General features: G+C 39.3%; 3 protein-coding genes across 4 annotated transcripts; all 3 read left to right on the top strand.

Moving 5' to 3' along the window:
* Positions 1 to 2021: 2021 nt before the first annotated feature.
* Positions 2022 to 15849, top strand: LOC117432753 (stonustoxin subunit alpha-like). Its single transcript, XM_059016635.1, has 5 exons — positions 2022 to 2350; positions 5988 to 6108; positions 7562 to 9298; positions 13952 to 14017; positions 14988 to 15849. The coding sequence occupies exons 2-5, from the start codon at positions 6009 to 6011 to the stop codon at positions 15515 to 15517; spliced, it is 2433 nt and encodes an 810-aa protein (XP_058872618.1). The 5' UTR covers positions 2022 to 2350; positions 5988 to 6008; the 3' UTR covers positions 15518 to 15849.
* A 12187-nt stretch (positions 15850 to 28036) lies between these two features.
* Positions 28037 to 38045, top strand: LOC117965712 (deleted in malignant brain tumors 1 protein-like). Its single transcript, XM_059016716.1, has 4 exons — positions 28037 to 28149; positions 32499 to 32537; positions 36465 to 36779; positions 37615 to 38045. The coding sequence occupies exons 1-4, from the start codon at positions 28119 to 28121 to the stop codon at positions 38001 to 38003; spliced, it is 774 nt and encodes a 257-aa protein (XP_058872699.1). The 5' UTR covers positions 28037 to 28118; the 3' UTR covers positions 38004 to 38045.
* A 1755-nt stretch (positions 38046 to 39800) lies between these two features.
* Positions 39801 to 45133, top strand: LOC131723188 (killer cell immunoglobulin-like receptor 3DL2). 2 transcript variants are annotated; one of them, XM_059016706.1, is made up of 4 exons: positions 39801 to 40266; positions 41549 to 41857; positions 42839 to 42967; positions 43799 to 45133. In XM_059016706.1, the coding sequence occupies exons 1-4, from the start codon at positions 39966 to 39968 to the stop codon at positions 44056 to 44058; spliced, it is 999 nt and encodes a 332-aa protein (XP_058872689.1). In that variant the 5' UTR covers positions 39801 to 39965; the 3' UTR covers positions 44059 to 45133. The 2 variants fall into 2 exon arrangements, with proteins under 2 accessions (XP_058872689.1, XP_058872688.1); XM_059016705.1 differs by lacking the exon at positions 39801 to 40266 and adding an exon at positions 40795 to 41140.
* Positions 45134 to 62468: the final 17335 nt, after the last annotated feature.

The raw sequence follows: 62468 nt of genomic DNA, 5'->3' as shown, positions 1-62468 counted from the left end.
TTTGAGAGAGAGAGAGGAGATTAGAAGTTAAACGACTGCTCAACCTTATTTGTTTATTTGTTTGGCCAACACGCCTTTTTGTTTTGGCGTGTTTTGTTGTTTGTTTATTTAATAAAATAGCTGAGCGCCGTAGCACTCAGTTTCACCACCACCATCCATTGCCTTTGTTTACTGTTACTCCCTCCTGGTCCATGACGTCATCACAGCAACAGCTCGGCCACAAGCAGACTTCACATCTGTGTATGTATTTATTTTAAATCTGGTCTCTGCTGGGGCTGCATTTTGCCCAGAACTACAATTCCACAATAGACTTTAGAGATGATGCATGTCTAAGGAAACAAGCAAAGTGAAAATTGATTAAAAAAATCCGTTCATTGTGCAGGTCAGGTCTGTTGTCAGTCTTCCACTAGCTTCATTACTGTCTCAACCCAGTTTCATATGTACTCTTTGTAACCCCCAGCTTCCTGTTGCAGAACTTAGGCTGTGGTTTTCACTTTTGCCATGCTTACTCCTGACACGACCGCTTGTTCTGCTTTTACGTTCTGCTTTTACCCATCAGATGTATGTGGTTTCTGTTCTACACGCCTGTAGATATGAGTCAGTAATTTACCCTTCCTCTGCAAATGCCTGTTTTTCTGAAAAACATATTTTCATACTCTTCACAATTTCTGATACGTCCCTTTGCTGCATTGTGAGCCACCTTAAGTTAATGTGAAAAGTTCAATAGAGTCCAGTTCAATGCTATGTACAATTGATATGTGATCCTTCAGTCCACACCTCGATACCTTCCTTTAGGAAAGCAGTAGAACTTTGTCTTCATTAGGATTGTGACAGGGAATGAAGGAATCTGAGCTGCAAGTCTACCTCCCGACCAGAAGGGGCGCTCTGTTAGGTTGGTGGTACACTTTCCCAGAGATGGCTCGACTCGATGGCAGGTCGGAACCGGAAGTCGCCCATTGTGGAAAAAGCATGTAGTTGCGAGACTGCTAAACAAATCCATTGTGATCAGCTGTGGGACATGCAATGATTGAATAGAGCCGGGCTTATCACAGGGAGGACCTGTTATGAACAATTACAATACTGTCTGTACATATAACTCTTTCCCACGCCACTCACATCCTGACACATGGGGCAGGATTTTCAAAAGTTTATAAATGATAACTCCAGTGTTAATCAACAAACCGTTCTGTTTCATTGATTTGGGCATTTTCAAGAGGTCGTTATGCCCATCTCATTATTAAATAATCATGCTGACTTGATTCAAGAAATCATGTTAATATCTTACCGAGCAGTGCTTCTTGCGACTATTTCTTTTGTTTGCGTGGGAATTTAAAAGCAAGTCCGGATTGTCATAATTTATCAGGAGTTAATTTGCACTCAAAAGGAGGGTTTTAATTAACGAGTGACTATAAGTCACCTTGAAACAGAAATTTAACAGACCTAGACAATTCAATATTTGTAGTAAATATTTTAGACTTTTATATACTTATATAAAATGAGATTTGTTCACTTGTTTTAACAATTTGTAACCATAAGCCCGGAACACAATGCTCGATGACATCACAGCAAGGGATGCATGGATGCATAAAGTACAGTGGCAATGGAGCGAATCAACAGGGGAAAAGGTAAGGCTATGGCTGTAATGAATATCTACAATTTGGGCTAGAACTTAATGTGATGTGATCGTGAAAAGCACACTGTAGGGAGAAAATTCAAAACAGCAGTCGGAGACACGGGTCCAGTTTACAAAGACCAGAGATCACTTTATTAATAATCAAAATTCAAACAAGTAGTGTTTTTAGGCTCACACACACTCAGAGCGCTCTGGAGAGGCATGCCATTCTGCAACCTTCCTCTAAAACACTTCTGCATTTGTTTATATAGTTGCATGAAATCGTGCTGTATCCCTTAAACTAACCAATAGCATTTAGACATCGCCCTTGTTTCTCATCTCTAGTGGTTGTGTCCACCCCCTTCCTCCTCCCCCTCTTATAGGGAGATGCACACATAACACAGGGAGATGCACCCTTAAACCAAGTCTGCTCATGCGCAGCCACATTACCCGATATACTAAGTTCTGTATAACTGTTAGTCACATACTAACTATACATTTGTCTATAACATTGTGACAGGGTGGCTTTGTGAATGACGTCAGACCAGAAAGGAATACACAGAGACAGACAGTACTGGGGTTGAAACCGAAAACGCAAATGGCAGCGCTCAGTATTTTAATAAACAAATAAATAAACGGTTGAACAAAACAGGACACGGCACTTGAGGCCAAATAAAACAGACAAACAAAACGGACTAACACTTAAACGGTGGACGGACAGACAAACAAACAAACACGGTGAGTACAACAAATTTATATTTACTTTTTCCTTAATTTTACTTTTCTTTACTCCTCTCCACACCCGTTCTCCACTCACCGAACACACAACCCCGAGTGAGTCAAACGTGCATCTATATATACTGTTGTGCCGGGATTCAATTACTATTTAATTATTCACTTGAATCCCATCACGTGAATTAATTATGTGCAACCTCGTGCTCACATATTAAATACTTTAAATGCACGTGAAGTGATGTGCCATCCTCATGCTTAAATACAATTACACATTTTTAAACACAGACCCGTTTATATCCAGTGTACCAATGCCTATATACCAACATTAACACAGCACACGCAACATACAACACAGAAATGCACACAGGGGCAGGGCACATTGCCACAAACATACATCCTGTAGCTTGCAGTTACATCCTTTTACTTGCAGTTTCACAAGCTGTTTTTAACTTAGCATAGCTTTTGTAAAGCCTATATTTTGCTGATGGCATATTTTTATACAATATTATAATGCAGTAACCTAGCATACATCACACAAATTTTATGTCCTTCAATACATACACCCATACATACATGGTATTCCATTGGTTTGTATTGTAACAGAATTGCACCACTCGCGGTTCATTGCCCCTTTAAGAACAGACCCAGGAACTTGATTTTTACTATTTAATAACAAATACACACAAAATAAAACAAAAGCCAAAAATAAACACCTAGCTCTTTTTGAGCGCTAACTAAACATAAATCAGGAACCTACACTAAAACAGGACAGCTAAGCTGTTTACCTGTTTCAAAATAAACAAAAGCAAAAGTACACTCCAACAAAAAGGATTCACACTACCTTTTCTTGTACACACTCGCAAACAAGCTCTTCACACAGCAGCCTCAAGCAGCCTGGCTGCTTCTCTTTTATATCCTGCACCTGGCTCTGATTTACAATAACAGCCAGGTGCAGGTCATAATTAACTAATAAAACCCCCTCCCTGCTGTGTTACAGTATATAATGTTCGTGCCGATATTTTTTGAAAACAAAACCTGACAGCCCCACATTGTACTTTTTAACTATTAGACTAAATATTTACAGAATACTTAAAAACTGCTGCTATGATTCATTTATTATTAATAGCATTGTCATTAAATTATACCACATTTTATATTTACAATGAAGGTAACCTATACTGTGTCACCCAAATGCTTACAAAGTCAGCAAAAACATGTTTTCCCTTTGTTGTAAATAAAAACATGATTTAATATAGTTTAATTATAATGCTAAAGAAATCATGCAGCATGGTCCTAATAGCAGTTGTTAAGTATTCTGAAAACATTTAGTCTAGATACATAGATACATTATATATTGAACCCTTTTATTTCTTGTTGGCTCTAACAATGATAGGAGAAGCACTTTTAGCTACCAGGGGCATTGGGCCACAGCCAAGTAAGCTGTATGTTACAGTTTACAGTTTATAAACGAAGTAATATAATGTATTACAATCGCATTTCAACCCTTTCTAGGCTGTTTTTAGAGATGTAATTTCATCTAAATATAAGCTCTAGGCATTCTTCTCAGTGACTCGTGACCAAATCCCAATATACCAACTCATAATAATAATTTACATTGAGCACTTTTTCACATTTGTTTGTCTTCTACCGTAATCGTTTCAATGTCAGCTAGAAACGAAGTCACTACAAACACAGACACGCGCACACGCCCACACACACACACACACACACACACACACACACACACACACACACACACACAGACACGCGCACACGCCCACACACACACACACACACACACACACACACACACAGACACGCGCACACGCCCACAGTACAAAAGTAAATGTCTGTGACATCCATACAAGCTTGGGGTAGTTCTAGAGCCTAGTGGCTTAAGTTTTGAATAAAGAAGATCCCTGATTCAAATGTCACTGGAGAAGTTTGTTTGTGGCGTAGTCAACTCAACTGATGGACAGTTTGTTTCGTATTTCCAACAGTTTCTAAGATACGTCTTGGAATGGTTTTGAAAAGGAGAGAAAGAGATTAACAGATGGACACTTTTAGGCTGCAAGACCAATGTGACCAAACATTCCCTCGCCCCTGTATGTGGAAAACAACATGTTTCTTTAAGTGCTGGGTGTGTCCTGAAGCCTGACGCTTGTCACAACCTGAGTAATTAAGATAACAGATAACAGAGACACTAACAACCAAGGATAAATGAACTGCCCTAAAACTTAATGCATAGATATTTTGAATGCCACTTAACCATAGACAAGCACTAGGTCAAATGCATTGGTTCAAATGCACAAGGGTAACATTTTAAAATTATGTGGTTAACAGACGCATGATACTGAAGAGAATGTGTCTGTCAGAAAATATAAAATGTAGGGATATCACAGATTCAAATGACAAGTGTCAAACAGGGTAAACATGCTGTTTATCATTCATGAATAAACTTGTTTTTTGCTATGAAACTAATATGAACTATGAATATGCCTAAAGGAATTGCAACAAATTGCCATAAGAAAAAAGCATAGTCTATATTCATTAATACTTCTAAGTAAAGGATTCACAAACACACCTTTATAATGTAGAGTTATTTTCTTGTTCCAAATGGACCAACAGTCTTTTTATTTAAAATGTCTTGCATGGAAAGTGCTTTGTTTCACTGGCTCAGTTGTTACATCAACTTACCAGCAGAAGATGTTTTCTATTTTCATTCTATTTTGTATTTTATTACAGCAAAACCTGGAACAAGTGTGACAACCGGCTAGTATTTATTTTGTCAAAAATGTAAGCAAGTCTATCTTTGACAAATATTTACAAATCCCTACATTTCTAATAAAGAATGAACAGTTAAGGGTTTGGAATGAACTTTTCTTCGTGTTGCACAGGATGTTTGAGTTAATAATCTCAAGAGTGTGATGTAGGGCAGAGGCATCAACAGCCATGTTAACACATGGACGCTACAGTGTTTGACAGCTGACCAGTTTGTATAGGCACAGCGGATGACGTGAACAAACTCTGATATCTCAACAAATGCAGCATATTCTTTACATTTGGGAAACCCCTAGACACGACTGAAACATAAATAAATAAATAAATCATATACTTTGACATTTAATGTCCCAGGAAGTCGCTCAGATTTCCAGGCAAAACCAGAACTGGTAGCAACCCTAATTAAAGTACAAAAAATTGGGTTTAACATTAAAGTTTCTACTTAACCCTAACTATACATGATAATCAGGGCCATAACCAGAGCTCACATTCTACCAGGTCACACTTAGGTTTCAAGCTCTAGCTGCAGTATTTATATGACTGCTTGGTATTTACTATTCAACCTCCAAATCTATGTTACACAGCAAACCAACAGAGAACACGAAGGAGTCTTTTGTACTTTACCAGAATTTCTACATGAACATCAGCATTAAAAACAACCGAGGACAGGACCCTGGTGTCCTCATAGTTAGTTACGGCCATGATGATAATGTATCCATAATAAAATGCACATTGATTTCCATTCTGTATATTTATCATTTTCAAAGCTGCAGACTGGTAATGTAATTTCACTTTCTCAACACTGCACTACACTTGAAGATGGAAGCTACTGATCAGATGTGTCACCCTTGTTTTGTAGGGACTCTTCTTCAGATAAAGCATGGCTAATACAGGGGATGAGACGCTGGAGATGGCAGCTCTCGGACGACCCTTCCAGCTGGGAATGTTGTATGACTGCCGGAAGGATCGCCTCATTCCAGGTGACTGCTGACCCTTGCTTGCACTTATTCAGCCCACACGAGTGAAACAGCGCACCAGTGTGAGGCGCAGGAACAGGAGAGATTCAATAGGGAGCCCCCACAGGGTAATCAGCCACTCTGCATCTGAAGAGTTTGCATGTTACATTAAAAGTTCAGATCTGGAAAATCTTACGTTTTACCTGAAACTGTCAACATTTACCAAGTAAGGAATGTCCAGAATTAAGAAATAGATTGCTGGATTTACCAGTTAATCTTATGATTTACTGAAGCTTTATTGGTTAAGGCACTTGGTTATTCTTGAGATTTATCTGGAAATGTCCACAGTAAAGCGGTATCATATTTATTTTGGACATTTACTGCTTTACTTGGTAAATATCAACATTTGCCAGTAAATCTTGAGATTTGTCAATATTCTGACTTTTACTGTAACAAATACAATATATAGAAAAAAACATGGGCTGTGACGTATAAGCAAATACATTTTAACATTGAAGAGATGGGCTTTGTATCAGAAGACTCGGAAATCGCGTGTGACGGGTAAGTGCATTAGTTTATTACATACTGTAAGAGGAAGTGTGTTACATGTGTGGGTCGTCACTGAATAATCATGAGGCAGGCAAGAGCATTGGTGCTGACACGCCGCACAGGCACGCAGACCCAATAACAACACAGTGCTGACACGAGGGTACCAGCAATGGCAGCCCTAGCATCACATTTACTATAGAAAACAAAACAAAGCCAAAAATACAAGGCAAGCGCCTGCTCCAGGAACCTACTACCCTACGATAGCCCTCTCTATGCTTGGCATCAGCATCCCTTAAACTAATCTATTACTGTTGCTCCCGAAGTCCCGACCTCCCAGCGATTCTGGGTCGCTCTGACGGACCTGGCTGGGCAGAGCCTTCACAGGCACCGTGTTGCAGTTGAAGAGTTTTGTAGCAGTCATCCTGTGGAGCGGACCCTCTCCACCTGCTGGCAAACAAACAAGCCTTCGCTCAGCACACTGTGTAGCAATAGCCTTGCAGTAGCTTTTTGGAGCTCCGCACAGCTTTCCTGGGCATGCCCCCAGACCTCCGGATCAGCTCAGCTGAACTGGTCACTTAGCAACGTGTCTCAGCTGCACACACTTGCTCAAGAACCAGCTGTCACACACACACACACATTATATATATATATATATATATATATATATATATATATATATATATATATATATATATATATATATATATATATTGGAATTTATTTTATTCTTAAAACAAGGATGGTAAAACGCAACTTATGTGTATCTGGGTATTGTATATCCAAGTGCTGACTGTATATATATTTCTTTTTTTTGGAACATTAATGTGGATTTTAAAAAGCTAATTAAAGCCTGATGTAAACTTTGCCTTAAGAGACGATTGTATTACAACAAATAACAATAAATATGTTTATCTTGATTGCATGGCAGGAATTACTTTGTGGAACCCAGAAGAACTACAAGGCAGCATAAATGAAAGATCCCAGCCGATAACTGAGTTCAGAGTCACCGCCTCGGACTCCATTGAAGAGAAGGCTTCTGCTTTGAAAGTGGACACTTCCCTGAAGGCGAGTCTCCTGGGGGGTTTGGTTAAAGTGGGTGGAGCTGCAAAGTACTTCAACGACACACAGAAATCAACAAGACAATCCCGAGTCACTCTGCAGTACTACACAACAACACGATTTGAGAATCTGACCATGAATCACCTGGCCAAAGAGAAAGTGTCTCACCCCAGCGTGTTTGAAGACAAGACAGCGACTCACGTGGTCACCGCTGTGCTGTACGGAGCTCAGGCATATTTCATATTTGACCAGCAGGTATCCTCAGAGGAGAAGCAACAGGAAATCCATGGAAAAATGGAGCTTGCAATAAGTAAAATACCTAAAATTAAAATGGAAGGTCAAGGCTCTATTGACCTGGAGGGAACAGAAAAAGCTGAAGTTAAAAAATTTGAATGTACATTTTATGGAGATTTTCATCTTGAATCTAACCCGTTGACTTACCATGATGCTGTGAAAGCCTACTCAACTCTTCCAGAATTGCTCGGGGACAAAGGAGAGAACGCAGTGCCTGTGAAGGTCTGGCTGTACCCGTTAATCAAGCTGGACTCCAGGGCTGCCAAGCTGGAAAGGAACATAAGTGACTACTTGGTAACATCTATGCAAACTGTTTTAGAGCAATTTAATACAATTGAAATGCAAAGCAACGACATGATAAAAGACATTGTTACCCAAACGTTTCCTGAAGTCAATGAGAAGATTCAACAACTGAAACAAAGCGACACGCAGTACAAGCTGAATTTCATGAGCAAACTGTACGCCATGCTGCCTTCCATCCGCGGAGGTGTGCAAAAGGAAGAGTCACTCAGAAAGATTTTAAACAATCACGAAGAGTCCCCTTTTAACTTTAAAGCACAACATGCTTGGCTGAACAGCAAAGAAAGAGAAATCAATGCAGTGAGACGTTGTCTTACTATTTTAAAAGACATACATGTATCTTCTGTGAATGAGCTAGATGAGGAAGAATTAAACAATGAGACTGAAAATATTGTTTGCTTTACCTTCACCTCACTGCACGAGCCAGAACCATATCTGGAAGATCTAAAAAACTACCTTGAAACCCAAGCGAGTAAGAACACTCAAAGTTCAACTCTTAGTAAATATTTGCATCAAGAGAGCAAGCAATGGGTGAGCAACGAGACTAAACTGAAGATAAGAATGTATTTGAAGGTATTCCAGGAGTTAGTGAACATCAACAGGGAGAATAAGAAAACAAAGTTTTTCATAGTGTCTAAGGAAGACCAGGAGTTTCCTGGAGCCTGCATTCTCCTGTTTGAAAATGGAGCATCGAAATACATACATTTCAAGATCCCATCAAAACCTGACGTCCCTGAGGTCTGTGATGTCACCCATGACAGTGCGACTCTGAAGGTGGTGCCTCCCAGTAGTGATGCTGATCAGAAACTAAAATACCATCTGGAGTGCATTAATCAGAAGGAATGGGCAATTCAATCCAGCACTGATAAAACAGAGACCCTCACTGTATCAGGCTTGCAACAGAACACAGAGTATGAATTTAGATACACAGTGGAAGGGAAGTTGGGGTATTCTGTGAGCAGTGACACAACCAGCAAAGTCAAGACAACAAGCTCACTTACACAAGCCACAGGTCAGTGGTTAGTTCCTTTTTTTTAAATGTCACTAATATCGTCTATCATCACCCTTCTCTGTAGTAATCATTGACAAGTTAGAGTATTATACCTTTTTTTTAGGGCTGTGTCCGAAGGTTCGTTCTGTAGCCAGGGATTCAAAGATTATTTTAAACTAAAGCATAGAGCTGATACCGCTCTGAAGCATAGTGCGGGGCTGGCAGTGGAGAGTGTAGCGTGCACAGGGGAAGGCAGCAGCGGGGCTGGCAGGGGAGAGTGTAGCGTGCACGGGGGAAGGCAGCAGCGGGGCTGGCAGGGGAGAGTGTAGCGTGCACGGGGGAAGGCAGCAGCGTGGCTGGCAGGGGAGAGTGTAGCGCGCACGGGGGAAGGCAGCAGCGGGGCTGGCAGGGGAGAGTGTAGCGTTCACAGGGGAAGGCAGCAGCGGGGCTGGCAGGGGAGAGTGTAGCGTGCACGGGGGAAGGCAGCAGCGGGGCTGGCAGGGGAGAGTGTAGCGTGCACGGGGGAAGGCAGCAGCGTGGCTGGCAGGGGAGAGTGTAGCGTGCACGGGGGAAGGCAGCAGCGGGGCTGGCAGGGGAGAGCGTGGCATGCACGGGGGAAGGCAGCAGCGGGGCTGGCAGGGGAGAGTGTAGCGTGCACGGGGAAGGCAGCAGCGGGGCTGGCAGGGGAGAGCGTAGCGTGCACGGGGGAAGGCAGCAGCGGGGCTGGCAGGGGAGAGTGTAGCGTGCACGGGGGAAGGCAGCAGCGTGGCTGGCAGGGGAGAGTGTAGCGTGCACGGGGGAAGGCAGCAGCGTGGCTGGCAGGGGAGAGTGTAGTGTGCACGGGGAAGGCAGCAGCGGGGCTGGCAGGGGAGAGCGTGGCATGCACGGGGGAAGGCAGCAGCGTGGCTGGCAGGGGAGAGCGTAGCGTGCACGGGGGAAGGCAGCAGCGGGGCTGGCAGGGGAGAGTGTAGCGTGCACCGGGGGAAGGCAGCAGCGGGGCTGGTAGGTGACATAATCACACACGAAGACATAAGCATCTATCGGGCTTATGTCTTTTCAGATTGCGTCGCCTATCAGCCCTGTGCACGCTACAATACATTATTTGACAATTTACAAAATGGAATTCCAAAAAGCGCTTGCTGTGCTTTCTCAGTCAATTCTTATGCCAAAGTAATCAGACGTGCGTGTTAACCAGAGACAGAAACAACAACAAGAAAGCGATCACAAACACAAACTGACTTTGCAGGGGGACAACAAATCTTGTTTCATCTTTCTAACAGTACAGTAATGATATGAATCCCTGGCTTGCTTGTTTTTAACATGGTTACACTGGGTAGTTACGTGACAGTAAAGTGAAACTGAATTCAAACGCACCGCCTTTTTTTACCTGCAGTGGAATCCATTCTGTCTGCTAAGAGCTGAGTTTACTGTTTCAGACATGTAATCAAATATGCATTAATTAGTTCAATCAGTACTGTTCAATTGGTAGCAGCATCCTGTGTAAATGACACGCCAGAGGTCCAGGCTCTGTATTAATAGAGGGGATCTTATCTTACAGGATCAGATATGACAGGCTCTGTATTAATAGAGGGGATTGTATCTTACAGGATCAGATATGACAGGCTCTGTATTAATAGAGGGGATCGTATCTTACAGGATCAGATATGACAGGCTCTGTATTAATAGAGGGGATCGTATCTTACAGGATCAGATATGACAGGCTCTGTATTAATAGAGGGGATCATATCTTACAGGATCAGATATGACAGGCTCTGTATTAATAGAGGGGATAGTATCTTACAGGATCAGATATGACAGGCTCTGTATTAATAGAGGGGATCATATCTTACAGGATCAGATATGTCCGGCTTACTCCCCCCACACTGGGGAATACATGGCAGCATTAACTTCGGATACTTGATGATAATAACCTGGTGAATTAGTACTTCACATCACACAGTACTAAGCAGCTTGGTTATTTTTTTCAAACATGTTAGTAGTTTTATAGTAAGTTTACTGTGTGAAGTAATAATATGTAATAATATGTACAGACACCTTACAGTACGCTGCTAAAGAATAATAATCACACTTAGATGAATAACACCGTGTAACAATTTTTTTTTTTTGGTTCCTGGGTAGTAACTGTTAATTCCTAATTGCTTATGCCTCAAAAGTATAGAAAATGGCTATTATTCCCCACAAACTTTGCTTTTGTGACCAGGACAGTGATATTTTGAAATTTACCTATTTTCCAGAACATTCCAGATAGATTCAGTGCTGAGTAAACTTGGAGTAACTTCTAGAACTTTCTAGAACTTTCCAGTAATATAAATAGTAGTATAAATACAGGGGCCACCAGTTCAGTTTAGTTCCAGCTGCCTAAGTGGATACATATCTGCATTTTTCTGAGATGGCATCAAGAGGCTGCAATGGTGGCATTCCTGATGGGTCTCCAATGTGGTTTTACCAAGTTTCCCTGCTATCTTTGCCTTTGGGACAGCAGGGACACCAAGGCGCACTACCACAGGCGGGACTGGCCACAGCGGACCGAATTCTCTGTGGGGAGGAACAACGTCAAGTGGGAGCCACTGGTGGACCCCCGGAAGGTGCTGATGCCACCACTGCACATCAAATTGGGCCTTATGAAACAATTTGTCAGAGCTCTAGATAAGGAGTCGGCAGCCTTGAAGTACCTTCAAGACTTCTTCCCTAAGCTGTCTGAGGCAAAGGTCAAAGCCGGTGTCTTCGTCGGACCACAGATAAAGAAGATCCTGGAGTGCAATGAATTCCCCAAGAAGCTCACTAGTAAGGAGAAAGCAGCTTGGAACAGCTTTGTCGCAGTGGTTCGGGGCTTCCTGGGCAATCACAAGGCCGAAAACTATGTGGAGCTGGTTGAGACTCTGGTGAAGAACTACGGCACAATGGGCTGTAGGATGTCCCTCAAAGTCCATATCCTTGATGCTCATCTTGATAAATTCAAGGAGAACATGGGAGCGTACTCGGAGGAGCAAGGCGAGCGCTTCCACCAGGATATACTGGACTTTGAACGCCGCTACCAAGGACAGTATAACGAGAACATGATGGGAGACTACATTTGGGGGTTGATTCGTGAAAGTGATTTACAGTATAATCGTAAATCTTGAAAAACTACTCACTTCTTTTGTAGTCATTTTTGTATTACTTTAGTATAAATACATGTTAATTTGGATTCATATGTTGTTTTTTTCTGACTACGTGAACGAAAAGACACAAATTCACCCGTTTTCTCTTTGGAAATAGGTAAATTTCAAAATATCACTGTCTGGTCACAAAAGTTTGTCGGGAATAATAGCCATTTTCTATACTTTTGAGCCATAAGCAATTAGGAAATAACACTTACTACCCAGGAACAAAAATTGTGTTACATAGTGTAATGTATAAAGAGATATTAAAAAAAAAAAAAAAAAAAAACATGGCTATATATGTTCGTTGCTGAGAGGGCAGATTCACATCCCAGGGCTTTGGTATCTCTGGGTTTGAAATGGCGCTCCATAAGTGTAACACCTATTATTATTATTATTATTATTATTATTATTATTATTATTATTATTATTATTATTATTATTATTATTATTTAGTTTTATTGATCAGAAATATAAAAACATATTATTATTTCTTTTATTTGTGTGTGCGTGTACATTATTTTTTAAACTATAATAATATTCCACTGCGGCTCTCAGTGATGAAGTTTCATGATTGCTTCAGCTCACATTCAGCAGTTTCCTCAGGCTGTGTGACTGACATATAATCTGACCAATGAAAATGCAGAAAGGGTGGAAACGGTTGTATTATTGGTTGATCCCCCCAAAACACCAAAAATAACGTCTGATAGCTGGTGGAGCAGGGAGGAGGGAGGATGGAGCAGGCAGGGTGGAGGAGGGAGCAGGGAGTAGGCAGGAGGGTGGAGGGAGCAGGGAGGATGGAGCAGGCAGGGTGGAGGAGGGAGCAAGGAGGATGCAGGTGGGAGCAGGCAGGAGGGAGGATGGAGGAGGGAGCAGGCAGCATGGAGGAGGGAGCAGGGAATAGGGAGCAAGGAGGATGCAGGTGGGAGCAGGGTGGAGGCAGGAGGGTGGAGGGAGCAGGGTGGAGGGAGCAGGGAGGATTGAGGAGGGAGCAGGGAACATGGGGAGGGAGCAGGGAACATGGGGGAGAGAGCTGGTGGAGTAGGGAGGAGGGGGGATGGAGGAGGGTGCAGGGAATAGGGAGCAGGGAGGATACAAGTGGGAAGAGGGTAGAGGCAGGAGGGTGGAGGCAGGAGGGTGGAGGGAGCAGGGAAGTGGGAGCAGGCAGGAGGGTGGAGGGAGCAGGGAGGATGGAGGAGGGAGCAGGGAGTAGGGAGCAGGGAGGATGGAGGAGGGAGCATGGAGGATTCAGATGGGAGGAGGCAGGAGGGTGGAAGGAGCAGGGAGGAGGGAGGAGGTAGCAGGCAGGATGGATGGAGGAGGAAGCAGAGAGTAGGGAGCAGGGAGGATGCAGGTGGGAGCAGGGAGGAGGGAGCAGCGTGGAGGGAGGATGGAACATACAAGAGGGAGAAGGAAGCATAGAGGAGGGAGCAGGGAGGAGGGAGTGATTTGAGGATGCAGCAAACAACTTTGTATGTTTCAATTCTATTTATCTCTCTTTTTTCCTGCCCAGTGAATGAAGTTGCAGTTTACAGTCTGCAGGCTCCAGACCCAAGTAACAGAGCTGAGTTTTTAAAATGTAAGTCTATTTTCACTGAAACATTTGATTGAAAGATGTGTCACTCCATTGTGAGAAGAGCTAACACTACAGAACAGGGAGGGGTGGAGCTTGAGGGCAGCAATTATTATTATTTATTATTAATTGTGAAGTCATTAATCTACACTCCTCTCCAGCAAGTATTGGTTCAGATGAATACATGCAGAATGACTGGGGGAGGGGCATTTGTTGCCTGTTTTTCCACTCAGACCTTTCTCTCCCTAAATATCTTGGTATCTCTGAATAGTTAATCATCCCATCTTTTAATACATGTACAGTGCATGTGAAACCAGTTGTGGGGTAAAATGAACAGCTATCCCTCCCAGTCATCCTGTGCTGGTAGTAAATGTATATTGCAGTATCACTGCACTTGTGGGATGGATTGCTCATTAAAATATTAGACAGATATTTGAAGAGTGGATGATATTCTATTGAAGATATTTAGTAAGCAAGGGGTCTGAGTGGGTAAAATGGCAGCACATACCCTGTAGGAACATTAAGTGAACTGTAATTGTATGCAGAGTTGCATTTGATTGGTTCCAATTGAAGAAGTTTGATAAGATCGAGGAATTATAATGAACAAAACAATCAAACAGCAAGAGGGTTTAAAGATAGCTTCACATGTACCAGCATGGACATCTCAGAACTACATTTCCCATCATCCTCCTGCTCACATATGTAATTGAGATGGAATTACCAGTGAGCAGGAGGATGATGGGAAATGTAGTTCTCAGAGGTCCATGCTGGTCCGCGGGAAGCCATCTTGAGGCAAGGAATGCAATTTAAAAGTTTAAAAAAGTGGTCAAAATGTATTAATAAAAAATAATTAAAACAATACACACACCTTCCATAAACAGGATGTGAAGATGCAGCAGACAATGACTGTTGATTTTCTCAGTAATTTGACTTTTCTAACCGTCTCTCCTCTACCCGTCCTCTTCTCTTCAATCAGATTCCTGTCAGCTCACACTGGACCCCAACACAGCGCATAGAATCCTCTGTCTGTCTGAAGGGAACAGAAAGGTGACATGGAGGAGAGAGACCCAGAGATATCCTGATTACCCAGAGAGATTTGATTACTATCCCCAAGTGCTTTGCAGAGAGGGTTTGTCTAGGACTCGCTGTTACTGGGAGATTGAGTGCAGTGGTAGAGGGGCTGATATAGGAGTCACATATAAAGGAATCAGCAGGAAAGGAGGGGGTCGTTCTGGTCTCCTTGGATACAATGACAAGTCCTGGAGTTTGGAATGCTCTGATTCCAGTTACACTGCCCGGCACAATAACAATTTCACTGCAATAACTGCCCCCCGCTCCCCCAGAATAGGAGTGTATCTGGACTTTAATGCTGGCACGCTGTCCTTTTATGGCGTCTTTGACACAATGACCCTCCTGCACAGATTCCTAACCACATTCACTGAGCCGCTCTATCCTGGGTTTTATATTTATTCTGATTCCTCTGTAACAATCTGCCAGCTGAACTAGACTGTTTTGTGTTGTAAGAAACCCTTTGTATTGAACTCCCTGTCTGTCCTCTCCACTCCTCGGGTGAAGGGAATGTTCAATCTGACACAACTTTAGATGAAAGTTAGGGGGTAAAACGGCGCCACCTGCAGAGCGAAACGAGGTGAATTATTTGTTTTTAGCAACGAATGGATTTCATACGAAATAACTGCATTTAATTTCTTTTTTAAGAATTGTTTTATATATATATATTTTAAAAAATCCAATAGCATCCAATAGTCAGTGCTGTAAGAGTTTTTTTTTAAAAAAGTGAACTTAAGTTTGCTTTATTGTGTGTGTGTTTTTGTTCTTTGATTTCAATAAAATGTTTCTTCTGTTTATTTATTCAGATTTGTGAAATTTTCTTATTTATTAATACTCATTAACACTCATTAAGCATAGGGAAGCATTTAAAGCAAAGATAGGTCTCGTAAAGCATAGGGAAGCATTGTAAAGCACAGAGAGGTCTGGTAAAGCATAGGGAAGCATTGTAAAGCACAGAGAGGTATGGTAAAGCATAGGGAAGCATTGTAAAGCACAGAGGTCTGGTAAATCATAGGGAAGCATTGTAACGCACAGACGTATAGTAAAGCATAGGGAAGCATTGTAAAGCACAGAGAGGTCTTGTAAGGCATAGAGAAGCATTGTAAAGCACAGAGAGGTCTGGTAAATCATAGGGAAGCATTGTAACGCGCAGAGGTAGATTAAAGCATAGGGAAGCATTGTAAAGCACAGAAGTATAGTAAAGCATAGGGAAACATTGTAAAGCACAGAGAGGTCTGGTAAAGCATAGGGAAGCATTGTAAAGCACAGAGAGTTCTGGTAAAGCATAGGGAAGCATTGTAAAGCACAAAGAGGTCTGGTAAAGCATAGGGAAGCATTGTGAAGCATAGAGAGGTCTGGTAAAGCATAGGGAAGCATTGTAAAGCACAGAGAGGTGTGTTAAAGCATAGGGAAGCATTGTAAAGCACAGAGAGGTGTGGTAAAGCATAGGGAAGCATTGTAAAGCACAGTGAGGTCTGGTAAAGCATAGGGAAGCATTGTAAAGCACAGAGAGGTCTGGTAAAGCATAGGGAAGCATTGTAAAGCACAGAGAGGTGTGGTAAAGCATATGGAAGCATTGTAAAGCACAGAGAGGTCTGGACTCTAACCCTGGGCTTGAGACTCAGCTCAGTGATTTGAATTCCTGAACAGCTTCTTAGTAAAGTTATTATTCAGCATGCCGCCGCACCATGAACTAATAAGAAAAGACTTTCAGTACCTGGAAGGCTCTTGTGACATATCAGGCGGGTCATTCTCTTTACTCATTCTTCTTCTCCTTGGAGTCGGGTCCATGCCTCTCTCTACTGAATCACTCGTTCCTCAGTTAGCTGGGTTTCTCATCTGCAACACAATTGAAACAAGTCCGTTGTTAAAGAGTACAGCCCTTCAAATGTCATTTTTCTTTCTCTTTCTTTAGACCGGCCCATTATCTTTTCATGCTGTTTGAAATCATCCCGACCGCTTCTTGTTATCACAGTTCCTCAAATGCTGGGTTCGTTTTTGGAAACGGCTGTGTTGCTAATTGAGTGCCATGGGGTGGGGGGTTACACTGCCCTCCCTAGCTAAAGGAATGTGCAGCAGGTGGCCAGGTGTCAATCGAAGAATTGATCATCAATTACCCCTGATCACCTGCCTTTGAAAAGGGGCTGGATAGCCAGTCCTTTGTCTTCGTTTGTTTGTGCTGCCCATTCACCTTCTGCAAGTGAAAGCAAAGCAAAGCGTAACCAGGGTGAGTTGCTGGTTTTCATCGTGTGTAGAGCAGGATAACTGAGACTTTAGAAAGGGATTCATTTAGGGGATTTTAATCCCACAAAAGTAAAAAGTATTTCTGGACACATGTAACACAGGCTAGATTTGTAAAGTCTCATCCCACGTCACTGTGTACCGGGCGTGTTGCGTATTTTTGTCGTGAGTTGTTACACTCTTTCATTTTTTTCAGATACAATGCCTGATCAAGAATGACTCAGCGAGGTAGTAATTGGAGTCCGGAAGAAGTTAAGGAATTGTTAAATTTACGGGCTGACGAGGAGGTGAATTCACAAATAATTTACTGGCGGATCACCGACGTGCTGCGTGAGCGTAGGTACAAGCGTTGCCATGACAGCGATCTGTTGACTGACAGGTTTGAAAGTTGTGCTCTCGTGATCTCTTGGGCTGTGTGAAAGGGTTGCGACGTGTTATACCGACACAGAGTGCGCAGTTTCATGCTGAGTGAAGAACGGAGATTTTAAAGAATTTTCTCTAAAGTGGCATTTGTGTGTGACAGTAAGATTAGAAGGTTTGTGTACAGTATTGAAATGACATTGAATTGGTTTGGATTTCCGCTCGTCTGTGATGCAGAGACACCAGTAAATGCACAAATAAATCTTTTATCATTACTATTATTATTAGCAGAGATGAAAATAACTTTAATTTAAAAGTTAAATGGAGAGCATTGTATTTTAAATTAAGGTTCTGTTTCATTTTTTGCACTTTAAATATACAAGTTAATTGCTAACAGTTATAACAGCATTTCATAGGAAAAAAAATACTATGACCTCTTTGTATGTTTTGTCCAGTTGTAACAGTATTGTGCAGTAAAGAAACTAGGACCAGGGGTCACAAATGGAGATTAGATAAAGGGGCATTCAGAACAGAAAGTAGGAGGCACTTTTTTACACAGAGAATTGTGAGGGTCTGGAACCAACTCCCCAGTAATGTTGTTGAAGCCGACACCCTGGGATCCTTCAAGAAGCTGCTTGATGAGATTCTGGGATCAATAAGCTACTAACAACCAAACGAGCAAGATGGGCCGAATGGCAGCCTCTCGTTTGTAAACTTTCTTATGTTCTTATATATTTAACACAATAATAGATAAACAATTAAACATCTCGGGTGTATTTATTGCAGATGATAACAACTCGTTATTTTCTTTATATTGTCATCTCAAAACATGTTAAATATGCAAAAAAACTGATTTAAAAAGGAGACCAGCTATTAATAACCATGTAAACGTGGCACACACATAATCAGAATGATACAACACAGAATACATGAGATTGTTTAGTTTTTGAACGGCGCTAACACAACCTAATATCACTCTGATGTTATCTTGTTGAGCACACCAATGTAGTTTTGTACTATACATATATCACAAAACAGGGACGATTTAACAATTTTACTGTCTCTGACCGGGACAAAAAAAAATGAAGTCTGTTTTTGCTCTACTTGTTTCCTCAGAATATGAACTAAACCACACGCGAAATATTTACTCTGAGTGGTGTTATAATTCGTTTTCATAGTGAAGCATTGAGTCTAACAGTTGTATGATTTTGTCTTAGAAAATATCAGTTTACAAAAGCTCGCTTATTTTGGGGACTCCATGTTCACAAGCCCCTCAGTGTTACACATTTGGTAGCTAGTTTATAGACAATCACAGCTAAAACCCCGCCCACGACTCACAAAAGTAGCCCAATCACCAAGTAGTAGTAGAATGGGGGGACAGACGACTTAAAACCCCATACACACCCTAATACACAAGTATTATAACAGCAGTACTAATCACTATGTAACACAATTTTTGTTCCTGGGTAGTAAGTGTTATTTCCTAATTGCTTATGCCTCAAAAGTATAGAAAATGGCTATTATTCCCCACAGACTTTGCTTTTGTGACCAGGACAGTGATATTTTGAAATTTACCTATTTCCAATGAGAAAACGGGCGAATTTGTGTCTTTTTGTTCACATAAAGTCAGAAAAAAACATATGAATCCAAATTAACATGTATTTATACTAAAGTAATACAAAAATGACTACAAAAGATTTAGAAGTGAGACGTTTTTCGAGATTTACGATTATACTGTAAATGACTTTCACGAATCAGCCCCCAAATGTAGTCTCCCATCATGTTCTTCTTATACTGTCCTTGGTAGCGGCGTTCAAAGTCCAGTATATCCTGGTGGAAGCGCTCGCCTTGCTCCTCCGAGTACGCTCCCATGTTCTCCTTGAATTTATCAAGATGAGCATCAAGGATATGGACTTTGAGGGACATCCTACAGCCCATTGTGCCGTAGTTCTTCACCAGAGTCTCAACCAGCTCCACATAGTTTTCGGCCTTGTGATTGCCCAGGAAGCCCCGAACCACTGCGACAAAGCTGTTCCAAGCCGCTTTCTCCTTACTAGTGAGCTTTTTGGGGAATTCATTGCACTCCAGGATCTTCTTTATCTGTGGTCCGACAAAGACACCGGCTTTGACCTTTGCCTCAGACAGCTTAGGGAAGAAGTCTTGAAGGTACTTGAAGGCTGCCGACTCCTTATCTAGAGCTCTGACAAATTGTTTCATAAGGCCCAATTTGATGTGCAGTGGTGGCATCAGCACCTTCCGGGGGTCCACCAGTGGCTCCCACTTGACGTTGTTCCTCCCCACAGGGAACTCGCTCCGCTGTGGCCAGTCCCGCCTGTGGTAGTGCGCCTTGGTGTCCCTGCTGTCTCAAAGGCAAAGATAGCAGGGAAACTTGGTAAAACCGCCTTGGAGACCCATCAGGAATGCCACCATTTTGAAGTCTCCTATGACCTTGATGCCATTTCAGAAAAATGCAGATATGTATCCACTTAGGCAGCTGGAACTAAACTGAACTGGTGGGCTTAAGGCCCCTGTATTTATACTACTATTTATATTACTGGAAAGTTCTAGAAAGTTCTCGAAGTTACTCCAAGTTTACTCAGCACTGAATCTATCTGGAATGTTCTGGAAAATAGGTAAATTTCAAAATATCACTGTCCTGGTCACAAAAGTAAAGTTTGTGGGGAATAATAGCCATTTTCTATACTTTTGAGGCATAAGCAATTAGGAAATAACACTTATTACCCAGGGACCAAAAAAAAAAAAATTGTTACACGGTGTTAACAAAGAAAGATCAATCAAATGTTTACACTTACCGACTGCACTGGTCTTGCACCTCTGCATACCCAGAATTTCACAAACACAAACATGAACTTTATACATTCCGCTTTGTGGCCAAAGAGTCACACCAGCAATACTGCATTGGTCTTAGCACAGCATAATCAGCACTCCTAAAACAGAAAACTGAACTATATACATTTCACTGTGTCTCCAATTATCCAGCAGGATCCGCTAGGTGCTGTACATGCTGGTATCAAAATTGACCAGCAGATCCCGGGGAGGCTACGTTCCCTCTGAGGCTTTCATTTAGTTACCCGCTGTGACTAAAGCAACTTTATCCACACTGGAAAAACTGAAGCCACTAAACAATACTGTATACAAGTTAAACATACTGTTTCACAAGGCAGAAAGACACGTGCTTTATTTGAAAACACATAAATATTTAAATGCCATGTCTATATCGGCCTATATGTAAAGTACACTTTAACTCTGATTCCCATTTAATAAATCCCAAACTTAGTCCCACATGAAAAAACGTCAGTACAGATTTCCTAAATTGTGAATAGGTTTGCAGAGATATTCATGTACTGCATAATCCTTTACATTATTTTGACTGTGACGTGGTTTTCTTTCCACTGCTGGACAGTGCTATTAGTTATACTTGTGCTACCATTGCCCCTCAGTGTAATACAGAGCCATTGCAGTGCCGCTGTTTGTCTGTCTGCCATTGAAAATCATTGAGGGTATAGTTAGCACACTGTGGTCCCATTCTACCAGCTCCCCCCTCCGATCGACCACCACCCCGAAGAACCTGCGACCAGGAAGCGGGGTAAAGAAAAAGTGGCCGTCAGGAACTGTACCACAGGTAAGTAAATCACTACTTCCACCCTGAAGCTCTGGTCACTTCCTTTCAGCCAGTCTTTCACTTCGCGTTTGTCTCCTCTCTCCCACGTTCCTACCACGCCCTCGCACCTCACCCGATCCTCTGTGTACTGCCACCACGCCCGACCTGGAAGTTGGACTGGAAAACCTGGAGGTAGGGTAAGTAACACACCGTAGGCCTCGAATACACCCAGAAGGGTGGTACGGGGCCAACCAGCGCCGGTAAGTAGTTTATTTTTTTTCTGCAATAAAAAAAATAAACTAGGAATTTGTCTGTCTGCGTAAACAATAACAAAGTAATCCTTTCTTCTTATTTCTTTCAGCGCTGGTAGAATTCAAAATATAACCCCTCTCCCAGATCTGTGGAGAGAAAAGCCCAGGTGTCCAAAAGCTGGGACACCAACCAATAACCAGTATCTTGTTCCAGAAACAGTCCAATAACAAAAGCGAGTGAACAAAAGAAAACAGAAAAAATTAAAGTGTTCAAATTAAAACAATAAAGTAACAAAAAAAGACGTGAATGTGAATCCCTTTGTTTTTTTTTGTTTAGATATCACATATAATAACAGCCACAAAATACAGCCTTCCGCCCTATACTGTCCCGCACAAAAAGATAAGAATAAAACAAAAAGAGTTTTTCCAAACCCATTGGATCATTGAACATTCTCAGTGCTAAAGTTGTTTCAAATGAGTGTGATTCTAAGTTTGAGTTTCAGAGGGGGAAAGAAGGGGAGAGGGGTGTTGTCTATATAAATCAGAGGACAATAGAAGGAAATGAGAAATGTTTAGCTACAACAGATAAATTAACTAGATTTTCTTTTCCTGGACTTAATGCTAATCAAGAGGTCCTGGCTGGAGAATTGCTTGATAAACATGCATGTGTGTTTTCTACTGGCGACAGTGATCTGGGGTATACTAATGTCATTGAGCATGAGATTCCAGTGGTATTGTAGACTTCCCCAAAGCCAGTATGAGGAGTTAAAAACACACATTAGGCACCTATTAGATCAGCAGGTAATCCGGGAGAGCTGCAGTCCCTATTCAACCCCAGTTATCATCGTTGGGAAGAAGGATGGCTCCCTTCGAATGTGTGTAGATTATAGGGAACTAATGCTAAAACAAGAAAAGATGCCTATCCTTTTCCACATATTGAAGAGTCACTCGATGCTTGAAGTGGGGCTTGCTGGTTCTCTACAATAGATCTTGCCAGTGGTTACAACCAGATTGCTGTTTCAGAGAAGGATCGACCCAAAACTGCTTTTTGCACTCCTTTTAGTTTATTTGAATTTAATCGAATGCCTTTTGGACTTTGCAATGCCCCAGGTACCTTCCAGAGGCTTATGGAGAGGATACTCCAGTATCGGAGATTCCAGTCCTTGCTGTTATATTTGGATGTCGTTGTGGTGTTTTCAGTCACCATAGAAGAGTATATGCAACGGCTGGACTTTGTACTGAGCTGTTTCAAGGCTTTTGGTCCTAAAGTGGGCAGCAGTCTGGAGTAGTGGTTAGGGCTCTGCACTCTTGACCTGAGGGTCGTGGGTTCAATTCCCGGTGGGGGACACTGCTACTGTACCCTTGAGCAAGGTACTTTACCTAGATTGCCCCAGTAAAAACCCAACTGTATGAATGAGTAATTGTATATAAAAAATAATGTGGTATCTTGTAACAATTGTAAGTAAACCCTGGATAAGAGCGTCTGCTAAATAATAAAGTAAACATCACTAAATTTTTTAACAGGAAATCATGTATTTGGGACATGTGATCTCAAAAAAGAGTGTGATGACCGATCCAGAGAAAATTAAAGCAGTGGCAACCTGGAGATGGCCATCGAATGCTACAGAGCTGAAATTGTTTCTTGGCTTTGCAAGTTACTACAGAAGCATTGTAGAACAATTTGCACAAATTGCAGCCACATTGCATCAGTTAGAGGCTCAAGAAGTGACCAAGAAGGGGAAGAAGCAGAAACCACAGTTGTCACAGATTTCTTTTCAGCAGCTGTGGAACCCTGAGTGTGAAACTGCATTTGAACTGTTAAAAATGAAATTGATTTCCAGTCCAGTGTTGGGATAAGCACATTTTCAAAAGCAGTTTTTCTTAGAGATCGACACTAGTCACTGTGGCCTAGGAGCTTTCCTCTCTCAAGATTAGGAGGGCCATAGAAGGCCAGTGGCTTATGCTAGCTTGGGTTTGGGTGCCACAGAGAAAAATATGGACAACTACAGTGCAATGAAGCTTGAGTTTCTTGCCCTCAGTGGGAAGTAGCTAAAAATTAATTTAAAAAAGATGACCTGATCGGTGGAAAGTTTACTGTGTTTTAAAACAATAACCCCTTGACTTACCTTAAGACGGCTAATTTAGGTGCTGTCGAACAGCATTGGGCCTCACAACTGTCTCTATTTGACTTTGACATTATCTACCAACCAGGAAGAAAAAGCGACAATGATGATGCATTGTCTCGTCAGTACACTCAGAACAAACACGACAGAGGTAAACTTTACCGCAGGTGGGGAGGTTCAGACAATGTTAGAACAAGTTGTTCTGGGTACTCAAATTCCATGGCTTTCTGAAACCCCTGTTAGCAATGAGACTCCATCAATAGCTGCAGAGTGTGTAACTGTGCAGAGTGTTCAGACAAGATCCTTGCAAGAAGCAGACCTCCGCATTGGACGGTTTGCCATCTACTAGAAAAGAGGTAGGCATCCAGATCGTGCAGAAAGAGATGTTGCATCCAAGGACACACTGGAACTGGTGAGGCAATGGGATAAAATTGAAGAACATGCAGGATTGCTCTATCAGGTGATTATGGAAACACAAGGTGGGTCAATTAAGCAATTGCTTTTGCCCACAGCACTTAATTCCTAACACAGTTACAAAATGGCTGTGGACACCAAGGTGCTGAATGCACCTTTAAGTTAGTAAGGGGGCAATGCTATTGGCCAGGCATGTATCAAGATATTGAAAACTGGTGTAAAGACTGTGAGCGATGCTGTGTGACAAAGGGCACCCAACCCAAGGTTAAGACCTTAATGGTCAACTTGCAGGCATCTAATCTCCTGATCACTCGTTTTATCACCAAACTCCTCAATAATGCGATCCAAGTCATTATTTTATTACTATAACATCTCAAAAAAGCTCTGCAAATGTCTGTGTTCTCTGTGCGCTGAATCACAGTCAGCCAGCTTGTTTACTTATGACCGCCCCGTTATCTGATACTAGGGCCATGTATGACTATTCATGAGATAAGCCTTTTTTTTTTTTTTCGACTTGTCTCGGCTCCTGTTGCTCCCACTCAGCCATTGAATGGTTTTTCGGCTTTTTCCGGAGAAAAAACGATTAGAAACCCGTTTTTTGCGTTTCTAAAATGATGTCGGACAGGGCAAAGGGTTAATGTTGGAGATGCCGTTTATCACGCCACATGGAACCAGAACAAAGCTTATTATGGTTTTGGGGTTGCCTACCCTTTATAGCAGGGGCTGGCCAGACATACAATATGGCCACCGGCTTCTTAAAGGGGAAATGCAAAAATGGTTTAAAGGGCAACATACTACATTCTTCCTCCCTTTTATTAGTCACCGTCCCATTGACTCAAAGTTAAAAGACTTTCTATCCCCTAAACACCTTTATTGCACTAGTTAAGTACATACCCATTACAGCAAATAAGCTATTAGCACTAGATAAGGCTGGTCCAGGGAATTCTAAGCGAGTAGCAGTCCCCACATCCCCAGTCTGCCCTGGGACGTAATTTCTTTCTGTAATAAAACTGATTTTGGCAAGTTACAAGGGTTAGAGTGCTTGCCAACTGTGGTGCGTATAGACCTTCTTAGGTTAGGTTGGATATCTTCACTTTCCACCTTTTCAGTGGCCTCATCTCCCTCAGCAAGATTTTCCAGGTCAAAATCAGATTCCAAGTGGTCACCTTCAGGCTCATCTCCCAAAGAACCTTCTGTTGGAACAGCTACTTCTATTCTCCTCATTGGATGAGTGTCCCAGGCTCCATAAAAGCCACCCTCTTCATCATCACTGGAGTTAGAGGATCTTGAAGAAGTGAAGGTTCTGGGATTTTCTTCATGAGGTGGCTGAACATCAGCTTCTTCCTGGCATTGCCCAGCTGCACCACACATGCAATTCGATGCAGTGCACATTCCGCGGCTCTTTTGAACCATCAATTGGAGCCACTGTGTAAACTGATTTATCGTTGTCAGGACGTCCCAGGACTCGGTAAGAAACTTGTTCCCAAACATTTTGGATCTTGTGTCTTCCTCTTATACTGGGGTTTCTCACAGGGACAAGCTGCCCCTCAAGAAGAGAGAAGCCGAAAAAAGGGGGTGTATCTCATGAATACTGATAGACCCGACACCACATAGATAACACGGACATAAACAAACAAGATAGCTGCTTCCGCATCAGCGCTCACAGACATCTGCAGAGCGTTTTGAGATGTTATAGTAATAAAATAACAACTTGGATCGCATTATTGAGGAGTTTGGTGATAAAACGAGTGATCAAGAGATGATTTATCGGTATGTACTATTATTACGAGTTATTTGAAAAATATAGCGAACGAGGGGTGGGGCGGGGCTGGAGATGCCTAGTGAGTGCTTTGTTGTTATGCAGGGCCTTTTAAACCCGTTTGAGTGTGGAAAAAAATACTTTTAAACAGCGCGTCTAAAATTAACTGCGCGTGTGAAAATAAACTGGACCTGACGCGCATTTAATAAATGGACTGCAAAGGGTTAAAGAAACTTGTACCTGGTCTGGTGGGAGAGGTGAGCGAGATACGTGAACAAACTACTGAGTGGTTTTTGTCACGTTTGTATTTTTATTCTTACTAACTCTTATATACAGCAATTATGTTGTGTATTGTGTAACTGAAAAAAAAATATACAGTATATAGTAATACTTTTGTCTTGTTATTCTGTTACTGTAAAAGTAACCATAAGGTGGCCTGTGCTACACTAGCTCGTGGAAAGAATGGTTTTTCTCCACATTGTAGCCGTCGGCTGCCAGAGCCTTCCTGAGCACAGCCAGGGAGACCCCACTCCACTCCTTGGAGGCAGACACAGCCTTAACGATCAGATTGGACCCGCTGGGGACGGTTTTCTTCTTAGGAGCGGCTGCCTTCTTCTTGGGAGCCTTGGCCAGAGGAGCGGCGGGTGCTGGTGCAGATTCTGCCATCTTAATTGTTTTCAGATTCCTTTGCTTTCCAGAAAAAAATAATGAAAAGAGAATGTTCGCACAACTCCAGAAAGCAGAGAAATATACGCTCAGTGAGAACCGTATAGAGTCAATCAGCCGCAGAGCACCTTTCTCTCCAGGTGCTGTCGCGTCACTTGTGTTTTCTTCCACAGCAAAACGTTCACACAGAAAGCGAAATTTAGAGAATTGTGTCAAATAAATATAGTAAAACTAAAGTGCAGCAACACACCTTAGTGTTAGCAATATTATACACAGGAAATATCATGTCGTTTTACTATGAAGAAACAAAATGCCACGATTGCTTTGCTGGATTGACTTCTGCTAAATAAACGTCAATATATTTATTGGAACGAAAATGTCAAAAAAACATGAGATACTATGAAAACAGCAAGCAGTATTGCTTCATGTGTTGGAATTGTAAAATGTGTAAAAATCTGTTCTCTTTGGTCTTTAAGTTAGAGTTTTCAAGCACACATTAGCACAAGCTAAGCGCAATATCTCAAAGATCTTTTGTGTTTTAACTTTTATTGGAATGCTTGTTTTCTCTGTGGATCCAGTTTAAAAAGGGCAGTGTGGCGTAGTGGTTAGGGCTCTGGACTGGAGAGTTGTGCATGTATACATGGGTAAAAATAATGTGATAGCTTGTAACAGTTGGAAGTTGCCCTGGATAAGGGGGCTTCGGCTAAGGAACAAAATAATAATAAACAAGGTACATTAGTAATTTCCATGAAATGAATTAAACTGTAAAATCTAGCAAAAAATAAACAACGGGGAAGTCTTTCATTCTTAAACCGCCTCTGCTTTTTCTTTCTTCCTTTTATGGTGCCAATTCTGCTTCTGTACCCAAGCAAGGTACTTTACCTAAAGAATAAACCTGTATAAATGGGTAATTGTACGTAAAAATAATGTGATATGTTTTAACAATGTAAGTCGCCCTACTAAGAAATAAAATAATAATATGGTGTTTCATTATTTTTATTGTTTTCCACATTGCCAGTGATGTACCCACAGTTGATGATATAGTGTCCTTTGTGATAAAAGAATAAGCAGAGACCAAGCTTCTATGTTTATCAACTGTATTGATATCAAAAGAAAGACTCAACAGCGGCGGTCTGCAGCTTCACTTAGTGGTTATACTGAAAACCTGGAACTGGAGCACAGCACTACACAACAAAACAGACCACTTCAAAACACAGACATCAGCTTTCTCCAAACAACAAACTCTATTTCAATACAGATGACAAACTACTACACCTGCAGCTGATCTGAACACAATTTGAAGAATAAGGATGTCTAATTCATACAATTTAACTATAATCCTGAACTGATAATGAAAAAAAAAAATCCGCCCTCACTGGCCTCAACACCACTCTGTTTCTCTTCAAAGTAAACCCACTGACATTCAGCAGCAAAATCTAACACATTTAAAAATAACAGTGACAAAAAGCAAAGAAAAAAAGGAAGTTCAAGAACTGTAATTAGACATAGCCGGAAGAGAGAAAGCAGAGGATATGTGCAGCTCTGCAGTTCAGCTGGATTGTGACCCTTCAGTCCTGCAGAATCTCTCAACCTGGACTCTGAGATGCTGAGGTTCCTGCTGATCACCTGCTTCTGTGAGTCTCCTCTGATTTCACCTTGAGGGAGGGAGAAGGGAGGGAATTGTCCCAATGGTCTAGTGCTCCATGCAGAAAATATTAAAAAATAAACTTTATATAACTTTTGGGGAAAATTAAAAAACACTTGGGTATGAGCCCGAGGTCTCCAATCCTTGTCCTGAAGGGCTGATGTCCCTCCTGAGTTCTGTTCCAACTGTGCCCTAAATTACTTAAGTTAACTAATTATTTGTTCAATTAAGTCATTTAGGGCATAGTTGAAACAAAAACCAGAGGGACACTGAGGGGAGTGGGTTCAGAACCTCCTCATTTTATATCCTTGAAATCTTTGTTTAAAATGGAAAAAACACTCTGATTAGGCAAATTGCGAGTTAAATTTAGGGTTCAATTAAGTAATTGAGAGCTCAGTTGGAACAAAAACCAGCAGACACTGACAGGGGGTCCCCAGGACCAGGGGCTGGTTTCTTTATGCACTTACGATGGCGTATTGGGCAAGTACGCTGTCAGAAGAAGATTATACGACAGAAGTAGTGTTTCTATACAACGTTGTTCATGCTACCTGATCGTATTACTTGCCGAATGCTATCGACACCAACTTACTTGGTGTATAAATACGAGGGGTAGATCTCTATGTAATATCCTTTCAGAAACATGGCTGCTCTAATGCATGCAGTGTATTTAAGGCAAAGACAGGGATATTTACAATGACAGAAAGCATCAGCTCATAGGAATTTTAATAGAAGATATGTGCACAATATTTTTGACACGGTTTTGGATGAACATTTGAAGAGGGGAGGATATCCAGAATCGATTTACATTTCTTGAACCGTTTGTGCACCGGCAAACAAAGAGACATTGAACTCTATCAACAGCAGTGCAATTGTTAGTCAGTCACTAAAAAAACTCACTTTTCTTTTTTGAGAAACTTGTTATGCAATTGTTCAAACTGCAAATCTCTATAAATTTGAACTTCTTCTAGAAGGTCCTGCTAAAATGCTTTAGTTTACTGACTGTTTGAAAAGCCATTCTCACCATCTCAACACACCCAACAACTTTCCTTGTTACTATATATATATACACAGTACTGAGCAAAAGTTTTAGGCAGGTGTGAAAAAATGCTGTAAAGTAAGAATGCTTTCAAAAATAGACATGTTAATAGATTATATTTATCAATTAACTAAATGCAAAGTGAGTGAACAGAAGAAAAATCCATATTTGGTGTGACCACCCTTTGCCTTCAAAACAGCATCAATTCTTCTAGGTACACTTGCACAAAGTCAGGGATTTTGTAGGCATATAGTCAGGTGTATGATTAAACAATTATACGAAACAGGTGCTAATGATCATCAATTCAATATGTAGGTTGGAAAACAAGCATTAACTGAAACAGAAACAGCTGTGTAGGAGGAATAAAACTGGGTGAGGAACAGCCAAACTCATCTAACAAGGTGAGGTTGCTGAAGACAGTTTACTGTCAAAAGTCATAAACCATGGCAAGACTGAGCACAGCAACAAGACACAAGGTAGTTATACTGCATCAGCAAGGTCTCTCCCAGGCAGAAATTTCAAGGCAGACAGGGGTTTCCAGATGTGCTGTCCAAGCTCTTTTGAAGAAGCACAAAGAAACGGGCAACGTTGAGGACCGTAGATGCAGTGGTCGGCCAAGGAAACTTACTGCAGCAGATGAAAGACACATCATGCTTACTTCCCTTCGCAATCGGAAGATGTCCAGCAGTGCCATCAGCTCAGAATTGGCAGAAAACAGTGGGATCCTGGTATACCCATCTACTGTCCAGAGAAGTCTGGTGAGAAGTGGCCTTCATGGAAGACTTGCGGCCAAAAGGTCATACCTCCGACGTGGAAACAAGGCCAAGCGACTCAACTATGCATGAAAACACAGGAACTGGGGTGCAGAAAAATGGCAGCAGGTGCTCTGGACTGATGAGTCAAAATTTGAAATATTTGGCTGTAGCAGAAGGCAGTTTGTTCGCCGAAGGGCTGGAGAGCGGTACACGAATGAGTGTCTGCAGGCAACAGTGAAGCATGGTGGAGGTTCCTTGCAAGTTTGGGGCTGCATTTCTGCAAATGGAGTTGGGGATTTGGTCAGAATTAATGGTCTCCTCAATGCTGAGAAGTACAGGCAGATACTTATCCATCATGCAATACCATCAGGGAGGCATCTGATTGGCCCCAAATTTATTCTGCAGCATGACAACGACCCCAAACATACAGCGAAAGTCATTAAGAACTATCTTCAGCGTAAAGAAGAACAAGGAGTCCTGGAAGTGATGGTATGGCCCCCACAGAGCCCTGATCTCAACATCATCGAGTCTGTCTGGGATTACATGAAGAGAGAGAAGCAACTGAGGCTGCCTAAATCCACAGAAGAACTGTGATTAGTTCTCCAAGATGTTTGGGCCAACCTACCTGCTGAGTTCTTTCAAAAACTGTGTGCAAGTGTACCTAGAAGAATTGATGCTGTTTTGAAGGCAAAGGTGGTCACACCAAATATTGATTTGATGTAGATTTTTCTTCTGTTCACTCACTTTGCATTTTGTTAACTGATAAATATAAACTATTAACATGTTTATTTTTGAAAGCATTCTTACTTTACAGCATTTTTTCACACCTGCCTAAAACTTTTGCACAGTGCTTTATATATATATATATATATATATTGTGGCTTCTAATGTGTCGCATGTGTTTTGATAGATGTGATAATTCGTATTTCACGGGGCGGAGCTATGCCACCTGATAGTGTCAATTGACAGAGCTAGTAAACATATACACATGGAGAGAGGAGCGCCGCCTCTTCAAGGCCCAACATTTACTTGATCGATAGACACAATAAACAGGAGGGGGGCCACCGTCTTTGTTCCGCCTCTTCAAAGCCCAAACACAATAGAAGGGGGGTTCCGTCGCTGAGGAGACCCGATAAACAGGAGAGGGGCCACCGTCTTTGAGGAGACCCGACAAACACGAGGGATGCCACCGCTTGGGGACCCTCACATAGAGGAATCAGACCTGAAAGAAGAATCCCAAAAGAAACATACATGCAGATGGAAGGGTTTGGCTGGGGGTCCCCTCTGACTCATGGAGAACCCTCCTCTATGAGGTAAATGAAGCAGAGCTTAACAAAGGGTTGGAGAAAGTGGAATCACTAACCCTCCAGAGGAGACTGATGCAAAGGCGGTTGAGATGCTAGAGGAGGAGGAGGAGGAGGGAGGAGGAGGAAACGAAAAACACAAGACAGCTAGGTAGAGGTGACTAATGTTTAAATAAGGTGGATTTAATTGATGACAGCAGATGATAGGTTGTTGGTGCCTAGCTCCGCCCCCTGAACCCCACCTATAGGTTAACATTACATTAATACATTATTTGTCAAGGCAACGCAATGCTGTTTTTATGGTGCAGCTATAAATGTTTTTACACAAGAATCGGTCCTACATAAACACAGTGTTAATGGAAAATGTGGTATTAGGATATTTCAAATTCTAGTTTCTGTCTATTACATGAATAAACATACTTTTCTAAACCATTCAAAGGTATTCTTGTGCTGCGTGATGAATCAATTTTCAGATAATACGGCATTACTGGCCGACCTGTCGGACACAGACACCGATTCGAGTGGCTTATAGGGCAGCAGTGTGGAGTAGTGGTTAGGGCTCTGGACACTTGACCGGAGGGTCGTGGGTTCAATCCCAGGTGGGGGACACTGTTGCTGTACCCTTGAGCAAGGTACTTTACCTAGATTGCTCCAGTAAAAACCCAACTGTATAAATGGGTAATTGTATGTAAAAATAATATGATATAACAATTTTAAGTCGCCCTGGATAAGGGCGTCTGCCAAGAAATAAATAATAATAATTATAGAAACTGGTGATAACTGATCGCATTAGCAGGTGATAAGTGGTGGAAAGACCAATCGTATTTGTATTTACGATCCACAATATAGAAACGAGCGCCAGGATTGAGAAGCACTGGTCCATTAGAGGCTGATCACAACTGACTTTCTCTTCAATATTTACCAACAGGAGTAATTTAATATATAATTTAGATTTCTTTTTTAAAAGCTAATTCATGCCTCCTCATAAAATCGCAGTTTTTTTTCTTCACATTCTTATTTAAGACAAATTCAGATACTTGTATTCTTAGTATATCATTTATGTACTTTTTAAAAGACTTTCAGTATACTGTGCATTGATTATACAGCATATTCATATTGTAATTATGTAGTATATTGTCGATACATTATAATGTATAATACTGTAGGCTAGATGTTTAGTAAATATATTGAATAATTTAATCATGTATTAGATCTGTACTGAAGCTGTCTCTGTTTCTTCCAGGTCATCTCTTTGGAAAGCAGAACACATTTCCAGTAGCAGGTAGGTATTTTTCACTGTTTCCAAGCAGATCAGGTCATGTTACTGAAAAGCTGCAAAACTGCACTGAACTTTATAAAGAAATGTGATCACTTGTTACAAAACCATAGTGAAGCTGTCAGTGCAGCTTCAATATAAAAATCATGGTAACACGTTACATTGGCCTGTATTCATCAAGGGTTTTACACAAATTTGCTATTTCTGACACTTTTTCTAAAGAGAATAAGCAGTAAAATGAATGAAAAATTACTTACTTACACACATCATCTTTAAATCAAACTGTACGCGCTGTGACGTACGCATGTTAACTCTCATTTGCATTTTATTCAAGTTTAAACAAATGTCGGAAATAGAGAATTTGTGTAAAAACCCTTGATGAATATTAGCCATTGTACCTGTAATTACTGTATATTTACATAGTAGTCGCTTTGTAGATACATATGTAGCCATACATAAAATTCCAATGGTATTATGCATATGCAATCAATATGTAAACACAAAGCCCAGAACTCACTGCACGATGCCATGGTCGCGTCTCTCTCATTATTAAATTCGACAAATGGGCACCACAGCTGACAAGTATATATGGAGTGCCATTTGTGCCCAAACTATCCAGCCATTAATTTGTCAATTTGTTTGTCAATTCATGAATTCGTCCATTTGTCCAGCAATTTGCACTGTGCTTGATGCATTTTTTTAACATTTCACAACATTTCTTATGCCTCCATTGACACTCCATACGGAAGTCTCCATTGAAAATCAGCTGAGTCGAATATCTTGTTCAATAGAATATCTTTGGAAACGCCCTTCTAATAAACTGTAATATTATTGGCTGAAGCAGTTTTAAGTGAGGCTGGATTTTCATTGGTTAAAATATTAGTGTGTGCTCCCATTAGCTAAAAAGGTTGCAGTGTTTTCGGCACAGTGCGAGATTGACAGTTGGAAGTTTGTCTGTTTGTTGGGAAGTTTGCAGGGAAGTTCGTCTGGTTGATTGGAAATTTGCAGGTCAATTAAATAATGAATGACAATTCATTAAATGTTAAATTTAAGCAAGTATCGAATATCGAATTTTAGCATCAAATAATAAATACTAGCATTAAATATTAAATTAATGTATCAAATGTTACATTTTAACATCAAATGTTAAAGCTTAACATCAAATCATAAATTCAACATTGAATATTAAATGCAAGTACTGAATGTTAAAAACTAGCATCAAACATTAAATATGAGCTTTATACATTCAATGTCCCTTTTATCCATGTGATGTGCTTTTTATCCATTCGATGCATGCACTTGCAAACTGTCAATCAATCCCATCCGCCCCGCCCATTCCCACCCCTTCCACATCGGGGAGATCGGTGTTCCTCCTTGTTACCTGTTAACCTGTTCAGCCAATGAGAGGCTTCGATTTTCAAACTGAAATACGGTAGCTGTCCTAATGGAGGAAGCGTGCGGTTATTTATTTATTTTTAAAACTGCAATGCAGTGGAAAAGAGATGCTTGACAGCAAGCTGGAGTGTTGTCTTTTTCTTTTTTTTTCCTGACAGTAAAATCAATAGTAATCAGCGACCTGTAGAGGCGCTCGGCCGTGCACACCAAGAGGGCGTACTGAGGACGCACAAAGCCCTCGAGTCAACAGCGTTTGCAGAGCAAGGCTGGACTCGCTGTACAGCTGTAAAGAGCAGTGGAAAAAACAGAAGGAACATGAAGCAAGCTGCAGAGGTTAGAAAGCAGGCTGCAATCACTGAGAGATGTAGGCTGATGAAGACTTTTATACATTTTTTTTTAAACGAAACGCAGTTGCAGTTGCATATGCATTAGCTCAGCCTAATTGCAAGGGAACTCACAAAAACTGGAAGAAGGAGCTCTAAAGAGTCAATCAGAACTGGCAAAAAAGGATTAGAGTAATACTCACCACTTTACCTACCTGTCTGTGAAAGGGAAAAGAGACTGAGATCTCCGCGCAGGGACTATTTATTACCTCTGTGAGGCGGGACCGAGGACGTCACTCCATGGAGGGGTCTATCAGCAGCTTTTGATATAAAACGCTCAGCGAATACATGACAAGCAGGCATATCCCAAAAGTATTCAATTTGGCGGTCATCTTCGAATTGAAAGGGAGCCACGCTCACACCTCTTTCAGACATCTAATCACTCACTTCTTCTTGAATGACACAACACTCTCACACGCTAGCTGCTGTATTTTCAGTAGTTTTATTTTAGTTTGCATTTTCGGTCACTTAAACTGGGCAGTATACCGCAGCAGCAACGACATAGGAACATCTAGACTGCTCCGTGATAGCAATGTACTGCACAGTGCATCTAGACTGCTCTGTGATATAGCAATTTACAGCACAGTGCATCTAGACTGCTCTGTGATCTAGCAATGTACAGCACAGTGCATGTAGACTGCTCTGTGATAGCAATGTACAGCACAGTGCATGTAGACTGCTCTGTGATAGCAATGTACAGCATAGTGCATGTAGACTGCTCTGTGATAGCAATGTACAGCATAGTGCATGTAGACTGCTCTGTGATAGCAATGTACAACATAGTGCATGTAGACTGCTCTGTGATAGCAATGTACAGCACAGTGCATGTAGACTGCTCTGTGATAGCAATGTACAGCACAGTGCACCTTTTTTACACCATGAATAAAACGGCAGAAATGTACTTAACTGAATGAATAATTCTCAATGTACTGTGCATTGAAAGAGAACATTTTTTATGACATTAATGACAGCTAAATTACAACCCTCTCAGTTTATTTATAATCGAATTACACCACCTGACAACTCGGAACAAGGAGACAAATACACTCTTGTATGGGAAATGAATTTCCACATGAGGTATCGCTTACTTACATGTGTATAGCTTTACACAGAAATGTAGTTTTGTCAACCACAGGTCTGCAGACACCATCTCCAATCTCTTTTTTTTCATCAGTAGAGGGGGTGGGTGGGGTATGGGGGAAGCACTGTCTGTAGCAACATACACTACTGTGTCAATTAAAGCTGTAGCGTACCCACACGTGCCAGCATGTGCAAGACGATAGAACTAGCATTTAAATTTAAAAAAAATGGGGAGGGAAACTTTTCGGCCGTGGGGCCCTATGCAACCGCATAGGCTGCATAGGCTTAAGGCTATGTGTGACCTGCACCTTTATTTAGAGACCACCTGGTCTGAGTGACCACTTTAAATGATATCTGTGCTTTTATTTAACTCTATTAAAGGACCACCTGTCTACCAGTGACCACAATCCTCTTACTAAACAATGGACTTAAACCTGTATTAAGCAACAATTGTAGCAGGCTTTTTAAAAAAAAATCTGTAATCATTAAACATACTATTAAAACAACAGTGCTCTCTGTAAAGAAAGAGAGAAAACATGGAGAAACGAAAGGTCTTCCTCACTCTAGATATGAGAGAATCATTGCTTCTTTCACAATGCTTTGTAAATGCATTATCTAAACAAATGTAATTCAATTACAGTGCTTCATTTTGGTATATTCAATCTTCTAGTCTTTTTACAGTGTATTTTAAACATACAGAATTATAGGAAGGCATTCATAAGTTATGGGCCCTTTTTTGAGAAGCCACCTGTGTTAAGAGGCCCCTATTTGACTGTCCCTTGAGTGGTCTCTTAATACAGGTTTGACTGTATTTTAGAATCTGCCTGCAGTGAAAACCTGGACTGGAATGGATCACGTGGGCCAGAGTTGAGTAGCCCTGCTGTAATAAATGTAAATGAACTGTCTGCCTTGTTTCCAATTAAACTAATTCACTCAGATGGGATTCAGTGTAAGTTAGCAGTCAGGATCCAAACTGTCCAGTTTAACTGAAGTCCAATGAGGGACACTGTTTGTAGGTAAGTATGACAGTTTAAGAGCTGAGAATCAGATCTCCTATCAATGTCTTCTCTTTCAGAGGGTGTTCCTGTCAGGCTGGTGGGTGGGAACAGCTGCTGCTCTGGGAGAGTTGAGGTTCTTCATGATGGCCAGTGGGGGACAGTGTGTGATGATTCCTGGGACATGAACGATACCCAGGTTGTGTGCAGAGAGCTGGGCTGTGGCTCCGCTGTGTTGGCTCCAGGAAGTGCTCACTTTGGCCAAGGGAATGGAACAATCTGGCTGGATAATGTGGCATGCAGTGGATCAGAGACCTCACTGCACAGCTGTGGATCACAAGGATGGGGTAAACATGACTGTAAACACGGTGAAGATGCTGGAGTGGTTTGCTCAGGTAGGAAAGATTTAGATGTTTCTATTAAAAAAAAAGCTCTCAATATCAGGACCTCTTCTGCAACTTTAAGAACTCATTTGTTGGATTCCTTTTTTGTGTTATAAACATTCCCTCAGGTTAAATAAGAAAATAGCATTGTCATTGATGAAAAAGGTCTTAAACAACCATTGATAACACATCACTTAAAACAGACCATAAACAGAGCGTTTTATAAACAATTAACTTCTACTCCCAAAGTCAGAGGGACCTGATTCCTGGAATGAAAAACTTCTCGTCCAGCATTGACTATTGCAGACACCTTACTTTCTGCCCTGTGTATATTAATTATTTGTTGTATTCCTGGGCCTCTTAATTGCTGTTTGGCTTGTGTGTTATTTTGAACTCAGTTATCTCAATTTAGAATTCATATAGTTCCCAGGAATAACATTTTACAGCCAATCAGTAAACTTCAATCACTTTTTGTTTAATTCAAACACAGTGGATTAGTGTTTTATATTGTCTTTGGGGTCCTATAGCTGCACAAAGTGCAAAACTTACATAGTAACAGAAAGGCTTAAAAGTGCATGTATACTGAGGAAAGAGAGAATCTCAGCTCTACATATACTGACAGCAGTGTGGAGTAGTGGTAAGGGCTCTGGATGCTTGTGGGTTCAATCATAATCGTAAATAATAATAATAATAATAATACTGTAAACTGACAGAAGAGAAATGTTTAACTGTACATAGAGGAGACAGGCTCGACTGTGCATGTGAACTGATAATGAGATGCAGGCTTAACTGCCCATATAAGTAAATGTTTGATCCCTGTGATTAATGTATTGACCTCTGTTATCAGCATTGCAGAGTGTTCCTGTCAGGCTGGTGGGCGGGAGCAGCTCCTGCTCTGGGAGAGTTGAGGTTCTTCATGATGGCCAGTGTGGGACAGTGTGTGATGATTCCTGGGACATGAACGATGCCCAGGTTGTGTGCAGAGAGCTGGGCTGTGGCTCCGCTGTGTTGGCTCCAGGAGGTGCTCAATTTGGCCAAGGGAATGGAACAATCTGGCTGGATGATGTGGCATGCAGTGGATCAGAGACCTCACTGCACAGCTGTGGATCACAAGGATGGGGTAAACATAACTGTAACCACGGTAAAGATGCTGGAGTGGTTTGCTCAGGTAGGAAAGATTTATTTGTTTCTATTAAAAAAAACATTACAATATCAGGATCTCTTCTGAAACTTTAAGAACTCTTTTGTTGGATTCCTTTTTTGTGTTATAAACATTCTCTCAGGTTAAATAAGAAAATAGCATTGTCATTGATGAAAAAGGTCTTAAACAACCATTGATAACACATCACTTAAAACAGACCATAAACAGAGCATTTTATAAACAATTAACTTCTACTCCCAAAGTCAGAGGGACCTGATTCCTGGAATGAAAAACTTCTCGTCCAGCATTGACTATTGCAGTCACCTTACTTTCTGCCCTGTGTATTTTAATTATTTGTTCATTCCTGGGTCTCTTAATTGCTGTTGGGCTTGTGTGTTATTTTTAACTCAGTTATCTCAATTTATAATTCTTATAGTTCAGAGGAATAACATATTACAGCCAATCAGTAAATTTAATCACATTTTGTTTAATTCAAACACTGGATTAGTGTTTTATATTGTCTTTGGGGTCCTACAGCTGCACAAAAACTTACATAGTAACAGAAAAGCTTAAAAGTGCATGTATACTGAGAAAAGAGAGAATCTCAGCTCTACATATACTGGCAGCAGTGTAGAGTACTGGTAAGGGCTCTGGATGCTTGTGGGTTCAATTGTTATCGTAAATAATAATAATTATTTTTTATTTTTTAGTAGACGCCCTTATCCAGGGTGACTTACAACTGTTACAAGATATCACACTATACAGATATCACATTATTTTTACATACAATTACCCATTTATACAGTTGGGTTTTTACTGGAGCAATCTAGGTAAAGTACCTTGCTCAAGGGTACAACAGCAGTGTCCCCCACTGGGGACTGAACCCACAACCCTCCGGTCAAGAGTCCAGAGACCTAACCACTACTCCACACTGCTGCCCCTAATAATAATAATAATAATAATAATAATAATAATAATAATGATGATGTAAACTGACAGAAGAGAAATGTTTATACATAGAGGAGACCGGCTCGACTGTGCATGTGAACTCATAATGAAGTACAGGCTTAACTGCCTGTGACAAGATGACAGAGGTTTGAGACTCAGAGACAGTTTTAAAGTTCAAAATAAAGTTTTTTAATAAACAAAAATAATCAAATAAATAGGCACAAGGGCCAAACAAAAAGGTTTTAACATAAAATAAACACAAAACAAAAAGCAAAACTTACAAAAATAAAGGTTTCCAGGCTGGGCGTTGCCTTCACTGGATTCAAACACAAACCAACAGAAAACCAGCACACACAAAACACTGGCTCCTTCTCCTTCCAGAACTCTCCTCTAATGGGAGGCTGAAGCCTCCTTTTATGCCAGGTGGCTCAGTCCTTAATTGAATAATTAATTAGTTGATTGCTCCCACCTGAAGCAATCAACCTGGGCAGGGAGGAGAATTTAACTCCTTCCCTGCCAGTATTTCTAAGGGCAGAGCCTTGCTCTGCCACACAGCCCATATAAATAAACGTTTGATCCCTGTGATTAATGCATTGACCTCTGTTATAAGCATTGCAGAGTGTTTGTTTCAGCTGGTATTTGTTCCACCCAAGTCCTCAGTGACTTAATTGGTCTAAATATTTAATAGCTGGATACATTTAATACCTAATCCAGGCCCCAAAATATTATAGGCAAATTTAACCTTGAATCAAGGACACATTTTAAATCATCAACTAAAATTCCTTGCAAAACAACATTTAAAAAAATGTCAAATTGAGTAAATAATAATTAGATCAATTAAGTAATTGTTAGCAGAAGTAGTGTCCCCTAACCTGGGATTGAACCCACGACCCTCCAGTCAAGAGTCCAGAGCCCCCCTAATCACTAATCCAGAGCCCCCCTAACCATTACTCCACACTGACTGTCGATTGGACTAAATAAGGCAAATCAGTATTGCTAGGCTGTTAACATCTGTTGCTAAGGAACTAACAGTAATGGCAGACATAGCTTAAACATCGATGAACAGAATGTGTTTAACCTGCTAAAATGATGTGTTTTGCTCAGGTTCAATGACAAAGCCTTCAGTGTCCTTGGTGTCCAGTTATCCTTCATTTCTACCTGGTGAAGTGGCCAACATCACCTGCACTGGCCCCTCCAGACTGCACACCAGCACTGATTTCTATCTGTACAGAAGTGGTTCTGGAAACTACATCACAACACAGAGAGCTGCACCTTCACAGACCAGCGTGACTTTCATTCTGTCTGACCTCTCTGAGTCAAAGCAAGGCAGCTACAGCTGTGTGTATAAAGTACAGGGGAGAAGTGAGACCTTCAGCTCACCTCACAGTGACCCTGTACACATCGCAGTGGGTGAGTGGACTTCTATTAGCTATACTGCTGCTGACACTGTCCTTCTCTTGAATCTGTTGGTAACCAATGAACACACAATTCTGTTCAGAACAAAGATGTTTAATCATCTGCTCTAAAATTAGCTTATTTCCAATTTGTATTTCACATATACAAGGATCACACTTGCTCTTTGTATTGTGTTTGGTTTTCTTCATGTTTTGGCAAACATACAGTAGCTTGAAAATGTAAAAGAAGACAGACGCTTGGCCAGCTGTGTGTAGACACCTGTTTAGTTGATCCCGATGAAATTGTTCAATGTGTTTGCTGTTAGGGGGCTCTCCAGGACCAGGACTGGAAACACACTGTATTAGAAATGATATGGGCTCTCCAGGACCAGGTCTGGAGACACAATGTCTATTAGAAATGATAGGGGCTCTCCAGGACCAGGGCTGGAGACACACTGTATTAGAAATGATAGGGGCTCTCCAGGACAACGGTTGGAGATCACTGGTGTGAGTACATAGATTAAAAAGTGTATCTAGAATGAACAGAATGTTTTTAACCTGCTAAAGTGCTGTGTTTCGTTCAGCTTCGATGACAAAGCCTTCAGTCTCCTTGCTGTCCAGTTATCCTTCATTTCTACCTGGTGAAGAGGCCAGCATCACATGCACTGGCCCCTCCAGACTGCACACCAGCACTGATTTCTATCTGTACAGAAGTGGTTCTGGAAACTACATCACAACACAGAGAGCTGCACCTTCACAGACCAGCGTGACTTTCATTCTGTCTGACCTCTCTGAGTCAAAGCAAGGCAGCTACAGCTGTGTGTATAAAGTACAGGGGAGAAGTGAGACCTTCAGCTCACCTCACAGTGACCCTGTACACATCACAGTGGGTGAGTGGACTTCTATTAGCTATACTGCTGCTGACACTGTTGGTAACCAATGATCACACCATCAGGGTCTTCATTGGCTACACCAACAGAACCCTCTCTCAGGACAGTGCTTTCTTATCCAGCTGTAGTGACACTAGTTTCGGACATTCCTGATTATTATTGAATTTCTTAGCAAACACCCTTATTCAACAATTGTTATAAAATATCACATTTTTGTTATATACATTTACCCATTTATACAGTTGAATTTTTTTTTTTATTGAAGCAATCTAGGTAAAGTTCTTTGCTCAAAGGTACAGTAGCAGTATCCCCCATCTGGGATTGAACCCACAATCCACCTGTCAGGAGTCCAGAGCCCTACCCAGCACACCACACTGCTGACTGTTGAACAATCCTCTTCTTTTCCAGTGTTTCTGAAGCAGCCACACATCTCTCTGAGCCCGGCTGGCGGTGCTGTTGAGAGAGGAAACAGTTTTGAAATCACTTGCAGCTCTGCAGAACGCTACACAGAGAGCACCTTCCTCCTCTTCAGAGTCTCTGCAGGTTTCAATGAGAGATGGAACAGATCAGCACCAACCATCAACCAGTCTGCCCTCTTCAGCTTCCCTGCTGCAGACTCCACACATGAGGGGAATTACTCCTGTCAGTATCAGACCCGGGTATCGGGGAGAGTGTTTGAATCCCAGCTGAGCGAGATGCTCCACGTCACAGTCACAGGTAAGCAGAAAACAAATCACCTTCTGTGGAGCACGAAATGTGTTGATCAGTTTCTGATGTTGTTGATTCATTAGTTTGCCTGATATAACTATGAACCGTCACTGTGCTGAATTTCAGTGTCTGATCTGTCACTGTGTTGTATTTCAGTGTCAGTATCTCTGATCTGTCACTGTGTTGTATTTCAGTGTCAGTATCTCTGATCTGTCGCTGTGTTGTATTTCAGTGTCAGTATCTCTGATCTGTCACTGTGCTGTATTTCAGTGTCAGTATCTCTGATATGTCACTGTGTTGTATTTCAGTGTCAGTATCTCTGATCTGTCACTGTGTTGTATTTCAGTGTCAGTATCTCTGATCTGTCACTGTGTTGTATTTCAGTGTCAGTATCTCTGATCTGTCACTGTGTTGTATTTCATTGTCAGTATCTCTGATCTGTCACTGTGTTGTAGTTCATTGTCAGTATCTATGATCTGTCACTGTGTTGTATTTCAGTGTCAGTATCTCTGATCTGTCGCTGTGCTGTATTTCAGGGTCAGTATCTCTGATCTGTCACTGTGTTGTATTTCATTGTCAGTATCTCTGATCTGTCGCTGTGCTGTATTTCAGTGTCAGTATCTCTGATCTGTCACTGTGTTGTATTTCAGGGTCAGTATCTCTGATCTGTCACTGTTGTATTTCATTGTCAGTATCTCTGATCTGTCACTGTGTTGTATTTCAGTGTCAGTATCTCTGATCTGTCACTGTGTTGTATTTCAGTGTCAGTATCTCTGATCTGTCACTGTGTTCTATTTCAGTGTCAGTATCTCTGATCTGTCACTGTGTTGTATTTCAGTGTCAGTATCTCTGATCTGTCACTGTGTTGTATTTCAGTGTCAGTATCTCTGATCTGTCACTGTGTTGTATTTCAGTGTCAGTATCTCTGATCTGTCACTGTGCTGTATTTCAGTATCAGTATCTCTGATCTGTCACTGTGTTGTATTTCAGTATCAGTCCTGATTCCAGTCGTGTCTGCTGTCAGTGCTGCTGCAGTGCTGCTGCTCTCAGTATTTCTCATACTCCTGAGATGTAAAAAGAGAAGGACAGACAGCAGAGAGGAAGTGAGGAGCGCTGCAGGTGAGCGACAGCAGAGAGAGCCGGCAGCTCTGTACCTTCAGTTTGATCATATGCATTCACATGTATTCACATGTATTCACATGCATTCACATGCATTCACATGTATTCATATGCATTCACATGTATTCACTGCCAGGCAACTTTCTTAGGACCCAGTGTCTCTAGGGATCAATTCAATCACTGATGTTCATGTTGGTGGTCAAATGATCATTATGACAGTGATTCAAGTTCAACACAAACAACTGGATTTAAATCATGGGGTTGTCAATGGAAGAATTCTCTGTCATGGTCCTCAAACCATGGCCAGGAGCTCCCATGGGGCGGTCACAATTGGCCAAGCACTGTCCGGGTGGGGAGGGCTCTAGTGGTTAATCCCTGTCTCACTGCGCACCAGCGACTCCTGTAGGTGGCTGGGCGCCTGCAGGCCAGCGGTGTTGTAACTGGATCTGTGTTCGTCCTCCGACGCGTCAGGTCTGGTTGGCTTCACTGTGGGCTTGCAATGTGAAAGGAAGTGGGCAGCTTGATAGCGCACGTTTTGGAGGATGCTTGAGTGCACTTGTCTTCGCCTCTCCTGAGTCACTGCAGGGGTCGTAGCGGTGAGAAAGGGTCTTTAAAACAATTGGACATTTCAAATTGCTTTAAAAATGGTCTATTTATAAATAACCCTTTTAGACGATAGACATTCCGAATTGCATTTGGCAGTAATCAGATGAATGCATGGTTTTAACCTGTCCAGTGCTGTGTGTTTGTCATTGATTATGTGCAGTCATTGTTTATGGGTACTGTGTTTTTGTGTGTGCTGATGCTGTTGTTCTATGTGCTTCTTTACAGTCAGGATGAATTCATACGTTTCCAAAGGCGCTGGTAACCTGCACTCTGAGGATGCTGATGAGGTCTATGCGAACACTGAGTTTTTCAAGGAAGATAAAGTTGACCAGGACTATGAAGAGATGAGAGCTGAGTTTTTCAAGGAAGTCACAGATGACCTGGGCTATGAAGAGATAAGCGAACCAGAGTATGAAAACTTTGATTTCAATCAGGGCAATAAGGGGGGAGCTGAAGAAGATGATATCTATCTGGATTTCGGTTAGCAGACAGTAACAAGGTGGAATTGTTTTACATTGAGGCCGGTACAGAAATAATCGCGAGGGGTGCTATAGAGATGAAACTGAAAGAGTTTGTTAAAAAATCAAAGAAAATCAGCTTTGACAGATTTGCTCAAAGGCAGCGAACCAAAACATGATAAATAAGGATTTGCTAAGCTATAGAATGCCACTACATTAAAGTAAAACAAAAAACATATAGTATTATTTTTCCTTCATTTTTTAATGGTTATTTACCTTTAAATTTAGAGTCATTTTGTAAAGTGTTATTTTATGGTTGTATACCGTCAGGTTTACAGTGATTTAACATTAAAGTTTTTAACCTTCACAATTTACAGAGGTTTTGTAACATGATTTAAATGTTTGTAACACAGTGTTAAAAATGTGCTGAGTGTTCTCGACGCTTTGGCTGGGTTTAGAATTATTTTAGTATAAATAAGACCGAAGTTGAGTAATATTTTCAATATACATACACACATTATCAATAGAGGCTTTATCCTATAAAGCCGTGGTTTTCAACCTGCGGGTCGTGAAGCATGCTCAGGTGGGTCGCCACAATTTGGATTTGGGGAAGATTACATTTAACAATTATTATTACCATATAATACTTACATTTCTTAGCAACCCTAGACCCTGCCTTAGGATCTGAAATGATCCTGTTGCTCTGAACCACAGTTGTTGTTGTTGTTGTTATTATTATTATTATTATTATTATTATTATTATTCATGTTCTGGTCAGTCTGCTGTTGCACAGACTTTGGATTGTGTTGAAAAGATAAAAAGAAAAGCAAATGTTTACTGGTGGGTCATTGAGTTAAAAAGATTAAACTCACTGCTCTAGATGGGGATTTTCAATATATTTTATGGGATTGGAACTGGACCTGTTTTTCACACGTGTCTTGTGTTTAGTTTTGTACAGCGTTCTGAGATGCCTTGGCATGCCATATAAGAGAATGCATTTGTATTGTATTTTAAAATCTATTTTACCTTAAGCTTTTTATGGCTATTTGCCATTCATATGAACAGTAATTTTGTAAAGTGTTATTGTGTTATCATATTGGTGTCACGGTTTGCTGTGCTATTGAATACAACAGCATTAAAGTAAAAAAAACAAAACTATTTTCCTTCATTTTTTAATTGTTTTATAAACTTCAAATTTATGGACGTTTTGTAAAGTGATATTTTTAAGTTTTATTGTCATTTACCTTCTAATTTACAGTGAATTAAAATTATAGTTTTATATATATATATATATGTATATTACAATTTCCCCTATATGACATGTATATCTGCCTACTGACAAATATTGAAGGGCAACTTTCTTGCCTGTAACTATAAATATGCTTCTGGCTCTGGGTCACATTCTGAAATGAGGAAGTGGTTTTAGAAATAACATCACTTCCTGCCCCCTCTGCAAATATGGAAGACATCTGAATACAAATCTGCTTAAAACTCAATAGATGTGTTTTTGTTTTGTTTTTTTTACTAATAAAGTGTAGACTCAGAGTGGGGAACTAATACACTTTTTATTTAAGTATACCAGTGTACTATATATATCTTTCTCAGCACCTGTGAGTACAGTAGACACCCATATTTATTTATTATATGTTGGGAAAGAAAAACGGGTTTAGACACCCATGCCACATCATGAATTAATTTCTTTTGAAATAAGTATAGAGTCGTGTAACCCGCATGCACTTATCTGACCTTTTGCAGCACAGTATCTTGTGACTAATGAAAAAGGAGAGAGAGAAAGAGAGAGAGAGAGAGAGAGAGATTGCATTTGAAAAGCTTAGTATTCAATTCTAAAACAACCACTTAGAAACGTAACATTTTTTAAAATGGAAAACCATCTTTCATAGAACTTGGCTGGCTCTTAAAAGAGCCTTTGGTTTTAGAACAAGTTCTTTAAGGGGGTTACAGCTTAAGCACGCTCCCTGCGGATGCGGCGCGCCCGCTGGATGTCTTTGGGCATGATGGTGACTCTCTTGGCGTGAATGGCACACAGGTTTGTTTCCTCAAAGAGCCCGACCAGGTAAGCCTCGCTAGCCTCCTGGAGCGCCATGACAGCGGAGCTTTGGAAGCGCAGGTCGGTCTTGAAATCCTGTGTGGTTTCTCTGACAAGCCGTTGGAAAGGCAGCTTGCAGATGAGCAGCTCGTGGATTTCTGGTAGAGGCGGATCTCCCTCAGAGCCACGGTGCCAGGCCTGCAGCGATGAGGCTTTTTCACGCTGCTGGTAGCGGGAACGCTCTCGGGCAGCCTTGGTAGCTTCCTAGGTGCCTTTCCTCCAGTAGATTTGTAGCATGTGGGACTCGGTAGCTAGGTTGGGAATGGTAAATGCTGGGTCTGTTTCTGTCTTTCATTCTTAAATACAATCTCATCAGGGGTGTATTTTCGCATTTTGATCGCAACAGAACCGGGTTAAGCGACCATTGACCAAGAACCCATGAACGTGACCACAACGCAAGAACAGACCTGCTCATTAAAAATGGCGGAGGTTGAAAATGTAGTCTCAGCAGTTATGAGTATTATTGATGAACCAACAGGTTGATGTATATATATATATATATATATATATATATATATATATATATATATATATATATATATTGCCATAGATGTGTCTGTCAGAAGTTCTATACCAATAAATCATGCAAAATATATCTCTAGGCAAACGTGTTAGACTGCATTGCGATGCATATGGACTATAGGCAGTTTGTTCCAAGTGCTTTCATTGTATTTCACTTAGTAATGTGAAACGATTTAAAAAAAATGTGATCAACATCTACTGCGAGCAATCAATTAATTGTTTTGAGTCTAATGTGTATGTGTGTGTATGCGTGTGAGTGTGTGTGTATGCGTGTGAGTGTGTGTAGGTGTTTTGTGTGTGTGTGTGTTTTGTTTGTGTGTGTGTGTGTGTGTGTGTGTGTGTGTGTGTGTGTGTGTGTGTGTGTGTGTGTGTGTATTAGTTATATTCTTCCAAGCTACAGTGTTCAAGAGTTTGTTATTTTAGCCAAGATGAAAATAGTTAAACTTTAGAGATGCTAGTTGGGCCCCATAACCCATACAGCCACATCCTGTGAAACTGTTCACTTGTATTGTGCTTACACGTTACAGGATGGATCCACTGCTTTTTGTTATTTATATGCAACACAAACTTAGTTCAGGGTGTGTGAGCACATATTTTACATTTTGTATGCGTACATTTTGTCTACAAACACTCATGTATCCTATATACAGGTATATAGGATACATGAGTATATATATATATATATATATATACAGACGTGTTCAAATTTGTTGGTACCCTTACAGCTCATTGAAATAATGCTTCATTCCTCCTGAAAAGTGATGACATTAAAAGCTATTTTATCATGTATACTTGTATGCCTTTGGTATGTCATAGAATAAAGCAAAGAAGCTGTGAAAAGAGATGAATTATTGCTTATTCTACAAAGATATTCTAAAATGGCCTGGACACATTTGTTGGTACCCCTTAGAAAAGATAATAAATAACTGGATTATAGTGATATTTCAAACTAATTAGTTTCTTTAATTAGTATCACACATGTCTCCAATCTTGTAATCAGTCATTCAGCCTATTTAAATGGAGAAAAGTAGTCACTGTGCTGTTTGGTATCATTGTGTGCACCACACTGAACATGGACCAGAGAAAGCAAAGGAGAGAGTTGTCTGAGGAGATCAGAAAGAAAATAATAGACAAGCATGGTAAAGGTAAAGGCTACAAGACCATCTCCAAGCAGCTTGATGTTCCTGTGACAACAGTTGCAAATATTATTAAGAAGTTTAAGGTCCATGGAACTGTAGCCAACCTCCCTGGGCGCGGCCGCAAGAGGAAAATCGACCCCAGATTGAACAGAAGGATAGTGCGAATGGTAGAAAAAGAACCAAGGATAACTGCCAAAGAGATACAAGCTGAACTCCAAGGTGAAGGTACGTCAGTTTCTGATCGCACCATCCGTCGCTTTTTGAGCGAAAGTGGGCTCCATGGAAGAAGACCCAGGAGGACTCCACTTTTGACAGAAAAACATAAAAAAGCCAGACTGGAATTTGCTAAAATGCATATTGACAAGCCACAATCCTTCTGGGAGAATGTCCTTTGGACAGATGAGTCAAACCTGGAGGTTTTTGGCAAGTCACATCAGCTCTATGTTCACAGACGGAAAAATGAAACTTTCAAAGAAAATAACACCATACCTACAGTGAAACATGGAGGAGGCTCGGTTATGTTTTGGGGCTGTTTTGCTGCGCCTGGCACAGGGTGCCTTGAATCTGTGCAGGGCACAATGAAATCTCAAGACTATCAAGGCATTCTGGAGCGAAACGTACTGCCCAGTGTCAGAAAGCTCTGTCTCAGTCGCAGGTAATGGGTCCTCCAACAGGATAATGACCCAAAACACACAGCTAAAAGCACCCAAGAATGGATAAGAACAAAACAGTGGACTATTCTGAAGTGGCCTTCTATGAGTCCTGATCTGAATCCTATCGAACATCTATGGAAAGAGCTGAAACTTGCAGTCTGGAGAAGGCACCCATCAAACCTGAGACAGCTGGAGCAGTTTGCTCAGGAAGAGTGGGCCAAACTACCTGTTAACAGGTGCAGAAGTCTCAATGAGAGCTACAGAAAATGTTTGATTGCAGTGATTGCCTCTAAAGGTTGTGCAACAAAATATTAGGTTAGCGGTCCCATCATTTTTGTCCATGCCATTTTCATTTGTTTTATTATGTACAATATTATGTTGAATAAAAAATCAAAAGCAAAGTCTGATTTCTATTAAATATGGAATAAACAATGGTGGATGCCAATTACTTTTGTCAGTTTCAAATTATTTCAGAGAAAATTATGCATTCTTCGTTTTTTGTGGAGGGGTACCAACAAATTTGAGCACGTCTGTATATATATATATATATATATATATATATATATATATATATATATATATATATATATATAAACACAACCAAATACTTTACGCAGATGTTAAGCCTTTTCTTTGCAAAGAATAATTTGTGAAGGTGTCCTAAATTCACTTTAAGGTTTTTTTTCTTGGTTTACAAATTGACTTGTTAAAACAGAGTGTGTAAAAACAAGGGGGTGAGGGGCTCTTCTTTAACTTGTCATCTCTCGTGGTTATCTAACTTACACCCGTCCTATCTGGAGTGTAATGCAGTCACTTGATAACCACATTCTTCACAATACAGTATGCAGACTCTTTGACAGAGGGGCTCCTCCTCAAAGATCCTGAAAATAAAAAGCTAAAGTTTGAAGGCACTGAAATGAAGGAAAATAAATATCTCCCTCAGCTGGGAGGTAGTACCACCGTTTCATTGTTTACCAGGGGAATTATAACACGACTGAAATAAAATAGAGAAACTAGGTACCAATGTCACCTCCATAGTATAATGTGCTTAATTTACATGATCAAATTGTATCTGATGCTCATTATATTTAAGAAGAAAATACATGCAGTAGACAGGACACACATATTCACTGGCAAATTGAACCCTTTTATTTCTTGTTGGCTCTAACAATGATAGGAGAAGCACTTTTAGCTACCAGGGGCATTGGGCCACAGCCAAGTAAGCTGTATGGTACAGTTTACAGTTTATAAACTAACTAATATAATGTATTACAATCGCATTTCAACCCTTTCTAGGCTGTTTTTACAGATGTAATTTCATTTAAAAATAAGTTACAATCATAAGTGATTCACGACCAAATCCCAATATTGTATAAATTAATAAATACAACAACAACTCTATTCTTTAGTTTTATTTACCATTTTACTATAACAATTCATTTTCTTAAGATCAACATTGACTTGAAACTACAACCTTTAAAACTGTTGCTTTAAAACTACACACATGGCCCTGAACCGAGGAAAAACTACAAACACGTGACAGGAAGGGTGGTGACACTCCCACAATGCCCTGAGCACACTGGAGGAACTGCCAGCCACACACGCAATTCAGTAAGACAAGCACTGACACTGAAAAGGTTTGTAGCGGTTTATTTTAAAACTGTTTTTTTTTCTTCAGTTTGAGTAAATGCCTTGTAACAAGTCTAACATAGGGGCAGCCGATAGTCAAGGTTTGTATTCTTTTTATTTTTTATGGACATTTTAATGTTTTAAACTCAAGACACTTGGTACGGACATTTCAGAAGCTGACCGTGCTGTTTTACATGTGCTTGTACATCCAGCTGTGTAAAATAAATAATGCAATAAGGTTTTTAAAATGTTAACAATGTATACAGGGTCTCACATTATTATTATTTTATTTTGTTTATTTATTTATCTATTCATTTATATGTGTTGGGTTAAGTATGTACATTTCTTAAACAGGTTGTTCTTTATTTTAAACATCTTGTCTTTTTTCAACAGACTCGCTTCTCTGTTTAAGACCAGCCTGTGTCGCTTTACTTCTGTATAGGTGTGTTTAGATCTGTACAGCATCTGATCCTTGTTCATTTTAAAACACTTTGTCTTTTTTTAACCTACACTCTTCTCTGTTTAAAGCCATCCTGTGTCGCTTCCTTCTGTGTTGGGGCAATATAGCTCTGGACATGTAGCCTCTCCACGTGTTAGCAATTCACATTTCTCCCCTTTTAAATTGTTTTTTCATTTTTAAGTAACTGCATTGCAACCTTGTTTTTACCATTTACTGCAATGATTCGCCATTGGTTCTGGACCATTTCTTATCTTCTAAACTGACCGACCAGCAACACCGTGAGCACATGACCAGCAACACCCTGAGCAGATGACCAGCGACACCCTGAGCAGATGACCAGCGACACCCTGAGCAGATGACCAGCGACACCCTAAGCACATGACCAGCAACACCCTGAGCACATGACCAGCAACACCGTGAGCACATGACCAGCAACACCCTGAGCACATGACCAGCAACACCCTGAGCACATGACCAGCAACACCGTGAGCACATGACCAGCAACACCCTGAGCAGGTGACCAGCGACACCCTTAGCACATGACCAGCGACACCCTTAGCACATGACCAGCGACACACTGAGCACATGACCAGCGACACCCTTAGCACATGACCAGCGATGCTGTTAGCCAGTGCTGGGGCCCCTAGTTTCTTATCTTCGAGCGACACCCCTTAGCTCCATGCGAGGCACAGTTTAGTGTACAACAGTGTTCTGTTTGCCTCAGACACAGACAAACACAGACACATTTAAGGTTTTATTCTAAAAATGTTTTTTCTTTAAGCAAATACATTGGAACAAGTCTAGCATAATGGCAGCCGATAGTCCAGGTTTGTATTGTTTTTTTATATTGGGGTTTTTAATGTTTTAAACTCAAGACACTTTGTAGGGACATTTCAGAAGTGCTTGTGTTGCCTTTACACGTGCGTGGGTCTCAAGCTGTGTAAAATAAATAATGCAATAAGGTTTTTTAAAATGTTGACTGAACCATGTATACAGGTTCTCACATTTTATTTTATTTATTTATTTATTTATTTATGTGTTGGTTAAGAAGTGTTTTAAATATTTAGCACGTTTTTAGTCTTTTTTTCTACAAACACACGTCTCTGTTCTCTGCAGGTTTTAACAATTCACATTTCTCCGCTTTTAAACTGTTCTTCATTTTTAAGTGGTGGGGAGTGTTGAGGAGGGGGTGCTGTTAATGAGAAGTGATGGATTGAGAGTATACAGTGTGGGGTGGGGAGTGTTGAGGAGGGGGTGCTGTTAATGAGAAGTGATGGATTGAGAGTATACAGTGTGGGGTGGGGAGTGTTGAGGAGGGGGTGCTGTTAATGAGAAGTGATGGATTGAGAGTATAGTGTGGGGTGGGCAGTGTTGAGGAGGGGGTGCTGTTAATGAGAAGTGATGGATTGAGGGTATACAGTGTGGGGTGGGGAGTGTTGAGGAGGGGGTGCTGTTAATGAGAAGTGATGGATTGAGAGTATACAGTGTGGGGTGGGGAGTGTTGAGGAGGGGGTGCTGTTAATGAGAAGTGGTGGATTGAGAGTATACAGTGTGGGGTGGGGAGTGTTGAGGAGGGGGTGCTGTTAATGAGACATGATGGATTGAGAGTATACAGTGTGGAGTGGGGAGTGTTGAGGAGGGGGTGCTGTTAATGAGAAGTGATGGATTGAGAGTATACAGTGTGGGGTGGGGAGTGTTGAGGAGGGGGTGCTGTTAATGAGAAGTGATGGATTGAGAGTATACAGTGTGGGGTGGGGAGTGTTGAGGAGGGGGTGCTGGAGATGAACTGTGCTGGAGCTGGGAGCTGTAAGTTGGGAGCTGTGTGCTGTGCCGTGTGAGAAGCTGAGAAACCAGATTGCAACTCAAGCTGTGGACTTGGAGGATTGGAGCTGTGTGAGATCACTAGGAGCAGTAGTTGAGGATCAGTGGGTTTCCTACCAGGGAGCAGTGTGTTCATGAGCAGTGAGATATACACCCCTTCCCTTTACACCTCTCTCCCTCTCTCTTTCTCAAGCACTTAGCCTGGGTAGACTAGCTGCACGGGGCTTTCATGTGTTTTAAATGGGATGTTTTAGTCTTTTAGGGGCTGTTAGCTTGACTAACCATCTGGAAGTGTCTGATAGCTTGATCTCACAGTCGAGAAGCGACTGAAATCATTTGAACCCGAGCTAGCGCTCCGAAGACAACAGAGCCTCACGGGCTCGTGCCAGCTGGGCACGCTGAAGATGTGAAAAACTTGCTTTTATTTGATCCCACAATATTGTCCTGTCTCCTTTCATTCAGTTTGTAACTTTGTTATCTTTTTGGTGTTTGTCTATCCAGAGCGGACATTTCAGTTCTTCTATACTTCACACCCTCAGCTTCTGGGAGGATTCAGGACTGTACCTGTAGTGTTCTTTGAGCAGCTTCACAATAGTATTACCCTGCTATCACTGGCTCCTTCAACTGGCAGACAAACCTTTGAAAGATACAATAGGCTGAATCGCTCTGTTTTTTTCTTCTTACATCAGACCCAGCAGTCACTGGACAAAGACCTGTATGAAATAGGCTGGTCTGCTGGTATAGTTTAGTTACAAAGACCTGTATGAAATAGGCTGGTCTGCTGGTGTAGTTTAGTTACAAAGACCTGTATGAAACAGGCTGGTCTGCTGGTATAGTTTAGTTTCAAAGACCTGTATGAAATAGGCTGGTCTGCTGGTATTGTTTAGTTACAAAGACCTGTATGAAATAGGCTGGTCTGCTGGTATTGTTTAGTTAAAGCAACACTGTGTGGTCATTGTTATAGTATAATATATTTTATGTGTGTTTAACATTTTCTCGAAAGCTTTTTTGTTCTCTTCACGTTTCCAGAGAGCAGCTGCTGTTGACAGTCCACTTAGTTTATGTTCATTTCAGAAGTAGGCGCAGAACAAAACATTTATTGAAAATTAAAACTTTACAAAACATTTAAATAAAAAGTACATGAAAAAAGACTTACATTAAATAATGTACATGAATGTAAAAAATGATTATTAAACGACCTGCTTATTTAAATATAAAAGTTTTGCTTTTAATGTAAAATCTCATTATAAGTATTATTACGGTTAAAATGAACTGTGCTTGCATTTAATAAAACAGTGTATTTAATAAAACAATGCATTTAATAAAACAGTGCATTTAATAAAACAGTGTATTTAATAAAACAGTGCATTTAATAAAACAATGCATTTAATAAAACAATGCATTTAATAAAACAGTGCATTTAATAAAACAGTGTATTTAATAAAACAATGCATTTACTAAAACAGTGCATTTAATAAAACAATGCATTTAATAAAACAGTGCATTTAATAAAACAGTGCATTTAATAAAACAATGCATTTAATAAAACAATGCATTTAATAAAACAGTGTATTTAATAAAACAATGCATTTAATAAAACAATGCATTTAATAAAACAGTGCATTTAATAAAACAATGCATTTAATAAAACAGTGCATTTAATAAAACAATGCATTTAATAAAACAGTGCATTTAATAAAACAGTGCATTTAATAAAACAATGCATTTAATAAAACAGTGTATTTAATAAAACAATGCATTTAATAAAACAGTGTATTTAATAAAACAGTGCATTTAATAAAACAGTGCATTTAATTAAACAGTGCATTTAATAAAACAATGCATTTAATAAAACAGTGCATTTAATAAAACAATGCATTTAATAAAACAGTGCATTTAATAAAACAGTGTATTTAATAAAACAGTGCATTTAATAAAACAATGCATTTAATAAAACAATGCATTTAATAAAACAGTGTATTTAATAAAACAATGCATTTAATAAAACAGTGTATTTAATAAAACAATGCATTTAATAAAACAGTGTATTTAATAAAACAGTGTATTTAATAAAACAATGCATTTAATAAAACAGTGTATTTAAAAAAACAATGCATTTAATAAAAGAGTGCATTTAATAAAACAGTGTATTTAATAAAACAGTGCATTTAATAAAACAATGCATTTAATAAAACAGTGTATTTAATAAAACAATGCATTTAATAAAACTTTGTATTTAATAAAACAGTGCATTTAATAAATCAATGCATTTAATAAAACAGTGTATTTAATAAAACTATGCATTTAATAAAACAGTGTATTTAATAAAACAATGCATTTAATAAAACAATGCATTTAATAAAACAATGCATTTAATAAAACAGTGCATTTAATAAAACAATGCATTTAATAAAACAGTGTATTTAATAAAACAATGCATTTAATAAAACAGTGTATTTAATAAAACAATGCATTTAATAAAACAGTGTATTTAATAAAACAATGCATTTAATAAAACAATGCATTTAATAAAACAGTGTATTTAATAAAACAGTGCATTTAATAAAACAGTGTATTTAATAAAACAATGCATTTAATAAAACAGTGTATTTAATAAAACAATGCATTTAATAAAACAAAGCATTTAATAAAACAGTGTATTTAATAAAACAATGCATTTAATAAAACAGTGCATTTAATAAAACAGTGTATTTAATAAAACAATGCATTTAATAAAACAGTGCATTTAATAAAACAGTGTATTTAATAAAACAGTGCATTTAATAAAACAATGCATTTAATAAAACAATGCATTTAATAAAACAGTGTATTTAATAAAACAATGCATTTAATAAAACAGTGTATTTAATAAAACAATGCATTTAATAAAACAGTGTATTTAATAAAACAGTGTATTTAATAAAACAATGCATTTAATAAAACAGTGTATTTAATAAAACAATGCATTTAATAAAAGAGTGCATTTAATAAAACAGTGTATTTAATAAAACAATGCATTTAATAAAAGAGTGCATTTAATAAAACAGTGTATTTAATAAAACAGTGCATTTAATAAAACAATGCATTTAATAAAACAGTGTATTTAATAAAACAATGCATTTAATAAAACTTTGTATTTAATAAAACAGTGCATTTAATAAAACAATGCATTTAATAAAACAGTGCATTTAATAAAACAATGCATTTAATAAAACAGTGTATTTAATAAAACAATGCATTTAATAAAACAGTGTATTTAATAAAACAATGCATTTAATAAAACAATGCATTTAATAAAACAGTGTATTTAATAAAACAATGCATTTAATAAAACAATGCATTTAATAAAACAGTGTATTTAATAAAACAGTTCATTTAATAAAACAGTGTATTTAATAAAACAATGCATTTAATAAAACAGTGTATTTAATAAAACAATGCATTTAATAAAACAAAGCATTTAATAAAACAGTGTATTTAATAAAACAATGCATTTAATAAAACAATGCATTTAATAAAACAGTGTATTTAATAAAACAATGCATTTAATAAAACAACGCATTTAATAAAACAGTGTATTTAATAAAACAGTGCATTTAATAAAACAGTGTATTTAATAAAACAATGCATTTAATAAAACAGTGTATTTAATAAAACAATGCATTTAATAAAACAATGCATTTAATAAAACAGTGTATTTAATAAAACAATGCATTTAATAAAACAGTGCATTTAATAAAACAGTGTATTTAATAAAACAATGCATTTAATAAAACAGTGTATTTAATAAAACAATGCATTTAATAAAACAGTGTATTTAATAAAACAATGCATTTAATAAAACAATGCATTTAATAAAACAGTGCATTTAATAAAACAATGCATTTAATAAAACAGTGTATTTAATAAAACAATGCATTTAATAAAACAATGCATTTAATAAAACAGTGCATTTAATAAAACAATGCATTTAATAAAACAGTGTATTTAATAAAACAGTGCATTTAATAAAACAGTGTATTTAATAAAACAGTGTATTTAATAAAACAATGCATTTAATAAAACAGTGTATTTAATAAAACAATGCATTTAATAAAACAGTGTATTTAATAAAACAATGCATTTAATAAAACAATGCATTTAATAAAACAGTGTATTTAATAAAACAATGCATTTAATAAAACAATGCATTTAATAAAACAGTGTATTTAATAAAACAATGCATTTAATAAAACAGTGTATTTAATAAAACAATGCATTTAATAAAACAATGCATTTAATAAAACAGTGCATTTAATAAAACAGTGTATTTAATAAAACAATGCATTTAATAAAACAGTGCATTTAATAAAACAGTGTATTTAATAAAACAATGCATTTAATAAAACAATGTATTTAATAAAACAGTGTATTTAATAAAACAATGCATTTAATAAAACAGTGTATTTAATAAAACAATGCATTTAATAAAACAGTGCATTTAATAAAACAGTGTATTTAATAAAACAATGCATTTAATAAAACAATGCATTTAATAAAACAGTGTATTTAATAAAACAATGCATTTAATAAAACAGTGTATTTAATAAAAACAGTGTATTTAATAAAACAGTGCATTTAATAAAACAGTGTATTTAATAAAACAATGCATTTAATAAAACAATGCATTTAATAAAACAGTGTATTTAATAAAACAATGCATTTAATAAAACAATGTATTTAATAAAACAGTGTATTTAATAAAACAGTGCATTTAATAAAACAATGCATTTAATAAAACAATGTATTTAATAAAACAGTATATTTAATAAAACAGTGCATTTAATAAAACAGTGTATTTAATAAAACAATGCATTTAATAAAACAATGCATTTAATAAAACAGTGTATTTGATAAAACAATGCATTTAATAAAACAGTGCATTTAATAAAACAGTGTATTTAATAAAACAATGCATTTAATAAAACAGTGTATTTAATAAAACAATGCATTTAATAAAACAGTGCATTTAATAAAACAGTGCATTTAATAAAACAGTGTATTTAATAAAACAATGCATTTAATAAAACAGTGCATTTAATAAAACAGTGTATTTAATAAAACAATGCATTTAATAAAACAATGCATTTAATAAAACAGTGTATTTAATAAAACAGTGCTGAAGGTTTTGTGAATCTGGTCCAACATTTCCAATTGAAACCAAGTAAAAATAATCCCTGTAACAATACTCTGTGCAGTTTAAGAGTTTTTCCTGAAGAGGGCGACAAAGGCCAGACTTTAAAAATATTTCTGCTTTTGCACTGTGGGCAGATTGCACATGTAATGCAATTTGATTGTGATTTACGAGATCCATGGAAATGTCTTCTTTCTTGTGATGATATTTCACTCACATTATAGTTAAAATAAGCAAACAATTATAATATTGAAACTTTGAACTGCCTGACGAGTAGACCCGATGCATCTAATTAAATGCTCGTTAGGGTAATTATCCAACCATTTCAGAAATCCAATGAGATAATTTACAAACAAAATAATAATAATAATAATAATAATAATAATAATAATAATAATAATAATAATAATAATAACACGAGGAAAGGGCATCTTTTTCCTATTGCTTGGGCGATAATGCCTCGGTGTTGCAGGTATTTTAATCCCTTCAGTTCTGACTTTCAGGTCTGGATTTCTTCAAAGGAAACAACAAATGTACAAAAACATTGGAAAACCTGCTACATGCAGCACACACTTTTGTGTCATCCACAGGCCTGATTGAAATGGTATTCCTGACATGTATTGTGTGATGTGTAAAAGATGCATCTCCCTGACACAAATCCGTTTCAGTCACGATGGGACCACAGAGCGACAGATCTGACAGACTTTGATAGAGGGCTGATAAGAGGTGCTTGGTTGGCTGGTGCTTCCATTTTCAAAGCAGCACAAATTTACTACTGAGTCTTTTTCACAAGGAACAGTCTCTAAAGTGGTGTGACTCTCTCTATGTATGGGCCATTCTGACTTGACTGCAGATTTCCACCCCCAATACAACACAACCTGAAGGAATTAGAGGCTGGTAATCATTGAGGAATGGTCCCGTATCCCTCCAGCACAATTTAAAAAGCACCTTGCAGAATCGCTACCTGCCACGTCCAATCAGTGCCGTGCTGGCTGCCCATGGAAACCCTACACCATATTGACACTGCTATGGCAGGTGTTGCTATTTTTGTACAAATAATGAAAAACCATTAAATAAGCAGATTAATTTAAAATAAATGACCCATACAATGAAGTGTAAATCATTTGTGTTTAATGTGATTTGTCCTGATTTGTTTACAGCTAATATAGTTTTATATTTAAATTTATTGCAGATTTCTTTGATCTATTCAGTATTTATAACACATTAGTAAATGCTGTTATTACCATGTACTACTTGTTCTATAATGCATTATAAAAACATTATAACCCATATTTTAAGCATCTATAACGGGTTAATAAACTATTTCAAAATGACACCTTCATATAAAGTGTTACCATCAACTTCAGCATCAAGTTCAAACGCTATTCAGCTAACAGGATTCTACTGTATACAGGAATCTGCTAGAAACTATTGTAACGGACACTTCATTTACATGTAGTATCCAGCTAGAGCGAGGAAAAGGAATCCAGGACAGTTAGTATGCATCAGCAATTACTACTGTTTAGTGTCTATCCCACCAAATAGCTGACAACAATCCGCACACTCGCCATGCCAATAATACAAATGATACATCTGCCCAACCCTGAAGACATCAAAACATATTAAAAAAACTACCATATGGTAATTTAAATAAGCTGCCGTGCAAACAGATACTAGTATAAGCGTTAGCAAAAACCCCCCAATAGAGAAACGCCAGCTCAACCCCTTCTGCATAGATAAACTGCAGCGCAATCACTGAAATGATCTTAAAAGGAAAACTCGACACTACAGTGAAATCACTACTTCATAGTATGAAGCAAAACATCAACAGAATGACACAGCTGATTGCAAAATGCAGAGATATTAGAAGGACCGATAGTCAGTAACAGCTTCAGTTGTAAGAGTCTGTAAAATAGTTCTCTTCACAAAGCAGTGAGAGCAAATAACAATCCAATATTTTAAATTAGTCCAGTTAAATTAGTCAAGTCCAGTTCAGGGTTGACAAAAGAAACGAATATATATATATATATATATATATATATATATATATATATATATATATATATATATATATATATATATATATATATATATATATATATATATATATATATATATATTCAGCACAAATTCAGTCTAAATCCACAAGTATACAAGTATACAAGCACCCTCTTCCAGACCGGTCTACACGTTTTAAAGTTTGAACGGCGTTTGTAGCTTAAACGGTGTAAGAGGAGTAGCGTGCCAAAGAAGAAGTATGTCGAAGATTTAAAGTGGGGACTCTTGCTAATAAAATCAAACTTAACCAAAAATTCAAAAACGGCAAGTCTTAAGAGCGCACAGCGTACAGTGTATTTGATAAAACAATGCATTTAATAAAACAGTGTATTTAATAAAACAATGCATTTAATAAAACAATGTATTTAATAAAACAGTGTATTTAATAAAACAATGCATTTAATAAAACAGTGTATTTAATAAAACAATGCATTTAATAAAACAGTGCATTTAATAAAACAGTGTATTTAATAAAACAATGCATTTAATAAAACAATGCATTTAATAAAACAGTGTATTTAATAAAACAATGCATTTAATAAAACAGTGTATTTAATAAAAACAGTGTATTTAATAAAACAGTGCATTTAATAAAACAGTGTATTTAATAAAATATATATATTCAGCACAAATTCAGTCTAAATCCACAAGTATACAAGTATACAAGCACCCTCTTCCAGACCGGTCTACACGTTTTAAAGTTTGAACGGCGTTTGTAGCTTAAACGGTGTAAGAGGAGTAGCGTGCCAAAGAAGAAGTATGTCGAAGATTTAAAGTGGGGACTCTTGCTAATAAAATCAAACTTAACCAAAAATTCAAAAACGGCAAGTCTTAAGAGCGCACAGCGTACCAAACAAAACACACCCAGAGATGTCATCACCATCTTTACTAAATCCCCGGCTACCAAAAACACGAGATAAAAATCAGCCTTAAAACTATGGCAAGCCGATAGGGCCAGAAAAACGAGAAAAGCGCAGCAGTAATTAGAAAGCACTAAATCTCAGCAAGGCAATACCAGATATAGAACTGCTGCCAAAACGATTAGATTAGAAAAACAAACTAATGAGCATAGGATTAGTTTATAATAAAGTATCCATTATATATAATATTATTCACTGTTGAAAAATATAAAGGGAGTATGCATGTAGTATAATATTAGCAACTAGAATATAAGATAGGACAGAGCCTGGCCAGGTCCTCTGCAATTCATTTAAGAATTAAGCAGGTGTTGCGCTTTTTGCAACACATTGTATGGCAGTCGCCGCACAGTCTATCAATGAACTCTGTGTCCCAGTTTGAATTACACAGTCTGACAACGATCGCTGTGTCCCAGTTTGAATTGCACAGTATATCAATGATTGCTATGTGCCAGTTTGAATTGCACAGTCTATCAATGATCGCTGTGTCCCAGTTTGAATTACACAGTCTGACAACGATCGCTGTGTCCCAGTTTGAATTGCACAGTATATCAATGATTGCTATGTGCCAGTTTGAATTGCACAGTCTATCAATGATCGCTGTGTCCCAGTTTGAATTGCACAGTCTATCAATGATCGCTGTGTCCCAGTTTGAATTGCACAGTCTATCAACGATCGCTGTGTCTCAGTTTGAATTGCACAGTCTATCAATGATCGCTGTGTCCCAGTTTGAATTACACAGTCTATCAACGATCGCTGTGTGCCAGTTTGAATTACACAGTCTATCAATGATCTCTGTGTCCCAGTTTGAATTGCACAGTCTATCAGTGATCGCTGTGTGCCAGTTTGAATTGCACAGTCTATCAACAATCTCTCTGTCTCTTGTTTCTCCAGATGAGGAAAGCTGAAGGAGGTTTGGGAAGCAGGGAGCAGCGGATCCAGCGCTCTGATGCCAGGAAGAAACCACACTGTCAGGGGATGAAAACAATCACACATCAAAGCATCTAGATCCTAAAATAAAATCAATTGGACTATATGAAAGACTTGAGTGCTTTATTTTGCATTGAAACCTTTCTGCAATGTGATTCTGTTTGGTATCTGACCATGTGGTGCTCAACTCTGTTGAAATTATCTATGATAGATTAGCCCGTATTTTCAATGACTTTTACTCTAGTCTTTTTAATTCCTTCCTCTTTCTTGAAAGGGGTAGAACACAATTTTACAGAGCCTTGTGAAAACTGGAGGGTAGATTTAAAGATGATATGCAATGAAAAAATGTCCGACCAGAGGGTTGTTGAATTGAAACCCTTTCAAAATAAAAATCCCCGTCAATTCTGTAAATCAGTTTTTTTTCATTTTGCACTTTGAATTTCATTTTGAATTATCCCGGGTTTAAATGGCATGTCGTATGCAGACAGGCTCAAAGAATTGAATCTATTCAGTCTTGAGCAAAGAAGACTACGCGGCGATCTGATTCAAACATTCAAAATCCTATAAGGTATTGACAATGTCGAGCCAGGGGACCTGAAAAAAGAAACAAGGACCAGGGGTCACAAATGGAGATTAGATAAAGGAGCATTCAGAACAGAAAATAGGAGGCATTTTTTTTACACCGAGAATTGTGAGGGTCTGGAACCAACTCCCCAGTAATGTTGTTGAAGCTGACACTCTGGGATCCTTCAAGAAGCTGCTTGAAGAGATTCTGGGATCAATAAGTCTCCAGATAAGCTTCCCAGCGCCAGCACTGTGTGTGTGTGTCAGTACCTGTGTGTGTTTGTGTGTGTGTGTGTTTGTGTGTGTGTGTGGGTGTCAGTACCTGTGTGTGTGATTGTGTGTTTGTATCAGTACCTGTGTGTGTGTCTGTGGGTCTGTGTGTGTGTGTGTGTGTGTGTGTGTGTCAGTATCTCTGTGTGCGGGTCAGTACCTGTGTGTGTGTGTGTGTGCGTGTCAGTACCTGT

The sequence above is a fragment of the Acipenser ruthenus genome, chromosome 53 (assembly GCF_902713425.1).
Source record: "Acipenser ruthenus chromosome 53, fAciRut3.2 maternal haplotype, whole genome shotgun sequence".
NCBI lineage: Eukaryota > Metazoa > Chordata > Actinopteri > Acipenseriformes > Acipenseridae > Acipenser > Acipenser ruthenus.
The sequence above is the reverse complement of the archived record's forward strand: the minus strand, read 5'-3'. Positions and strand labels throughout refer to the sequence as shown.

Excerpts from the sequence above, each read along its gene's own strand:
- LOC117965712 (XM_059016716.1), top strand. The coding sequence starts at position 28,119 with ATGCTGAGGTTCCTGCTGATCACCTGCTTCT. Across the intron at positions 32,538-36,464 it reads GAACACATTTCCAGTAGCAG|AGGGTGTTCCTGTCAGGCTG; the intron begins GTAGGTATTTTT and ends CTTCTCTTTCAG. Across the intron at positions 36,780-37,614 it reads TGCTGGAGTGGTTTGCTCAG|CATTGCAGAGTGTTCCTGTC; the intron begins GTAGGAAAGATT and ends CTCTGTTATCAG.
- LOC131723188 (XM_059016706.1), top strand. The coding sequence starts at position 39,966 with ATGACAAAGCCTTCAGTGTCCTTGGTGTCCAGTTATCCTTCATTTCTA. Across the intron at positions 40,267-41,548 it reads CCCTGTACACATCGCAGTGG|TGTTTCTGAAGCAGCCACAC; the intron begins GTGAGTGGACTT and ends CTTCTTTTCCAG. Across the intron at positions 41,858-42,838 it reads GCTCCACGTCACAGTCACAG|TATCAGTCCTGATTCCAGTC; the intron begins GTAAGCAGAAAA and ends GTTGTATTTCAG.
- LOC117432753 (XM_059016635.1), top strand. The coding sequence starts at position 6,009 with ATGGCTAATACAGGGGATGAGACGCTGGAGATGGCAGCTCTCGGACGA. Across the intron at positions 6,109-7,561 it reads GAAGGATCGCCTCATTCCAG|GAATTACTTTGTGGAACCCA; the intron begins GTGACTGCTGAC and ends ATTGCATGGCAG. Across the intron at positions 9,299-13,951 it reads CTCACTTACACAAGCCACAG|TGAATGAAGTTGCAGTTTAC; the intron begins GTCAGTGGTTAG and ends TTTCCTGCCCAG.